This window comes from Pseudophryne corroboree, unplaced genomic scaffold, assembly GCF_028390025.1.
Source record: "Pseudophryne corroboree isolate aPseCor3 unplaced genomic scaffold, aPseCor3.hap2 scaffold_387, whole genome shotgun sequence".
In the NCBI taxonomy this organism is placed as follows: domain Eukaryota; kingdom Metazoa; phylum Chordata; class Amphibia; order Anura; family Myobatrachidae; genus Pseudophryne; species Pseudophryne corroboree.
Genome location: NW_026970032.1, coordinates 97,959 through 166,138, shown reverse-complemented (window position 1 = coordinate 166,138; position 68,180 = coordinate 97,959). Strand labels below are relative to the sequence as shown.

Sequence of the window (68,180 nt, the reverse complement as noted above, 5' to 3'; positions counted from 1 at the left end):
CGGACATGGACTCGTGTGTTTTACAAATAGTGTCCCAAGGGTACAAACTGGGGTTTCAAGATGTTCCCCCTCACCGATTGTTCAAACATTAAGTTACTGTGCTGTTCCTGGGTTATATAGCGCTGGGGTATGTGCTGGCATACTCTCTCTCTGTCTCTCCAAAGGGCCTTGTGGGGGAAATGTCTTCAGTAAAAGTATTCCCTGTGTGTGTGGTGTGTCGGTACGCGTGTGTCGACATGTCTGAGGAAGAAGGCTATATTAGAGAGGAGCGGGAGCAAATGAACGTGGTGTCTCCGCCGACACCTGATTGGATGGATATGTGGAATGTTTTAAATGCTAGTGTAAACTCATTGCACAAAAGATTAGACAAGGCAGAAGCTTTGGGACAGTCAGGGTCTCAACCAATGCCTAATCCTATGTCGCAGGGACTGTCAGGGTCTCATAAGCGCCCACTATCCAGATGTTGACACAGATACCGACACGGATTCTGACTCCAGTGTCGATTACGATGATGCAAAGTTACAGCCAAAATTGGCAAAATACATTTGATATATGATTATGGCAATAAAAGATGTTTTGCACATCACAGAGGAGCCCCCTATCCCTGACAAGAGGGTACATATGTACAAGGGAAAGAAGCCTGAGGTAACCTTTCCCCCCTCACACGAGCTGAACGAGTTATGTGAAAAAGCTTGGGAATCTCCTGCAGATTTCCAAAAGGATTCCCCTTTCCCATCAACGGATAGGTTACGATGGGAATCCTCCCCTAGGGTGGACAAAGCATTAACACGCTTATCCAAGAAGGTAGCCCTCCCGTCCCAGGATACGGCTACCCTCAAAGAGTGTGCTGACCGCAAACAGGAGATTACCCTGAAGTCCATTTATACACATTCAGGTACCTTACTCAGACCGGCAATTGCGTCGGCCTGGGTGTGTAGTGCTGTAGCGGCATGGACAAATACCTTATCTGAGGGGATGGATAGCCTAGACAAGGATACTATTTTATTGACCCTGGGGCATATAAGAGATGCTGTCCTATATATGTGTGTATGCAAACTACAGGTGGTGCTGCAGGGCCCACACCCTTTTACTTGTCTTGTAGAGCAGCTCTGAAGCTGTTACAGTGCCCAGCTGCTGCAAGAAATCAGCTTGAATGCTTCAGGGGCTTGGGCATGGCCAACATGAGCCCCACACCGAAGGAGGTGTCAAAAAGCCACAAAGGAAGTCACAGAAAAAAACTGACAGTTGGAACTTTAGGTTACTCCCAATTCCTCATTTTTTATTATTTTGCCCTGAAATTTGGCATGCAGCACCGGGTGACGATTCTACACGCCCATGCCAAATTTCAGCTCAGTACGTCCAATCAGTTTTGAGGTGTAGCCCCTCAAACACCATGCCCCCATCTCAGAAGTTCCCTATGGGAGAATTCCGTTTGTTCGATTCAGCCTTAATATAAGGGCACGGCCGTGCCCTTATAATATCTATCTATCTATCTATCTATCTATCTATCGTATGTGTGTGTATATATACATCTATACATACATGCGCTAACACCTGGACATACACTGATGTACCCACACCTAATATCCATACATACACGCCCTGACACCTGGACATACACCAACATTCCCACACCTGCATCTATACATACACATGCTGACACCTGGACATACACCAACATACAAGCACCTGCATCTATATATACACGCGCTGACAAATGGACATACACCGACGTACCCACACTTGCATCTATACATACATGCACTGACATCTGGACATACAAGCACCTGCATCTATACATACACGCGCTGACACCTGAACCTACACTGACCTTCCCACACCTGCATCTATACATACACATTCTGACACCTGGACATACACAGACGTACCCACACCTGCATCTATACATACACGCGTTGACACCTGGACGTACACTGACGTACACACACCTACATCTATATATGCATGGATGCAAATGTGGGTACGTCTGTATACGTCCAGGTGTTAGCATGTGTATGTATAGATGTTAGGTGTGGGTACATCAGTGTATGTCCAGGTGTCAGCACATGTATGTATAGATTCACATGTGGGTAAGCCGGTGTACGTCCACGTGTCAGCATGTGTAGGTATAGATGCAGGTGTGGGTACGTTGGTGTACGTTTAGGGGTCAGCGTGTTAATGTATAGATGTTGGTGTGTGTATGTCAGTGTACGTACAGATATAGGTGTGTGTGTGTATGTATGTATGTATGTATGTATGTATGTATATGTATAGAGGAAGGTGTGATACATACATATAACACATACATGATAGATACATACATATATCACACACACGATAGATAGATAGATAGATAGATAGATAGATAGATAGATAGATAAAACACATACATACAAGATAGATACATACATACATACATACATGATAGATACATATATATACACACACATACGATAGATAGATAGATAGATAGATAGATAGATAGATAGATAGATAGATAGATAGAATGATAGATACATATATATACACACACATACGATAGATAGATAGATAGATAGATAGACAGATAGATAGATACATACATATATATATATCACAAACATATATGATTCATACATATATCACACACACATACATGATACATACATGAGAAAGACCTGGGATGGTGATGAGGCCAGGGCCCCCTGCTGATGTTGCGTTGAGGAAGGCAGTGTTCCAGGGCGGATGCAAGTCGGGGAGAGCGCCGCGCAGCCCTGGAAAAATACTGCTGAGGAGCTACATCTGGAAGAGCCCCTGGGAGGGAGAGTGCCACATGCCCCATCCTGCGCGGCAGACTCTGCAGGCCTGCACATGGGAAGGGAGGTCTCTGGCCACACGTACTCACCCTTCTGCTGAAGCCCCGCTGCTGTCCCCATCAGCGCTCTCCAGCGGGGAGCGGGGCCAGGATGAACCTCAACCTGTGAGAACTATCTTCATGATCAAGAGATCTCATATGCAAGATAAGTATGTGTTGGGATAGGGCTGGGGAGGGTGGCTGCTCGGGCACACCCCCGTCAAGTTAAGGAGATTTAACTGAGGAAGCACAAGGGAACTCTCGTCTGGGGACAACAACTGCAGGGAGACCACATCTTTTCAGATGAACATGGGAGGGCGGAAGGCTGCCTAATACTGAAGCACCCTCAGACATTAAACCATATGCAACAACTATTGCAAGCATTCCTGGGGGAAGGTCTGCAGCAGACGGATTTGCATACGGTGATGTCATCCAAGCAGTGGGCCAAAGTTGGCTGGAACCCTCATCTGTATATGAAAAGAGAAAAGGGGCATGCAGGGCATGGCGGCCTTTTGCGGCGCTTGGATAACCCCAAGTTTGCATTAAACACCCCCACCCTCCTTCGGTGTGGGGCTCATGTTGGCCATGCCCAAGCCCCTGAAGCATTCAAGCTGATTTCTTGCAGCAGCTGGGCACTGTAACAGCTTCAGAGCTGCTCTACAAGACAAGTAAAAGGGTGTGGGCCCTGCAGCACCACCTGTAGTTTGCATACACACATATATAGGACAGCATCTCTTATATGCCCCAGGGTCAATAAAATAGTATCCTTGTCTAGGCTATCCATCCCCTCAGATAAGGTATTTGTCCATGCCGCTACAGCACTACACACCCAGGCCGACGCAATTGCCGGTCTGAGTAAGGTACCTGAATGTGTATAAATGGACTTCAGGGTAATCTCCTGTTTGCGGTCAGCACACTCTTTGAGGGTAGCCGTATCCTGGGACGGGAGGGCTACCTTCTTGGATAAGCGTGTTAATGCTTTGTCCACCCTAGGGGAGGATTCCCATCGTAACCTATCCGTTGATGGGAAAGGGGAATCCTTTTGGAAATCTGCAGGAGATTCCCAAGCTTTTTCACATAACTCGTTCAGCTCGTGTGAGGGGGGAAAGGTTACCTCAGGCTTCTTTCCCTTGTACATATGTACCCTCTTGTCAGGGATAGGGGGCTCCTCTGTGATGTGCAAAACATCTTTTATTGCCATAATCATATATCAAATGTATTTTGCCAATTTTGGCTGTAACTTTGCATCATCGTAATCGACACTGGAGTCAGAATCCGTGTCGGTATCTGTGTCAACATCTGGATAGTGGGCGCTTATGAGACCCTGACAGTCCCTGCGACATAGGATTAGGCATTGGTTGAGACCCTGACTGTCCCAAAGCTTCTGCCTTGTCTAATCTTTTGTGCAATGAGTTTACACTAGCATTTAAAACATTCCACATATCCATCCAATCAGGTGTCGGCGGAGACACCACGTTCATTTGCTCCCGCTCCTCTCTAATATAGCCTTCTTCCTCAGACATGTCGACACACGCGTACCGACACACCACACACACAGGGAATACTTTTACTGAAGACATTTCCCCCACAAGGCCCTTTGGAGAGACAGAGAGAGAGTATGCCAGCACATACCCCAGCGCTATATAACCCAGGAACAGCACAGTAACTTAATGTTTGAACAATCGGTGAGGGGGAACATCTTGAAACCCCAGTTTGTACCCTTGGGACACTATTTGTAAAACACACGAGTCCATGTCCGAATGAATCCAGAACTGACTGAAGAGTTTTAGACGTGCCCCCACTGGTGCGGGCTCCTGCAAGAGAGCCCCAGCGTCATGCAGTGGATTTGGCAGAAGCAGAGGATGATCTCTGCTCCTGCGATCTTGAAGACAATAACTTTTACCATTTTAATTTGTTTTAATAGTATATTGACAGTATTGTTTTCTTTCAAAAATCCACTTCATTTTCTTTACCCTATTATTAAAATGGTAATTGACAAAAACAAACTACATTGTCACCAGAAGAGCAATACAAAATGTACAAGTGATATATTAAATTCATCTTTCCAGCTTGAATTTCAATGATGCATTGGGTCAACAATTTTGTGAGAAACATCTTCACCCTTAAATAAAGATTTTCTTAATTCCTTACCTGTGTGCTAATTAGATATCACCTTGTTTTCACATTAAACAGACTTCCACATGAGAAAGCAGCAAGGATGCAGTGGCGTTAATGTTTCCTGGTGTCAACTTGTATTATTTCAGTAGACATTGAAATGAGGATGCATCTTGCTGCCTTTCCAATGAAGCAAGTTTAATTTAGTAATAGGTGAAAAACCATCCTTACAAAGGTGTTAATCAGAGACTTGGCTTTGTGGACACTTTTCAGAGAACAAATTTGTTAGCATAAAAATAAAGCCAGAAAATGAAGAGCTGTTTAATCACTCAATTGGATTTTTCTGCCAGCATATTTTTTTTCTCTGCAACCCACTGCTAAATTGTGCTTCCTAGCTGTTTTTTATAAAATCACTGAATCAAATCTAACTCTGATTACATCAGAGAAGGCCAGGTACCCTACACAATAAGAGGGGGTTTGAAATTTTTACTTGTCTACTTAAATATCACCAAAATCTGATCACAAGGTCAATTACGTCCCTGGGTGGGATTGAACCACCAACCTTTTGGTTAATAGTCAAGCACACTAACCGATTGCGCCACAGAGACACTTTGCAAAATGTACATACTGACAAAGGCTAATAAGCATACATCTAGAACGTTTCCTAGAAAAACATTAAAAAATAAATAATCTGGAGAGTTTTTGTAAGATGTTTCTTCCATCAACCAACGAATAAACACATTGGTACTTTCCCATGATGAGTGAGTGCTTCAGGATCTCTTGCACTTACATGTGCAGCAGAGTACTGCAATGGAAGCATGCTGGACCCATAACCCAGAGGTAGGCAGATTGAAACTATCCTTTGCTATATGCATTTTTTTTTGTTAATTTAAGTAATCAAAACTGGGATTGATATTTTTGCTCTTTTATTTTTACTTAAAGTACAATAACTTTTACCATTTTAATTTGTTTTAATAGTATATTGACAGTATAGTTTTCTTTCAAAAATCCACTTCATTTTCTTTACCCTATTATTAAAATGGTAATTGACAAAAAAACTACATTGTCACCAGAAGAGCAATACAAAATGTACAAGTGATATATTAAAATCATCTTTCCAGCTTGAATTTCAATGATGCATTGGGGCAACGATTTTGTGAGAAACATCTTCACCCTTAAATAAAGATTTTCTTAATTCCTTACCTGTGTGCTAATTAGATATCACCTTGTTTTCACATTAAACAGACTTCCACATGAGAAAGCAGCAAGGATGCAGTGGCGTTAATGTTTCCTGGTGTCAACCTGTATTATTTCAGTAGACATTGAAATGAGGATGCATCTTGCTGCCTTTCCAATGAAGCAAGTTTAATTTAGTAATAGGTGAAAAACCATCCCTACAAAGGTGTTAATCAGAGACTTTGCTTTGTGGACACTTTTCAGAGAACAAATTTGTTAGCATAAAAATAAAGCCAGAAAATGAAGAGCTGTTTAATCACTCAATTGGATTTTTCTGCCAGCATATTTCTTTTTCTCTGCAACCCACTGCTAAATTGTGCTTCCTAGCTGTTTTTATAAAATCACTGAATCAAATCTAACTCTGATTACATCAGAGAAGGCCAGGTACCCTACACCATAACAGGGGGTTTGAAATTTTGACTTGTATACTTAAAGATCACCAAAATCTGATAACAAGGTCAATTACGTACCTGGGTGGGATTGAACCACCAACCTTTTGGTTAATAGCCGTACACACTAACTAATTGCGCCACAGAGACACATTGCAAAAGTATATACTGACAAGGGCTAATAAGCATTCATCTAAAACGTTTCCTAGAAAAACTTTAAAAAGTCAATAATCTGGAGAGTTTTTGTAAGATGTTTCTTCCATCAACCAACGAAGAAACACATTGGTACTTTCCCATGATGAGTGAGTGCTTCAGGATCTCTTGCACTTACATGTGCAGCAGAGTACAGCAATGGAAGCATGCTGGGCCCATAACCCAGAGGTAGGCAGATTGAAACTATCCTTTGCTATATGCTTTTTTTTTTGTTAATTAAAGTAATCCAAAACTGGGATTGATATTTTGGCTCTTTTATTTTTACTTAAAGTACAATAACTTTTACCATTTTAATTTGTTTTAATAGTATATTGACAGTATTGTTTTCTTTCAAAAATCCACTTAATTTTCTTTACCCTATTATTAAAATGGTAATTGACAAAAACAAACTACATTGTCACCAGAAGAGCAATACAAAATGTACAAGTGATATATTAAAATCATCTTTCCAGCTTGAATTTCAATGATGCATTGGGGCAACGATTTTGTGAGAAACATCTTCACCCTTAAATAAAGATTTTCTTAATTCCTTACCTGTGTGATAATTAGATATCACCTTGTTTTCGCATTAAACAGACTTCCACATGAGAAAGCAGCAAGGATGCAGTGGCGTTAATGTTTCCTGGTGTCAACTTGTATTATTTCAGTAGACATTGAAATGAGGATGCATCTTGCTGCCTTTCCAATGAAGCAAGTTTAATTTAGTAATAGGTGAAAAACCATCCTTACAAAGGTGTTAATCAGAGACTTGGCTTTGTGGACACTTTTCAGAGAACAAATTTGTTAGCATAAAAATAAAGCAAGAAAATGAAGAGCTGTTTAATCACTCAATTGGATTTTTCTGCCAGCATATTTTTTTTCTCTGCAAACCACTGCTAAATTGTGCTTCCTAGCTGTTTTTATAAAATCAATGAATCAAATCTAACTCTGATTACATCAGAGAAGGCCAGGTACCCTACACCATAAGAGGGGGTATGAAATTTTGACTTGTCTACTTAAAGATCACCAAAATCTGATAGCAAGATCAATTACATCCCTGGGTGGGATTGAACCACCAACCTTTTAGTTAATAGCCATACACACTAACTGATTGCGCCACAAAGACACTTTGCGAAAGGGCATACTGACAAAGGCTAATAAGCATTCATCTAAAACGTTTCCTAGAAAAACTTTAAAAAGTCAATAATCTGGAGAGTTTTTGTAAGATGTTTCTTCCATCAACCAACGAAGAAACACATTGGTACTTTCCCATGATGAGTGAGTGCTTCAGGATCTCTTGCACTTACATGTGCAGCAGAGTACAGCAATGGAAGCATGCTGGGCCCATAACCCAGAGGTAGGCAGATTGAAACTATCCTTTGCTATATGCTTTTTTTTTGTTAATTAAAGTAATCCAAAACTGGGATTGATATTTTGGCTCTTTTATTTTTACTTAAAGTACAATAACTTTTACCATTTTAATTTTCTTTTAATAGTATATTGACAGTATTGTTTTCTTTCAAAAATCCACTTAATTTTCTTTACCCTATTATTAAAATGGTAATTGACAAAAACAAACTACATTGTCACCAGAAGAGCAATACAAAATGTACAAGTGATATATTAAAATCATCTTTCCAGCTTGAATTTCAATGATGCATTGGGGCAACGATTTTGTGAGAAACATCTTCACCCTTAAATAAAGATTTTCTTAATTCCTTACCTGTGTGATAATTAGATATCACCTTGTTTTCGCATTAAACAGACTTCCACATGAGAAAGCAGCAAGGATGCAGTGGCGTTAATGTTTCCTGGTGTCAACTTGTATTATTTCAGTAGACATTGAAATGAGGATGCATCTTGCTGCCTTTCCAATGAAGCAAGTTTAATTTAGTAATAGGTGAAAAACCATCCCTACAAAGGTGTTAATCAGAGACTTGGCTTTGTGGACACTTTTCAGAGAACAAATTTGTTAGCATAAAAATAAAGCCAGAAAATGAAGAGCTGTTTAATCACTCAATTGGATTTTTTTTGCCAGCATATTTTTTTTCTCTGCAACCCACTGCTAAATTGTGCTTCCTAGCTGTTTTTTATAAAATCACTGAATCAAATCTAACTCTGGTTACATCAGAGAAGGCCAGGTACCCTACACAATAAGAGGGGGTTTGAAATTTTGACTTGTCTACTTAAATATCACCAAAATCTGATCACAAGGTCAATTACGTCCCTGGGTGGGATTGAACCACCAACCTTTTGGTTAATAGTCGAACACACTAACCGATCGCGCCACAGAGACACTTTGCAAAAAGTACATACTGACAAAGGCTAATAAGCATACATCTAGAACGTTTCCTAGAAAAACATTAAAAAATAAATAAACTGGAGAGTTTTTGTAAGATGTTTCTTCCATCAACCAACGAATAAACACATTGGTACTTTCCCATGATGAGTGAGTGCTTCTGGATCTCTTGCACTTACATGTGCAGCAGAGTACTGCAATGGAAGCATGCTGGACCCATAACCCAGAGGTAGGCAGATTGAAACTATCCTTTGCTATATGCATTTTTTTTGTTAATTTAAGTAATCAAAACTGGGATTGATATTTTTGCTCTTTTATTTTTACTTAAAGTACAATAACTTTTACCATTTTAATTTGTTTTAATAGTTTATTGACAGTATAGTTTTCTTTCAAAAATCCACTTAATTTTCTTTACCCTATTATTAAAATGGTAATTGACAAAAAAAACTACATTGTCACCAGAAGAGCAATACAAAATGTACAAGTGATATATTAAAATCATCTTTCCAGCTTGAATTTCAATGATGCATTGGGGCAACAATTTTGTGAGAAACATCTTCACCCTTAAATAAAGATTTTCGTAATTCCTTACCTGTGTGCTAATTAGATATCACCTTGTTTTCACATTAAACAGACTTCCACATGAGAAAGCAGCAAGGATGCAGTGGCGTTAATGTTTCCTGGTTTCAACCTGTATTATTTCAGTAGACATTGAAATGAGGATGCATCTTGCTGCCTTTCCAATGAAGCAAGTTTAATTTAGTAATAGGTGAAAAACCATCCCTACAAAGGTGTTAATCAGAGACTTGGCTTTGTGGACACTTTTCAGAGAACAAATTTGTTAGCATAAAAATAAAGCCAGAAAATGAAGAGCTGTTTAATCACGCAATTTGATTTTTTTGCCAGCATATTTTTTTCTCTGCAACCCACTGCTAAATTGTGCTTCCTAGATGTTTTTATAAAATCATTGAATCAAATCTAACTCTGATTACATCAGAGAAGGCCAGGTACCCTACACAATAACAGGGGGTATGAAATTTGACATGTCTACTTAAAGATCACCAAAATCTGATAACAAGGTCAATTACGTCCCTGGGTGGGATTGAACCACCAACCTTTTGGTTAATAGCCGTACACACTAACTGATTGCGCCACAGAGACACTTTGCAAAAGTCTATACTGACAAATGCTAATAAGCATTCATCTAAAACGTTTCCTAGAAAAACTTAAAAAAAGTCAATAATCTGGAGAGTTTTTGTAAGATGTTTCTTCTATCAACCAACGAAGAAACACATTGGTACTTTCCCATGATGAGTGAGTGCTTCAGGATCTCTTGCACTTACATGTGCAGCAGAGTACAGCAATGGAAGCATGCTGGGCCCATAACCCAGAGGTAGGCAGATTGAAACTATCCTCTGCTATATGCATTTTTTGTTGTTAATTAAAGTAATCCAAAACTGGGATTGATATTTTGGCTCTTTTATTTTTACTTAAAGTACAATAACTTTTACCATTTTAATTTGTTTTAATAGTATATTGACAGTATTGTTTTCTTTCAAAAATCCACTTCATTTTCTTTACCCTATTATTAAAATGGTAATTGACAAAAATAAACTACATTGTCACCAGAAGAGCAATACAAAATGTACAAGTGATATATTAAAATCATCTTTCCAGCTTGAATTTCAATGATGCATTGGGGCAACGATTTTGTGAGAAACATCTTCACCCTTAAATAAAGATTTTCTTAATTCCTTACCTGTGTGCTAATTAGATATCACCTTGTTTTCACATTAAACAGACTTCCACATGAGAAAGTAGCAAGGATGCAGTGGCGTTAATGTTTCCTGGTGTCAACCTGTATTATTTCAGTAGACATTGAAATGAGGATGCATCTTGCTGCCTTTCCAATGAAGCAAGTTTAATTTAGTAATAGGTGAAAAACCATCCCTACAAAGGTGTTAATCAGAGACTTTGCTTTGTGGACACTTTTCAGAGAACAAATTTGTTAGCATAAAAATAAAGCCAGAAAATGAAGAGCTGTTTAATCACTCAATTGGATTTTTCTGCCAGCATATTTCTTTTTCTCTGCAACCCACTGCTAAATTGTGCTTCCTAGCTGTTTTTATAAAATCACTGAATCAAATCTAACTCTGATTACATCAGAGAAGGCCAGGTACCCTACACAATAAGAGGGGGTTTGAAATTTTGACTTGTCTACTTAAATATCACCAAAATCTGATCACAAGGTCAATTACGTCCCTGGGTGGGATTGAACCACCAACCTTTTGGTTAATAGTCGAACACACTAACCGATCGCGCCACAGAGACACTTTGCAAAAAGTACATACTGACAAAGGCTAATAAGCATACATCTAGAACGTTTCCTAGAAAAACATTAAAAAATAAATAATCTGGAGAGTTTTTGTAAGATGTTTCTTCCATCAACCAACGAATAAACACATTGGTACTTTCCCATGATGAGTGAGTGCTTCAGGATCTCTTGCACTTACATGTGCAGCAGAGTACTGCAATGGAAGCATGCTGGACCCATAACCCAGAGGTAGGCAGATTGAAACTATCCTTTGCTATATGCATTTTTTTTTGTTAATTTAAGTAATCAAAACTGGGATTGATATTTTTGCTCTTTTATTTTTACTTAAAGTACAATAACTTTTACCATTTTAATTTGTTTTAATAGTATATTGACAGTATAGTTTTCTTTCAAAAATCCACTTAATTTTCGTTACCCTATTATTAAAATGGTAATTGACAAAAAAAACTACATTGTCACCAGAAGAGCAATACAAAATGTACAAGTGATATATTAAAATCATCTTTCCAGCTTGAATTTCAATGATGCATTGGGGCAACAATTTTGTGAGAAACATCTTCACCCTTAAATAAAGATTTTTTGTAATTCCTTACCTGTGTGCTAATTAGATATCACCTTGTTTTCACATTAAACAGACTTCCACATGAGAAAGCAGCAAGGATGCAGTGGCGTTAATGTTTCCTGGTTTCAACCTGTATTATTTCAGTAGACATTGAAATGAGGATGCATCTTGCTGCCTTTCCAATGAAGCAAGTTTAATTTAGTAATAGGTGAAAAACCATCCCTACAAAGGTGTTAATCAGAGACTTGGCTTTGTGGACACTTTTCAGAGAACAAATTTGTTAGCATAAAAATAAAGCCAGAAAATGAAGAGCTGTTTAATCACGCAATTTGATTTTTTTGCCAGCATATTTCTTTTTCTCTGCAACCCACTGCTAAATTGTGCTTCCTAGATGTTTTTATAAAATCATTGAATCAAATCTAACTCTGATTACATCAGAGAAGGCCAGGTACCCTACACAATAACAGGGGGTTTGAAATTTTGACTTGTCTACTTAAAGATCACCAAAATCTGATAACAAGGTCAATTACGTACCTGGGTGGGATTGAACCACCAACCTTTTGGTTAATAGCCGTACACACTAACTAATTGCGCCACAGAGACACATTGCAAAAGTATATACTGACAAGGGCTAATAAGCATTCATCTAAAACGTTTCCTAGAAAAACTTTAAAAAGTCAATAATCTGGAGAGTTTTTGTAAGATGTTTCTTCCATCAACCAACGAAGAAACACATTGGTACTTTCCCATGATGAGTGAGTGCTTCAGGATCTCTTGCACTTACATGTGCAGCAGAGTACAGCAATGGAAGCATGCTGGGCCCATAACCCAGAGATAGGCAGATTGAAACTATCCTTTGCTATATGCTTTTTTTTTGTTAATTAAAGTAATCCAAAACTGGGATTGATATTTTGTCTCTTTTATTTTTACTTAAAGTACAATAACTTTTACCATTTTAATTTGTTTTAATAGTATATTGACAGTATTGTTTTCTTTCAAAAATCCACTTAATTTTCTTTACCCTATTATTAAAATGGTAATTGACAAAAACAAACTACATTGTCACCAGAAGAGCAATACAAAATGTACAAGTGATATATTAAAATCATCTTTCCAGCTTGAATTTCAATGATGCATTGGGGCAACGATTTTGTGAGAAACATCTTCACCCTTAAATAAAGATTTTCTTAATTCCTTACCTGTGTGCTAATTAGATATCACCTTGTTTTCACATTAAACAGACTTCCACATGAGAAAGCAGCAAGGATGCAGTGGCGTTAATGTTTCCTGGTGTCAACCTGTATTATTTCAGTAGACATTGAAATGAGGATGCATCTTGCTGCCTTTCCAATGAAGCAAGTTTAATTTAGTAATAGGTGAAAAACCATCCTTACAAAGGTGTTAATCAGAGACTTGGCTTTGTGGACACTTTTCAGAGAACAAATTTGTTAGCATAAAAATAAAGCCAGAAAATGAAGAGCTGTTTAATCACTCAATTGGATTTTTCTGCCAGCATATTTTTTTTCTCTGTAACCCACTGCTAAATTGTGCTTCCTAGCTGTTTTTTATAAAATCACTGAATCAAATCTAACTCTGATTACATCAGAGAAGGCCAGGTAGCCTACACAATAAGAGGGGGTTTGAAATTTTGACTTGTCTACTTAAATATCACCAAAATCTGATCACAAGGTCAATTACGTCCCTGGGTGGGATTGAACCACCAACCTTTTGGTTAATAGTCGAACACACTAACCGATCGCGCCACAGAGACACTTTGCAAAAAGTACATACTGACAAAGGCTAATAAGCATACATCTAGAACGTTTCCTAGAAAAACATTAAAAAATAAATAATCTGGAGAGTTTTTGTAAGATGTTTCTTCCATCAACCAACGAATAAACACATTGGTACTTTCCCATGATGAGTGAGTGCTTCAGGATCTCTTGCACTTACATGTGCAGCAGAGTACTGCAATGGAAGCATGCTGGACCCATAACCCAGAGGTAGGCAGATTGAAACTATCCTTTGCTATATGCATTTTTTTTTGTTAATTTAAGTAATCAAAACTGGGATTGATATTTTTGCTCTTTTATTTTTACTTAAAGTACAATAACTTTTACCATTTTAATTTGTTTTAATAGTATATTGACAGTATAGTTTTCTTTCAAAAATCCACTTAATTTTCTTTACCCTATTATTAAAATGGTAATTGACAAAAAAAACTACATTGTCACCAGAAGAGCAATACAAAATGTACAAGTGATATATTAAAATCATCTTTCCAGCTTGAATTTCAATGATGCATTGGGGCAACAATTTTGTGAGAAACATCTTCACCCTTAAATAAAGATTTTCGTAATTCCTTACCTGTGTGCTAATTAGATATCACCTTGTTTTCACATTAAACAGACTTCCACATGAGAAAGCAGCAAGGATGCAGTGGCGTTAATGTTTCCTGGTTTCAACCTGTATTATTTCAGTAGACATTGAAATGAGGATGCATCTTGCTGCCTTTCCAATGAAGCAAGTTTAATTTAGTAATAGGTGAAAAACCATCCCTACAAAGGTGTTAATCAGAGACTTGGCTTTGTGGACACTTTTCAGAGAACAAATTTGTTAGCATAAAAATAAAGCCAGAAAATGAAGAGCTGTTTAATCACGCAATTTGATTTTTTTGCCAGCATATTTCTTTTTCTCTGCAACCCACTGCTAAATTGTGCTTCCTAGATGTTTTTATAAAATCATTGAATCAAATCTAACTCTGATTACATCAGAGAAGGCCAGGTACCCTACACAATAACAGGGGGTATGAAATTTGACTTGTCTACTTAAAGATCACCAAAATCTGATAACAAGGTCAATTACGTCCCTGGGTGGGATTGAACCACCAACCTTTTGGTTAATAGCCGTACACACTAACTGATTGCGCCACAGAGACACTTTGCAAAAGTACATACTGACAAATGCTAATAAGCATTCATCTAAAACGTTTCCTAGAAAAACTTAAAAAAGTCAATAATCTGGAGAGTTTTTGTAAGATGTTTCTTCTATCAACCAACGAAGAAACACATTGGTACTTTCCCATGATGAGTGAGTGCTTCAGGATCTCTTGCACTTACATGTGCCGCAGAGTACAGCAATGGAAGCATGCTGGGCCCATAACCCAGAGGTAGGCAGATTGAAACTATCCTCTGCTATATGCATTTTTTTTTGTTAATTAAAGTAATCCAAAACTGGGATTGATATTTTGGCTCTTTTATTTTTACTTAAAGTACAATAACTTTTACCATTTTAATTTGTTTTAATAGTATATTGACAGTATTGTTTTCTTTCAAAAATCCACTTCATTTTCTTTACCCTATTATTAAAATGGTAATTGACAAAAACAAACTACATTGTCACCAGAAGAGCAATACAAAATGTACAAGTGATATATTAAAATCATCTTTCCAGCTTGAATTTCAATGATGCATTGGGGCAACGATTTTGTGAGAAACATCTTCACCCTTAAATAAAGATTTTCTTAATTCCTTACCTGTGTGCTAATTAGATATCACCTTGTTTTCACATTAAACAGACTTCCACATGAGAAAGCAGCAAGGATGCAGTGGCGTTAATGTTTCCTGGTGTAAACCTATATTATTTCAGTAGACATTGAAATGAGGATGCATCTTGCTGCCTTTCCAATGAAGCAAGTTTAATTTAGTAATAGGTGAAAAACCATCCCTACAAAGGTGTTAATCAGAGACTTTGCTTTGTGGACACTTTTCAGAGAACAAATTTGTTAGCATAAAAATAAAGCCAGAAAATGAAGAGCTGTTTAATCACTCAATTGGATTTTTCTGCCAGCATATTTCTTTTTCTCTGCAACCCACTGCTAAATTGTGCTTCCTAGCTGTTTTTATAAAATCACTGAATCAAATCTAACTCTGATTACATCAGAGAAGGCCAGGTACCCTACACCATAACAGGGGGTTTGAAATTTTGACTTGTCTACTTAAAGATCACCAAAATCTGATAACAAGGTCAATTACGTACCTGGGTGGGATTGAACCACTAACCTTTTGGTTAATAGCCGTACACTCTAACTAATTGCGCCACAGAGACACATTGCAAAAGTATATACTGACAAGGGCTAATAAGCATTCATCTAAAACGTTTCCTAGAAAAACTTTAAAAAGTCAATAATCTGGAGAGTTTTTGTAAGATGTTTCTTCCATCAACCAACGAAGAAACACATTGGTACTTTCCCATGATGAGTGAGTGCTTCAGGATCTCTTGCACTTACATGTGCAGCAGAGTACAGCAATGGAAGCATGCTGGGCCCATAACCCAGAGGTAGGCAGATTGAAACTATCCTTTGCTATATGCTTTTTTTTTGTTAATTAAAGTAATCCAAAACTGGGATTGATATTTTGGCTCTTTTATTTTTACTTAAAGTACAATAACTTTTACCATTTTAATTTGTTTTAATAGTATATTGACAGTATTGTTTTCTTTCAAAAATCCACTTCATTTTCTTTACCCTATTATTAAAATGGTAATTGACAAAAAAACTACATTGTCACCAGAAGAGCAATACAAAATGTACAAGTGATATATTAAAATCATCTTTCCAGCTTGAATTTCAATGATGCATTGGGGCAACGATTTTGTGAGAAACATCTTCACCCTTAAATAAAGATTTTCTTAATTCCTTACCTGTGTGCTAATTAGATATCACCTTGTTTTCACATTAAACAGACTTCCACATGAGAAAGCAGCAAGGATGCAGTGGCGTTAATGTTTCCTGGTGTCAACCTGTATTATTTCAGTAGACATTGAAATGAGGATGCATCTTGCTGCCTTTCCAATGAAGCAAGTTTAATTTAGTAATAGGTGAAAAACCATCCCTACAAAGGTGTTAATCAGAGACTTTGCTTTGTGGACACTTTTCAGAGAACAAATTTGTTAGCATAAAAATAAAGCCAGAAAATGAAGAGCTGTTTAATCACTCAATTGGATTTTTCTGCCAGCATATTTCTTTTTCTCTGCAACCCACTGCTAAATTGTGCTTCCTAGCTGTTTTTATAAAATCACTGAATCAAATCTAACTCTGATTACATCAGAGAAGGCCAGGTACCCTACACCATAACAGGGGGTTTGAAATTTTGACTTGTCTACTTAAAGATCACCAAAATCTGATAACAAGGTCAATTACGTACCTGGGTGGGATTGAACCACCAACCTTTTGGTTAATAGCCGTACACACTAACTAATTGCGCCACAGAGACACATTGCAAAAGTATATACTGACAAGGGCTAATAAGCATTCATCTAAAACGTTTCCTAGAAAAACTTTAAAAAGTCAATAATCTGGAGAGTTTTTGTAAGATGTTTCTTCCATCAACCAACGAAGAAACACATTGGTACTTTCCCATGATGAGTGAGTGCTTCAGGATCTCTTGCACTTACATGTGCAGCAGAGTACAGCAATGGAAGCATGCTGGGCCCATAACCCAGAGGTAGGCAGATTGAAACTATCCTTTGCTATATGCTTTTTTTTTTGTTAATTAAAGTAATCCAAAACTGGGATTGATATTTTGGCTCTTTTATTTTTACTTAAAGTACAATAACTTTTACCATTTTAATTTGTTTTAATAGTATATTGACAGTATTGTTTTCTTTCAAAAATCCACTTAATTTTCTTTACCCTATTATTAAAATGGTAATTGACAAAAACAAACTACATTGTCACCAGAAGAGCAATACAAAATGTACAAGTGATATATTAAAATCATCTTTCCAGCTTGAATTTCAATGATGCATTGGGGCAACGATTTTGTGAGAAACATCTTCACCCTTAAATAAAGATTTTCTTAATTCCTTACCTGTGTGATAATTAGATATCACCTTGTTTTCGCATTAAACAGACTTCCACATGAGAAAGCAGCAAGGATGCAGTGGCGTTAATGTTTCCTGGTGTCAACTTGTATTATTTCAGTAGACATTGAAATGAGGATGCATCTTGCTGCCTTTCCAATGAAGCAAGTTTAATTTAGTAATAGGTGAAAAACCATCCTTACAAAGGTGTTAATCAGAGACTTGGCTTTGTGGACACTTTTCAGAGAACAAATTTGTTAGCATAAAAATAAAGCAAGAAAATGAAGAGCTGTTTAATCACTCAATTGGATTTTTCTGCCAGCATATTTTTTTTCTCTGCAAACCACTGCTAAATTGTGCTTCCTAGCTGTTTTTATAAAATCAATGAATCAAATCTAACTCTGATTACATCAGAGAAGGCCAGGTACCCTACACCATAAGAGGGGGTATGAAATTTTGACTTGTCTACTTAAAGATCACCAAAATCTGATAGCAAGATCAATTACATCCCTGGGTGGGATTGAACCACCAACCTTTTAGTTAATAGCCATACACACTAACTGATTGCGCCACAAAGACACTTTGCGAAAGGGCATACTGACAAAGGCTAATAAGCATTCATCTAAAACGTTTCCTAGAAAAACTTTAAAAAGTCAATAATCTGGAGAGTTTTTGTAAGATGTTTCTTCCATCAACCAACGAAGAAACACATTGGTACTTTCCCATGATGAGTGAGTGCTTCAGGATCTCTTGCACTTACATGTGCAGCAGAGTACAGCAATGGAAGCATGCTGGGCCCATAACCCAGAGGTAGGCAGATTGAAACTATCCTTTGCTATATGCATTTTTTTTGTTAATTAAAGTAATCCAAAACTGGGATTGATATTTTGGCTCTTTTATTTTTACTTAAAGTACAATAACTTTTACCATTTTAATTTGTTTTAATAGTATATTGACAGTATTGTTTTCTTTCAAAAATCCACTTCATTTTCTTTACCCTATTATTAAAATGGTAATTGACAAAAACAAACTACATTGTCACCGGAAGAGCAATACAAAATGTACAAGTGATATATTAAAATCATCTTTCCAGCTTGAATTTCAATGATGCATTGGGGCAACGATTTTGTGAGAAACATCTTCACCCTTAAATAAAGATTTTCTTAATTCCTTACCTGTGTGCTAATTAGATATCACCTTGTTTTCACATTAAACAGACTTCCACATGAGAAAGCAGCAAGGATGCAGTGGCGTTAATGTTTCCTGGTGTAAACCTATATTATTTCAGTAGACATTGAAATGAGGATGCATCTTGCTGCCTTTCCAATGAAGCAAGTTTAATTTAGTAATAGGTGAAAAACCATCCCTACAAAGGTGTTAATCAGAGACTTTGCTTTGTGGACACTTTTCAGAGAACAAATTTGTTAGCATAAAAATAAAGCCAGAAAATGAAGAGCTGTTTAATCACTCAATTGGATTTTTCTGCCAGCATATTTCTTTTTCTCTGCAACCCACTGCTAAATTGTGCTTCCTAGCTGTTTTTATAAAATCACTGAATCAAATCTAACTCTGATTACATCAGAGAAGGCCAGGTACCCTACACCATAACAGGGGGTTTGAAATTTTGACTTGTCTACTTAAAGATCACCAAAATCTGATAACAAGGTCAATTACGTACCTGGGTGGGATTGAACCACTAACCTTTTGGTTAATAGTCAAGCACACTAACCGATTGCGCCACAGAGACACATTGCAAAAGTATATACTGACAAGGGCTAATAAGCATTCATCTAAAACGTTTCCTAGAAAAACTTTAAAAAGTCAATAATCTGGAGAGTTTTTGTAAGATGTTTCTTCCATCAACCAACGAAGAAACACATTGGTACTTTCCCATGATGAGTGAGTGCTTCAGGATCTCTTGCACTTACATGTGCAGCAGAGTACAGCAATGGAAGCATGCTGGGCCCATAACCCAGAGGTAGGCAGATTGAAACTATCCTTTGCTATATGCATTTTTTTTTGTTAATTTAAGTAATCAAAACTGGGATTGATATTTTTGCTCTTTTATTTTTACTTAAAGTACAATAACTTTTACCATTTTAATTTGTTTTAATAGTATATTGACAGTATAGTTTTCTTTCAAAAATCCACTTAATTTTCTTTACCCTATTATTAAAATGGTAATTGACAAAAAAAACTACATTGTCACCAGAAGAGCAATACAAAATGTACAAGTGATATATTAAAATCATCTTTCCAGCTTGAATTTCAATGATGCATTGGGGCAACAATTTTGTGAGAAACATCTTCACCCTTAAATAAAGATTTTTTGTAATTCCTTACCTGTGTGCTAATTAGATATCACCTTGTTTTCACATTAAACAGACTTCCACATGAGAAAGCAGCAAGGATGCAGTGGCGTTAATGTTTCCTGGTTTCAACCTGTATTATTTCAGTAGACATTGAAATGAGGATGCATCTTGCTGCCTTTCCAATGAAGCAAGTTTAATTTAGTAATAGGTGAAAAACCATCCCTACAAAGGTGTTAATCAGAGACTTGGCTTTGTGGACACTTTTCAGAGAACAAATTTGTTAGCATAAAAATAAAGCCAGAAAATGAAGAGCTGTTTAATCACGCAATTTGATTTTTTTGCCAGCATATTTCTTTTTCTCTGCAACCCACTGCTAAATTGTGCTTCCTAGATGTTTTTATAAAATCATTGAATCAAATCTAACTCTGATTACATCAGAGAAGGCCAGGTACCCTACACAATAACAGGGGGTTTGAAATTTTGACTTGTCTACTTAAAGATCACCAAAATCTGATAACAAGGTCAATTACGTACCTGGGTGGGATTGAACCACCAACCTTTTGGTTAATAGCCGTACACACTAACTAATTGCGCCACAGAGACACATTGCAAAAGTATATACTGACAAGGGCTAATAAGCATTCATCTAAAACGTTTCCTAGAAAAACTTTAAAAAGTCAATAATCTGGAGAGTTTTTGTAAGATGTTTCTTCCATCAACCAACGAAGAAACACATTGGTACTTTCCCATGATGAGTGAGTGCTTCAGGATCTCTTGCACTTACATGTGCAGCAGAGTACAGCAATGGAAGCATGCTGGGCCCATAACCCAGAGATAGGCAGATTGAAACTATCCTTTGCTATATGCTTTTTTTTTGTTAATTAAAGTAATCCAAAAACTGGGATTGATATTTTGTCTCTTTTATTTTTACTTAAAGTACAATAACTTTTACCATTTTAATTTGTTTTAATAGTATATTGACAGTATTGTTTTCTTTCAAAAATCCACTTAATTTTCTTTACCCTATTATTAAAATGGTAATTGACAAAAACAAACTACATTGTCACCAGAAGAGCAATACAAAATGTACAAGTGATATATTAAAATCATCTTTCCAGCTTGAATTTCAATGATGCATTGGGGCAACGATTTTGTGAGAAACATCTTCACCCTTAAATAAAGATTTTCTTAATTCCTTACCTGTGTGCTAATTAGATATCACCTTGTTTTCACATTAAACAGACTTCCACATGAGAAAGCAGCAAGGATGCAGTGGCGTTAATGTTTCCTGGTGTCAACCTGTATTATTTCAGTAGACATTGAAATGAGGATGCATCTTGCTGCCTTTCCAATGAAGCAAGTTTAATTTAGTAATAGGTGAAAAACCATCCTTACAAAGGTGTTAATCAGAGACTTGGCTTTGTGGACACTTTTCAGAGAACAAATTTGTTAGCATAAAAATAAAGCCAGAAAATGAAGAGCTGTTTAATCACTCAATTGGATTTTTCTGCCAGCATATTTTTTTTCTCTGTAACCCACTGCTAAATTGTGCTTCCTAGCTGTTTTTTATAAAATCACTGAATCAAATCTAACTCTGATTACATCAGAGAAGGCCAGGTAGCCTACACAATAAGAGGGGGTTTGAAATTTTGACTTGTCTACTTAAATATCACCAAAATCTGATCACAAGGTCAATTACGTCCCTGGGTGGGATTGAACCACCAACCTTTTGGTTAATAGTCGAACACACTAACCGATCGCGCCACAGAGACACTTTGCAAAAAGTACATACTGACAAAGGCTAATAAGCATACATCTAGAACGTTTCCTAGAAAAACATTAAAAAATAAATAATCTGGAGAGTTTTTGTAAGATGTTTCTTCCATCAACCAACGAATAAACACATTGGTACTTTCCCATGATGAGTGAGTGCTTCAGGATCTCTTGCACTTACATGTGCAGCAGAGTACTGCAATGGAAGCATGCTGGACCCATAACCCAGAGGTAGGCAGATTGAAACTATCCTTTGCTATATGCATTTTTTTTTGTTAATTTAAGTAATCAAAACTGGGATTGATATTTTTGCTCTTTTATTTTTACTTAAAGTACAATAACTTTTACCATTTTAATTTGTTTTAATAGTATATTGACAGTATAGTTTTCTTTCAAAAATCCACTTAATTTTCTTTACCCTATTATTAAAATGGTAATTGACAAAAAAAACTACATTGTCACCAGAAGAGCAATACAAAATGTACAAGTGATATATTAAAATCATCTTTCCAGCTTGAATTTCAATGATGCATTGGGGCAACAATTTTGTGAGAAACATCTTCACCCTTAAATAAAGATTTTCGTAATTCCGTACCTGTGTGCTAATTAGATATCACCTTGTTTTCACATTAAACAGACTTCCACATGAGAAAGCAGCAAGGATGCAGTGGCGTTAATGTTTCCTGGTTTCAACCTGTATTATTTCAGTAGACATTGAAATGAGGATGCATCTTGCTGCCTTTCCAATGAAGCAAGTTTAATTTAGTAATAGGTGAAAAACCATCCCTACAAAGGTGTTAATCAGAGACTTGGCTTTGTGGACACTTTTCAGAGAACAAATTTGTTAGCATAAAAATAAAGCCAGAAAATGAAGAGCTGTTTAATCACGCAATTTGATTTTTTTGCCAGCATATTTCTTTTTCTCTGCAACCCACTGCTAAATTGTGCTTCCTAGATGTTTTTATAAAATCATTGAATCAAATCTAACTCTGATTACATCAGAGAAGGCCAGGTACCCTACACAATAACAGGGGGTATGAAATTTGACTTGTCTACTTAAAGATCACCAAAATCTGATAACAAGGTCAATTACGTCCCTGGGTGGGATTGAACCACCAACCTTTTGGTTAATAGCCGTACACACTAACTGATTGCGCCACAGAGACACTTTGCAAAAGTACATACTGACAAATGCTAATAAGCATTCATCTAAAACGTTTCCTAGAAAAACTTAAAAAAGTCAATAATCTGGAGAGTTTTTGTAAGATGTTTCTTCTATCAACCAACGAAGAAACACATTGGTACTTTCCCATGATGAGTGAGTGCTTCAGGATCTCTTGCACTTACATGTGCCGCAGAGTACAGCAATGGAAGCATGCTGGGCCCATAACCCAGAGGTAGGCAGATTGAAACTATCCTCTGCTATATGCATTTTTTTTTGTTAATTAAAGTAATCCAAAACTGGGATTGATATTTTGGCTCTTTTATTTTTACTTAAAGTACAATAACTTTTACCATTTTAATTTGTTTTAATAGTATATTGACAGTATTGTTTTCTTTCAAAAATCCACTTCATTTTCTTTACCCTATTATTAAAATGGTAATTGACAAAAACAAACTACATTGTCACCAGAAGAGCAATACAAAATGTACAAGTGATATATTAAAATCATCTTTCCAGCTTGAATTTCAATGATGCATTGGGGCAACGATTTTGTGAGAAACATCTTCACCCTTAAATAAAGATTTTCTTAATTCCTTACCTGTGTGCTAATTAGATATCACCTTGTTTTCACATTAAACAGACTTCCACATGAGAAAGCAGCAAGGATGCAGTGGCGTTAATGTTTCCTGGTGTAAACCTATATTATTTCAGTAGACATTGAAATGAGGATGCATCTTGCTGCCTTTCCAATGAAGCAAGTTTAATTTAGTAATAGGTGAAAAACCATCCCTACAAAGGTGTTAATCAGAGACTTTGCTTTGTGGACACTTTTCAGAGAACAAATTTGTTAGCATAAAAATAAAGCCAGAAAATGAAGAGCTGTTTAATCACTCAATTGGATTTTTCTGCCAGCATATTTCTTTTTCTCTGCAACCCACTGCTAAATTGTGCTTCCTAGCTGTTTTTATAAAATCACTGAATCAAATCTAACTCTGATTACATCAGAGAAGGCCAGGTACCCTACACCATAACAGGGGGTTTGAAATTTTGACTTGTCTACTTAAAGATCACCAAAATCTGATAACAAGGTCAATTACGTACCTGGGTGGGATTGAACCACTAACCTTTTGGTTAATAGCCGTACACACTAACTAATTGCGCCACAGAGACACATTGCAAAAGTATATACTGACAAGGGCTAATAAGCATTCATCTAAAACGTTTCCTAGAAAAACTTTAAAAAGTCAATAATCTGGAGAGTTTTTGTAAGATGTTTCTTCCATCAACCAACGAAGAAACACATTGGTACTTTCCCATGATGAGTGAGTGCTTCAGGATCTCTTGCACTTACATGTGCAGCAGAGTACAGCAATGGAAGCATGCTGGGCCCATAACCCAGAGGTAGGCAGATTGAAACTATCCTTTGCTATATGCTTTTTTTTTGTTAATTAAAGTAATCCAAAACTGGGATTGATATTTTGGCTCTTTTATTTTTACTTAAAGTACAATAACTTTTACCATTTTAATTTGTTTTAATAGTATATTGACAGTATTGTTTTCTTTCAAAAATCCACTTAATTTTCTTTACCCTATTATTAAAATGGTAATTGACAAAAACAAACTACATTGTCACCAGAAGAGCAATACAAAATGTACAAGTGATATATTAAAATCATCTTTCCAGCTTGAATTTCAATGATGCATTGGGGCAACGATTTTGTGAGAAACATCTTCACCCTTAAATAAAGACTTTCTTAATTCCTTACCTGTGTGATAATTAGATATCACCTTGTTTTCGCATTAAACAGACTTCCACATGAGAAAGCAGCAAGGATGCAGTGGCATTAATGTTTCCTGGTGTCAACTTGTATTATTTCAGTAGACATTGAAATGAGGATGCATCTTGCTGCCTTTCCAATGAAGCAAGTTTAATTTAGTAATAGGTGAAAAACCATCCTTACAAAGGTGTTAATCAGAGACTTGGCTTTGTGGACACTTTTCAGAGAACAAATTTGTTAGCATAAAAATAAAGCCAGAAAATGAAGAGCTGTTTAATCACTCAATTGGATTTTTCTGCCAGCATATTTTTTTTCTCTGCAAACCACTGCTAAATTGTGCTTCCTAGCTGTTTTTATAAAATCAATGAATCAAATCTAACTCTGATAACATCAGAGAAGGCCAGGTACCCTACACCATAAGAAGGGGTTTGAAATTTTGACTTGTCTACTTAAAGATCACCAAAATCTGATAACAAGATCAATTACATCCCTGGGTGGGATTGAACCACCAACCTTTTAGTTAATAGCCGTACACACTAACTGATTGCGCCACAGAGACACTTTGCGAAAGGGCATACTGACAAAGGCTAATAAGCATTCATCTAAAACGTTTCCTAGAAAAACTTTAAAAAGTCAATAATCTGGAGAGTTTTTGTAAGATGTTTCTTCCATCAACCAACGAAGAAACACATTGGTACTTTCCCATGATGAGTGAGTGCTTCAGGATCTCTTGCACTTACATGTGCAGCAGAGTACAGCAATGGAAGCATGCTGGGCTCATAACCCAGAGGTAGGCAGATTGAAACTATCCTCTGCTGTATGCTTTTTTTTTTAATTAAAGTAATCCAAAACTGGGATTGATATTTTGGCTCTTTTATTTTTACTTAAAGTACAATAACTTTTACCATTTTAATTTGTTTTAATAGTATATTGACAGTATTGTTTTCTTTCAAAAATCCACTTAATTTTCTTTACCCTATTATTAAAATGGTAATTGACAAAAACAAACTACATTGTCACCAGAAGAGCAATACAAAATGTACAAGTGATATATTAAAATCATCTTTCCAGCTTGAATTTCAATGATGCATTGGGGCAACGATTTTGTGAGAAACATCTTCACCCTTAAATAAAGATTTTCTTAATTCCTTACCTGTGTGCTAATTGGATATCACCTTGTTTTCGCATTAAACAGACTTCCACATGAGAAAGCAGCAAGGATGCAGTGGCGTTAATGTTTCCTGGTGTCAACTTGTATTATTTCAGTAGACATTGAAATGAGGATGCATCTTGCTGCCTTTCCAATGAAGCAAGTTTAATTTAGTAATAGGTGAAAAACCATCCCTACAAAGGTGTTAATCAGAGACTTGGCTTTGTGGACACTTTTCAGAGAACAAATTTGTTAGCTTAAAAATAAAGCCAGAAAATGAAGAGCTGTTTAATCACTCAATTGGATTTTTTTTTGCCAGCATATTTTTTTTCTCTGCAACCCACTGCTAAATTGTGCTTCCTAGCTGTTTTTTTTATAAAATCACTGAATCAAATCTAACTCTGATTATATCAGAGAAGGCCAGGTACCCTACACAATAAGAGGGGGTTTGAAATTTTGACTTGTCTACTTAAATATCACCAAAATCTGATCACAAGGTCAATTACGTTCCTGGGTGGGATTGAACCACCAACCTTTTGGTTAATAGCCTTACACACTAACCAATTGCACCACAGAGACACTTTGCAAAAAGTACATACTGACAAAGGCTAATAAGCATTCATCAAGAACGTTTCCTAGAAAAACTTTAAAAAGTCAATAATCTGGAGAGTTTTTGTAAGATGTTTCTTCCATCAACCAATGAAGAAACACATTGGTACTTTCCCATGATGAGTGAGTGCTTCAGGATCTCTTGCACTTACATGTGCAGCAGAGTACTGCAATGGAAGCATGCTGGGCCCATAACCCAGAGATAGGCAGATTGAAACTATCCTTTGCTATATGCATTTTTTTTTTGTTAATTAAAGTAATCCAAAACTGGGATTGATATTTTGGCTCTTTTATTTTTACTTAAAGTACAATAACTTTTACCATTTTAATTTGTTTTGATAGTATATTGACAGTATTGTTTTCTTTTAAAAATCCACTTAATTTTCTTTACCCTATTATTAAAATGGTAATTGACAAAAACAAACTACATTGTCACCAGAAGAGCAATACAAAATGTACAAGTGATATATTAAAATCATCTTTCCAGCTTGAATTTCAATGATGCATTGGGGCAACGATTTTGTGAGAAACATCTTCACCCTTAAATAAAGATTTTCTTAATTCCTTACCTGTGTGATAATTAGATATCACCTTGTTTTCACATTAAACAGACTTCCACATGAGAAAGCAGCAAGGATGCAGTGGCGTTAATGTTTCCTGGTGTCAACCTGTATTATTTCAGTAGACATTGAAATGAGGATGCATCTTGTTGCCTTTCCAATGAAGCAAGTTTAATTTAGTAATAGGTGAAAAACCATCCCTACAAAGGTGTTAATCAGAGACTTGGCTTTGTGGACACATTTCAGAGAACAAATTTGTTAGCATAAAAATAAAGCCAGAAAATGAAGAGCTGTTTAATCACTCAATTGTATTTTTTTGCCAGCATATTTTTTTATCTGCAACCCACTGCTAAATTGTGCTTCCTAGCTGTTTTTTTTATAAAATCACTGAATCAAATCTAACTCTGATTACATCAGAGAAGGCCAGGTACCCTACACAATAAGAGGGGGTATGAAATTTTGACTTGTCTACTTAAATATCACCAAAATCTGATCACAAGGTCAATTACATTCCTGGGTGGGATTGAACCACCAACCTTTTGGTTAATAGTCTTACACACTAACCAATTGCACCACAGAGACACTTTGCAAAAGTACATACTGACAAAGGCTAATAAGCATTCATCTAGAACGTTTCCTAGAAAAACTTTAAAAAGTCAATAATCTGGAGAGTTTTTGTAAGATGTTTCTTCCATCAACCAACGAAGAAACACATTGGTACTTTCCCATTATGAGTGAGTGCTTCAGGATCTCTTGCACTTACATGTGCAGCAGAGTACTGCAATGGAAGCATGCTGGGCCCATAACCCAGAGGTAGGCAGATTGAAACTATCCTTTGCTATATGCATTTTTTTTTGTTAATTAAAGTAATCCAAAACTGGGATTGATATTTTTGCTCTTTTATTTTTACTTAAAGTACAATAACTTTTACCATTTTAATTTGTTTTAATAGTATATTGACAGTATTGTTTTCTTTCAAAAATCCACTTAATTTTCTTTACCCTATTATTAAAATGGTAATTGACAAAAACAAATTACATTGTCACCAGAAGAGCAATACAAAATGTACAAGTGATATATTAAAATCATCTTTCCAGCTTGAATTTCAATGATGCATTGGGGCAACGATTTTGTGAGAAACATCTTCACCCTTAAAGATTTTCTTAATTCCTTACCTGTGTGCTAATTAGATATCACCTTGTTTTCACATTAAACAGACTTCCACATGAGAAAGCAGCAAGGATGCAGTGGTGTTAATGTTTCCTGGTGTCAACCTGTATTATTTCAGTAGACATTGAAATGAGGATGCATCTTGCTGCCTTTCCAATGAAGCAAGTTTAATTTAGTAATAGGTGAAAAACCATCCCTACAAAGGTGTTAATCAGAGACTTGGCTTTGTGGACACTTTTCAGAGAACAAATTTGTTAGCATAAAAATAAAGCCAGAAAATGAAGAGCTGTTTAATCACTCAATTGGATTTTTTTGCAAGCATATTTCTTTTTCTCTGCAACCCACTGCTAAATTGTGCTTCCTAGCTGTTTTAATAAAATCACTGAATCAAATCTAACTCTGATTACATCAGAGAAGGCCAGGTAGCCTACACCATAACAGGGGGTTTGAAATTTTGACTTGTCTACTTAAAGATCACCAAAATCTGATCACAAGGTCAATTACGTCCCTGGGTGTGATTGAACCACCAACCTTTTGGTTAGTAGCCGTACACACTAACTAATTGCGCCACAGAGACACTTTGCAGAAGTAAATACTGACAAAGGCTAATAAGCATTCATCTAGAACGTTAATTAGAAAAACTTTAAAAAGTCAATAATCTGGAGAGTTTTTGTAAGATGTTTCTTCCATCAACCAACGAAGAAACACATTGGTACTTTCCCATGATGAGCGAGTGCTTCAGGATCTCTTGCACTTACATGTGCAGCAGAGTACAGCAATGGAAGCATGCTGGGCCCATAACCCAGAGGTAGGCAGATTGAAACTATCCTTTGCTATATGCTTTTTTTTTGTTAATTAAAGTAATCCAAAACTGGGATTGATATTTTGGCTCTTTTATTTTTACTTAAAGTACAATAACTTTTACCATTTTAATTTGTTTTAATAGTATATTGACAGTATTGTTTTCTTTCAAAAATCCACTTAATTTTCTTTACCCTATTATTAAAATGGTAATTGACAAAAACAAACTACATTGTCACCAGAAGAGCAATACAAAATGTACAAGTGATATATTAAAATCATCTTTCCAGCTTGAATTTCAATGATGCATTGGGGCAACGATTTTGTGAGAAACATCTTCACCCTTAAATAAAGATTTTCTTAATTCCTTACCTGTGTGATAATTAGATATCACCTTGTTTTCGCATTAAACAGACTTCCACATGAGAAAGCAGCAAGGATGCAGTGGCGTTAATGTTTCCTGGTGTCAACTTGTATTATTTCAGTAGACATTGAAATGAGGATGCATCTTGCTGCCTTTCCAATGAAGCAAGTTTAATTTAGTAATAGGTGAAAAACCATCCTTACAAAGGTGTTAATCAGAGACTTTGCTTTGTGGACACTTTTCAGAGAACAAATTTGTTAGCATAAAAATAAGCCAGAAAATGAAGAGCTGTTAAATCACTCAATTGGATTTTTCTGCCAGCATATTTTTTTTCTCTGCAAACCACTGCTAAATTGTGCTTCCTAGCTGTTTTTATAAAATCAATGAATCAAATCTAACTCTGATTACATCAGAGAAGGCCAGGTACCCTACACCATAAGAGGGGGTTTGAAATTTTGACTTGTCTACTTAAAGATCACCAAAACCTGATAACAAGATCAATTACATCCCTGGGTGGGATTGAACCACCAACCTTTTAGTTAATAGCCGTACACACTAACTGATTGCGCCACAGAGACACTTTGCGAAAGTCTGTTTAATGTCTGTTTAATGTGAAAATGCAGTCGAGTTTCCCACATTTGGGGAAATCATAGGGGTCAGCATACCCAGAATGCAATGAATGAACCTCACCCTGGGAGAACAATCTTCATGACCATGGTATCTCCTATGCAAAATAAGTATGATTTGGGATAGGGCAGGGGAGGGCCGCTGCTCAGGCACATCTCTGTCAAGTAAAGGAGATTCAACTGAGGCAGCACAAGGGAACTCTCATCTGGGGACAACAACTGCAGGGAGAACACATATTTTCAGATGAACATGGGAGGGCAGAAGGCTGCCTAATACTGAAGCACCCCCAAACAACAAACCAAATGCAACAACTAGTGCAAGCATTCCTGGGGGAAGGCCTGCAGCAGATGGATTTGCATATGGTAATGCCATCCAAGCAGTGGGTCAAAGTTGGCTTCAACCCTCGTCTGCATATGAAAAGAAAAAAGGGATGTGCAGGGCATGGCGGCCTTTTGCGGCGCTTGCATGACCCTTAGTTCGCATTAAACACCCCCACCCTCCTTCGGTGTGGGGCTCATGTTGGCTATGCCCCAGCACCTGAAGCATTCAAGCTGATTTCTTGCAGCAGCTGGGCACTGTAACAGCTCCAGAGCTGCTCTGTGAGGCAAGTAAAAGGGTGTGGGCCCTGCAGCACTACCTGTAGTTTGCATTGTGTGTTGGAAGGCACAAAGTAAGCAGACGGGAGAAGTCAGGATAGTGCGCAAGGGCATAGAAGGGAGCGGCTCAAGAAAAGAGAAGTGGAAACAGACAGCAAACTAGGCTGGAGAGAGACCTGAGACAAAGAGATCTGAATTATACGAGAGACGACCAGGGGAAACACAAATTATGCAGAAAGTTTCCCACATTTGGGGAAATCACAGGGGCAGCACACCCAGAGTGCAATGGGTGAGCCTTGCCCTGGGAGAAGCACCTACATGATCATAGTATCTCACCTGGCAGGTAAGTAGGAGTTGGGCTAGAGCTGGGGAGGGTCGCTGCTCGGGTACCCCCCTGTCAAGTGAAGGAGATCCAACTGAGGCAGCACAAGGGAACTCTCGAAAGAGGAACAAGGCTAGAGGAAGATCTGAGACAAAGAAATCTGATTTTTACCAGAGTTGACCAGAAGAAAGCACAAACACAGTCCCCCACTACCACAAATAATGCAGTCGAGTTTCCCACATTTGGGGAAATCATAGGGGTCAGCATACCCAGAATGCAATGAATGAACCTCACCCTGGGAGAACAATCTTCATGACCATGGTATCTCCTATGCAAAATAAGTATGATTTGGGATAGGGCTGGGGAGGGCCGCTGCTCAGGCACATCTCTGTCAAGTAAAGGAGATTCAACTGAGGCAGCACAAGGGAACTCTCATCTGGGGACAACAACTGCAGGGAGAACACATATTTTCAGATGAACATGGGAGGGCAGAAGGCTGCCTAATACTGAAGCACCCCCAAACAACAAACCAAATGCAACAACTAGTGCAAGCATTCCTGGGGGAAGGCCTGCAGCAGATGGATTTGCATATGGTGATGTCATCCAAGCAGTGGGTCAAAGTTGGCTTCAACCATCGTCTGCATATGAAAAGAAAAAAGGGATGTGCAGGGCATGGTGTCCTTTTGTGGCGCTTGGATGACCCCTCCTTCGGTGTGGGGCTCATGTTGGCTATGCCCCAGCCCCTGAAGCATTCAAGATGATTTCTTGCAGCAGCTGGGCACTGTAACAGCTCCAGAGCTGTTCTGTAAAGCATGTAAAAGGGTGTGGGCCCTGCAGCACTACCTGTAGTATGCATTGTGCGTTGGAAGGCACAAAGTAAGCAGACGGGAGAGGTCAGGATAGTGCGCAAGGGCATAGAAGGGAGCGGCTCAAGAAAAGAGAAGTGGAAACAGACAGCAAACTAGGCTGGAGAAAGACCTGAGACAAAGAGATCTGAATTATACGAGAGCCGACCAGAGGAAACACAAATTATGCAGTCAAGTTTCCCACATTTGGGGAAATCGCAGGAGCAGCACACCCAGAGTGCAATGGGTGAGCCTTGCCCTGGGAGAAGCACCTTCCTGATCATAGTATCTCACCTGGCAGGTAAGTAGGAGTTGGGCTAGAGCTGGGGAGGGTCGCTGCTCGGGCACCCCCCTGTCAAGTGAAGGAGATCCAACTGAGGCAGCACAAGGGAACTCTCGAAAGAAGAACAAGGCTAGAGGAATATCTGAGACAAAGAAATCTGACTTTTACCAGAGCTGAGCAGAGGAAAGCACAAACACAGTCCCCCACTACCACAAATAATGCAGTCGAGTTTCCCACATTTGGGGAAATCACAGGGGTCAGCATACCCAGAATGCAATGAATGAACCTCACCCTGGGAGAACAATCTTCATGACCATGGTATCTCTTATGCAAAATAAGTATGATTTGGGATAGGGCTGGGGAGGGCCGCTGCTCAGGCACATCTCTGTCAAGTAAAGGAGATTCAACTGAGGCAGCACAAGGGAACTCTCATCTGGGGACAACAACTGCAGGGAGAACACATATTTTCAGATGAACATGGGAGGGCAGAAGGCTGCCTAATACTGAAGCACCCCCAAACAACAAACCAAATGCAACAACTAGTGCAAGCATTCCTGGGGGAAGGCCTGCAGCAGATTGATTTGCATATGGTAATGCCATCCAAGCAGTGGGTCAAAGTTGGCTTCAACCCTCGTCTGCATATGAAAAGAGAAAAGGGGCGTGCAGGGCATGGCGGCCTTTTGCGGCGCTTGGGTGACCCTTAGTTCGCATTAAACACCCCCACCCTCCTTCGGTGTGGGGCTCATGTTGGCAATGCCCAAGCCCCTGAAGCATTCAAGCTGATTTCTTGCAGCAGCTGGGTACTGTAACAGCTCCAGAGCTGCTCTGTGAGGCAAGTAAAAGGGTGTGGGCCCTGCAGCACTACCTGTAGTTTGCATTGTGTGTTGGAAGGCACAAAGTAAGCAGACGGGAGAAGTCAGGATAGTGCGCAAGAGCATAGAAGGGAGCGGCTCAAGAAAAGAGAAGTGGAAACAGACAGCAAACTAGGCTGGAGAGAGACCTGAGACAAAGAGATCTGAATTATACGAGAGACGACCAGGGGAAACACAAATTATGCAGTCAAGTTTCCCACATTTGGGGAAATCACAGGGGCAGCACACCCAGAGTGCAATGGGTGACCCTTGCCCTGGGAGAAGCACCTACATGATCATAGTATCTCACCTGGCAGGTAAGTAGGAGTTGGGCTAGAGCTGGGGAGGGTCGCTACTCGGGTACCCCCCTGTCAACTTAAGGAGATCCAACTGAGGCAGCACAAGGGAACTCTCGAAAGAGGAACAAGGCTAGAGGAAGATCTGAGACAAAGAAATCTGACTTTTACCAGAGCTGACCAGAGGAAAGCACAAACACAGTCCCCCACTACCACAAATAATGCAGTCGAGTTTCCCACATTTGGGGAAATCATAGGGGTCAGCATACCCAGAATGCAATGAATGAACCTCACCCTGGGAGAACAATCTTCATGACCATGGTATCTCCTATGCAAAATAAGTATGATTTGGGATAGAGCTGGGGAGGGCCGCTGCTCAGGCACATCTCTGTCAAGTAAAGGAGATTCAACTGAGGCAGCACAAGGGAACTCTCATCTGGGGACAACAACTGCAGGGAGAACACATATTTTCAGATGAACATGGGAGGGCAGAAGGCTGCCTAATACTGAAGCACCCCCAAACAACAAACCAAATGCAACAACTAGTGCAAGCATTCCTGGGTGAAGGCCTGCAGCAGATAGATTTGCATATGGTGATGTCATCCAAGCAGTGGGTCAAAGTTGGCTTCAACCCTCGTCTGCATATGAAAAGAGAAAAGGGGCGTGCAGGGCATGGCAGGCCTTTTGCGGCGCTTGGATGACCCCTAGTTCGCATTAAACACCTCCACCCTCCTTCGGTGTGGGGCTCATGTTGGCTATGCCCCAGCCCCTTAAGCATTCAAGCTGATTTCTTGCAGCAGCTGGGCACTGTAACAGCTCCAGAGCTGCTCTGTAAGGCAAGTAAAAGGGTCTCTGTGGCGCAATCAGTTAGTATGTACGGCTATTAACCGAAAGGTTGGTGGTTCAATCCCACCCAGGGACGTAATTGACCTTGTGATCAGATTTTGGTGATATTTAAGTAGACAAGTCAAAATTTCAAACCCCCTCTTATTGTGTAGGGTACCTGGCCTTCTCTGATGTAATCAGAGTTAGATTTGATTCAGTGATTTTATAAAAAACAGCTAGGAAGCACAATTTAGCAGTGGGTTGCAGAGAAAAAAAATATGCTGGCAGAAAAATCCAATTGAGTGATTAAACAGCTCTTCATTTTCTGGCTTTATTTTTATGCTAACAAATTTGTTCTCTGAAAAGTGTCCACAAAGCCAAGTCTCTGATTAACACCTTTGTAAGGATGGTTTTTCACCTATTACTAAATTAAACTTGCTTCATTGGAAAGGCAGCAAGATGCATCCTCATTTCAATGTCTACTGAAATAATACAGGTTGACACCAGGAAACATTAACGCCACTGCATCCTTGCTGCTTTCTCATGTGGAAGTCTGTTTAATGTGAAAACAAGGTGATATCTAATTAGCACACAGGTAAGGAATTAAGAAAATCTTTATTTAAGGGTGAAGATGTTTCTCACAAAATTGTTGACCCAATGCATCATTGAAATTCAAGCTGGAAAGATGAATTTAATATATCACTTGTACATTTTGTATTGCTCTTCTGGTGACAATGTAGTTTGTTTTTGTCAATTACCATTTTAATAATAGGGTAAAGAAAATGAAGTGGATTTTTGAAAGAAAACAATACTGTCAATATACTATTAAAACAAATTAAAATGGTAAAAGTTATTGTACTTTAAGTAAAAATAAAAGAGACAAAATATCAATCCCAGTTTTGGATTACTTTAATTAACAAAAAAAAATGCATATAGCAGAGGATAGTTTCAATCTGCCTACCTCTGGGTTATGGGCCCAGCATGCTTCCATTGCAGTACTCTGCTGCACATGTAAGTGCATGAGATCCTGAAGCACTCACTCATCATGGGAAAGTACCAATGTGTTTCTTCGTTGGTTGATGGAAGAAACATCTTACAAAAACTCTCCAGATTATTGACTTTTTAAAGTTTTGCTAGGAAACGTTTTAGATGAATGCTTATTAGCCTTTGTCAGTATGGACTTTTGCAAAGTGTCTCTGTGGCGCAATCAGTTAGTATGTACGGCTATTAACCAAAAGCACTGTTTGCAAAGTGTCTCGGTGGCGCAATCGGTTAGTGTGTTCGGCTATTAACCAAAAGGTTGGTGGTTCAATCCCACCCAGGGACGTAATTGACCTTGTGATCAGATTTTGGTGATATTAAAGTAGACAAGTCAAAATTTCAAACCCCCTCTTATTGTGTAGGGTACCTGGCCTTCTCTGATGTAATCAGAGTTAGATTTGATTCAGTGATTTTATAAAAAACAGCTAGGAAGCACAATTTAGCAGTGGGTTGCAGAGAAAAAAAATATGCTGGCAGAAAAATCCAATTGAGTGATTAAACAGCTCTTCATTTTCTGGCTTTATTTTTATGCTAACAAATTTGTTCTCTGAAAAGTGTCCACAAAGCCAAGTCTCTGATTAACACCTTTGTAAGGATGGTTTTTCACCTATTACTAAATTAAACTTGCTTCATTGGAAAGGCAGCAAGATGCATCCTCATTTCAATGTCTACTGAAATAATACAAGTTGACACCAGGAAACATTAACGCCACTGCATCCTTGCTGCTTTCTCATGTGGAAGTCTGTTTAATGTGAAAACAAGGTGATATCTAATTAGCACACAGGTAAGGAATTAAGAAAATCTTTATTTAAGGGTGAAGATGTTTCTCACAAAATCGTTGCCCCAATGCATCATTGAAATTCAAGCTGGAAAGATGATTTTAATATATCACTTGTACATTTTGTATTGCTCTTCTGGTGACAATGTAGTTTGTTTTTGTCAATTACCATTTTAATAATAGGGTAAAGAAAATTAAGTGGATTTTTGAAAGAAAACAATACTGTCAATATACTATTAAAACAAATTAAAATGGTAAAAGTTATTGTACTTTAAGTAAAAATAAAAGAGCCAAAATATCAATCCCAGTTTTGGATTACTTTAATTAACAAAAAAAAAAAGCATACAGCAGAGGATAGTTTCAATCTGCCTACCTCTGGGTTATGGGTCCAGCATGCTTCCATTGCTGTACTCTGCTGCACATGTAAGTGCAAGAGATCCTGAAGCACTCACTCATCATGGGAAAGTACCAATGTGTTTCTTTGTTGGTTGATGGAAGAAACATCTTACAAAAACTCTCCAGATTATTGACTTTTTAAAGTTTTTCTAGGAAACGTTTTAGATGAATGCTTATTAGCCTTTGTCAGTATGAACTTTTGCAAAGTGTCTCTGTGGCGCAATCAGTTAGTATGTACGGCTATTAACCAAAAGGTTGGTGGTTCAATCCCACCCAGGGACCTAATTGACCTTGTTATAAGATTTTGGTGATCTTTAAGTAGACAAGTCAAATTTCATACCCCCTGTTATGGTGTAGGGTACCTGGCCTTCTCTGATGTGATCAGAGTTAGATTTGATTCAGTGATTTTATAAAAACATCTAGGAAGCACAATTTAGCAGTGGGTTGCAGAGAAAAAGAAATATGCTGGCAAAAAAATCAAATTGTGTGATTAAACAGCTCTTCATTTTCTGGCTTTATTTTTATGCTAACAAATTTGTTCTCTGAAAAGTGTCCACAAAGCCAAGTCTCTGATTAACACCTTTGTAGGGATGGTTTTTCACCTATTACTAAATTAAACTTGCTTCATTGGAAAGGCAGAGAGATGCATCCTCATTTCAATGTCTACTGAAATAATACAGGTTGACACCAGGAAACATTAACGCCACTGCATCCTTGCTGCTTTCTCATGTGGAAGTCTGTTTAATGTGAAAACAAGGTGATATCTAATTAGCACACAGGTAAGGAATTAAGAAAATCTTTATTTAAGGGTGAAGATGTTTCTCACAAAATTGTTGCCCCAATGCATCATTGAAATTCAAGCTGGAAAGATGATTTTAATATATCACTTGTACATTTTGTATTGCTCTTCTGGTGACAATGTAGTTTTTTTTGTCAATTACCATTTTAATAATAGGGTAAAGAAAATTAAGTGGATTTTTGAAAGAAAACTATACTGTCAATATACTATTAAAACAAATTAAAATGGTAAAAGTTATTGTACTTTAAGTAAAAATAAAAGAGCCAAAATATCAATCCCAGTTTTGGATTACTTTAATTAACAAACAAAAAAATGCATATAGCAGAGGATAGTTTCAATCTGCCTACCTCTGGGTTATGGGCCCAGCATTCTTCCATTGCTGTACTCTGCTGCACATGTAAGTGCAAGAGATCCTGAAGCACTCACTCATCATGGGAAAGTACCAATGTGTTTCTTCGTTGGTTGATGGAAGAAACATCTTACAAAAACTCTCCAGATTATTGACTTTTTTAAGTTTTTCTAGGAAACATTTTAGATGAATGCTTATTAGCATTTGTCAGTATGTACTTTCGCAAAGTGTCTCTGTGGCGCAATCAGTTAGTGTGTACGGCTATTAACCAAAAGGTTGGTGGTTCAATCCCACCCAGGGATGTAATTGACCTTGTTATCAGATTTTGGTGATCTTTAAGTAGACAAGTCAAATTTCAAACCCCCTGTTATGGTGTAGGGTACCTGGCCTTCTCTGATGTAATCAGAGTTAGATTTGATTCAGTGATTTTATAAAAACATCTAGGAAGCACAATTTAGCCGTGGGTTGCAGAGAAAAAGAAATATGCTGGCAAAAAAATCAAATTGCGTGATTAAACAGCTCTTCATTTTCTGGCTTTATTTTTATGCTAACAAATTTGTTCTCTGAAAAGTGTCCACAAAGCCAAGTCTCTGATTAACACCTTTGTAGGGATGGTTTTTCACCTATTACTAAATTAAACTTGCTTCATTGGAAAGGCAGCAAGATGCATCCTCATTTCAATGTCTACTGAAATAATACAAGTTGACACCAGGAAACATTAACGCCACTGCATACTTGCTGCTTTCTCATGTGGAAGTCTGTTTAATGTGAAAACAAGGTGATATCTAATTAGCACACAGATAAGGAATTAAGAAAATCTTTATTTAAGGGTGAAGATGTTTCTCACAAAATTATTGACCCAATGCATCATTGAAATTCAAGCTGGAAAGATGATTTTAATATATCACTTGTACATTTTGTATTGCTCTTCTGGTGACAATGTAGTTTGTTTTTGTCAATTACCATTTTAATAATAGGGTAAAGAAAATGAAGTGGATTTTTGAAAGAAAACAATACTGTCAATATACTATTAAAACAAATTAAAATGGTAAAAGTTATTGTACTTTAAGTAAAAATAAAAGAGCCAAAATATCAATCCCAGTTTTGGATTACTTTAATTAACAAAAAAAAAAAGCATACAGCAGAGAATAGTTTCAATCTGCCTACCTCTGGGTTATGGGTCGAGCATGCTTCCATTGCTGTACTCTGCTGCACATGTTAGTGCAAGAGATCCTGAAGCACTCACTCATCATGGGAAAGTACCAATGTGTTTCTTCGTTGGTTGATGGAAGAAACATCTTACAAAAACTCTCCAGATTATTGACTTTTTAAAGTTTTGCTAGGAAACGTTTTAGATGAATGCTTATTAGCCTTTGTCAGTATGGACTTTTGCAAAGTGTCTCTGTGGCGCAATCAGTTAGTATGTACGGCTATTAACCAAAAGGTTGGTGGTTCAATCCCACCCAGGGACCTAATTGACCTTGTTATCAGATTTTGCTGATCTTTAAGTAGACAAGTCAAAATTTCAAACCCCCTGTTATGGTGTAGGGTACTTGGCCTTCTCTGATGTAATCAGAGTTAGATTTGATTCAGTGATTTTATAAAAACAGCTAGGAAGCACAATTTAGCAGTGGGTTGCAGAGAAAAAAAATATGCTGGCAGAAAAATCCAATTGAGTGATTAAACAGCTCTTTATTTTCTGGCTTTATTTTTATGCTAACAAATTTGTTCTCTGAAAAGTGTCCACAAAGCCAAGTCTCTGATTAACACCTTTGTAAGGATGGTTTTTCACCTATTACTAAATTAAACTTGCTTCATTGGAAAGGCAGCAAGATGCATCCTCATTTCAATGTCTACTGAAATAATACAGGTTGACACCAGGAAACATTAACGCCACTGCATCCTTGCTGCTTTCTCATGTGGAAGTCTGTTTAATATGAAAACAAGGTGATATCTAATTAGCACACAGGTAAGGAATTAAGAAAATCTTTATTTAAGGGTGAAGATGTTTCTCACAAAATCGTTGCCCCAATGCATCATTGAAATTCAAGCTGAAAGGTGATTTTAATATATCACTTGTACATTTTGTATTGCTCTTCTGGTGACAATGTAGTTTGTTTTTGTCAATTACCATTTTAATAATAGGGTAAAGAAAATGAAGTGGATTTTTGAAAGAAAACAATACTGTCAATATACTATTAAAACAAATTAAAATGGTAAAAGTTATTGTACTTTAAGTAAAAATAAAAGAGACAAAATATCAATCCCAGTTTTGGATTACTTTAATTAACAAAAAAAAATGCATATAGCAGAGGATAGTTTCAATCTGCCTACCTCTGGGTTATAGGCCCAGCATGCTTCCATTGCAGTACTCTGCTGCACATGTAAGTGCAAGAGATCCTGAAGCACTCACTCATCATGGGAAAGTACCAATGTGTTTCTTCGTTGGTTGATGGAAGAAACATCTTACAAAAACTCTCCAGATTATTGACTTTTTAAAGTTTTTCTAGGAAACGTTTTAGATGAATGCTTATTAGCCTTTGCAGTATGAACTTTTGCAAAGTGTCTCTGTGGCGCAATCAGTTAGTATGTACGGCTATTAACCAAAAGGTTGGTGGTTCAATCCCACCCAGGGACCTAATTGACCTTGTTATCAGATTTTGCTGATCTTTAAGTAGACAAGTCAAAATTTCAAACCCCCTGTTATGGTGTAGGGTACTTGGCCTTCTCTGATGTAATCAGAGTTAGATTTGATTCAGTGATTTTATAAAAACAGCTAGGAAGCACAATTTAGCAGTGGGTTGCAGAGAAAAAAAATATGCTGGCAGAAAAATCCAATTGAGTGATTAAACAGCTCTTTATTTTCTGGCTTTATTTTTATGCTAACAAATTTGTTCTCTGAAAAGTGTCCACAAAGCCAAGTCTCTGATTAACACCTTTGTAAGGATGGTTTTTCACCTATTACTAAATTAAACTTGCTTCATTGGAAAGGCAGCAAGATGCATCCTCATTTCAATGTCTACTGAAATAATACAGGTTGACACCAGGAAACATTAACGCCACTGCATCCTTGCTGCTTTCTCATGTGGAAGTCTGTTTAATATGAAAACAAGGTGATATCTAATTAGCACACAGGTAAGGAATTAAGAAAATCTTTATTTAAGGGTGAAGATGTTTCTCACAAAATCGTTGCCCCAATGCATCATTGAAATTCAAGCTGAAAGGTGATTTTAATATATCACTTGTACATTTTGTATTGCTCTTCTGGTGACAATGTAGTTTGTTTTTGTCAATTACCATTTTAATAATAGGGTAAAGAAAATGAAGTGGATTTTTGAAAGAAAACAATACTGTCAATATACTATTAAAACAAATTAAAATGGTAAAAGTTATTGTACTTTAAGTAAAAATAAAAGAGACAAAATATCAATCCCAGTTTTGGATTACTTTAATTAACAAAAAAAAATGCATATAGCAGAGGATAGTTTCAATCTGCCTACCTCTGGGTTATAGGCCCAGCATGCTTCCATTGCAGTACTCTGCTGCACATGTAAGTGCAAGAGATCCTGAAGCACTCACTCATCATGGGAAAGTACCAATGTGTTTCTTCGTTGGTTGATGGAAGAAACATCTTACAAAAACTCTCCAGATTATTGACTTTTTAAAGTTTTTCTAGGAAACGTTTTAGATGAATGCTTATTAGCCTTTGCAGTATGAACTTTTGCAAAGTGTCTCTGTGGCGCAATCAGTTAGTATGTACGGCTATTAACCAAAAGGTTGGTGGTTCAATCCCACCCAGGGACCTAATTGACCTTGTTATCAGATTTTGGTGATCTTTAAGTAGACAAGTCAAATTTCATACCCCCTGTTATGGTGTAGGGTACCTGGCCTTCTCTGATGTAATCAGAGTTAGATTTGATTCAGTGATTTTATAAAAACATCTAGGAAGCACAATTTAGCAGTGGGTTGCAGAGAAAAAGAAATATGCTGGCAAAAAAATCAAATTGCGTGATTAAACAGCTCTTTATTTTCTGGCTTTATTTTTATGCTAACAAATTTGTTCTCTGAAAAGTGTCCACAAAGCCAAGTCTCTGATTAACACCTTTGTAGGGATGGTTTTTCACCTATTACTAAATTAAACTTGCTTCATTGGAAAGGCAGCAAGATGCATCCTCATTTCAATGTCTACTGAAATAATACAGGTTGACACCAGGAAACATTAACGCCACTGCATCCTTGCTGCTTTCTCATGTGGAAGTCTGTTTAATGTGAAAACAAGGTGATATCTAATTAGCACACAGGTAAGGAATTAAGAAAATCTTTATTTAAGGGTGAAGATGTTTCTCACAAAATTGTTGACCCAATGCATCATTGAAATTCAAGCTGGAAAGATGATTTTAATATATCACTTGTACATTTTGTATTGCTCTTCTGGTGACAATGTAGTTTTTTTTGTCAATTACCATTTTAATAATAGGGTAAAGAAAATTAAGTGGATTTTTGAAAGAAAACTATACTGTCAATATACTATTAAAACAAATTAAAATGGTAAAAGTTATTGTACTTTAAGTAAAAATAAAAGAGCAAAAATATCAATCCCAGTTTTGATTACTTAAATTAACAAAAAAAAATGCATATAGCAAAGGATAGTTTCAATCTGCCTACCTCTGGGTTATGGGTCCAGCATGCTTCCATTGCAGTACTCTGCTGCACATGTAAGTGCAAGAGATCCTGAAGCACTCACTCATCATGGGAAAGTACCAATGTGTTTATTCATTGGTTGATGGAAGAAACATCTTACAAAAACTCTCCAGATTATTGATTATTTAATGTTTTTCTAGGAAACGTTCTAGATGTATGCTTATTAGCCTTTGTCAGTATGTACTGTTTGCAAAGTGTCTCGGTGGCGCAATCGGTTAGTGTGTTCGGCTATTAACCAAAAGGTTGGTGGTTCAATACCACCCAGGGACATAATTGACCTTGTGATCACATTTTGGTGATATTTAAGTAGACAAGTCAAAATTTCAAACCCCCTCTTATTGTGTAGGGTACCTGGCCTTCTCTGATGTAATCAGAGTTAGATTTGATTCAGTGATTTTATAAAAAACAGCTAGGAAGCACAATTTAGCAGTGGGTTGCAGAGAAAAAAAATATGCTGGCAGAAAAATCCAATTGAGTGATTAAACAGCTCTTCATTTTCTGGCTTTATTTTTATGCTAACAAATTTGTTCTCTGAAATGTGTCCACAAAGCCAAGTCTCTGATTAACACCTTTGTAAGGATGGTTTTTCACCTATTACTAAATTAAACTTGCTTCATTGGAAAGGCAGCAAGATGCATCCTCATTTCAATGTCTACTGAAATAATACAGGTTGACACCAGGAAACATTAACGCCACTGCATGCTTGCTGCTTTCTCATGTGGAAGTCTGTTTAATGTGAAAACAAGGTGATATCTAATTAGCACACAGGTAAGGAATTACGAAAATCTTTATTTAAGGGTGAAGATGTTTCTCACAAAATTGTTGCCCCAATGCATCATTGAAATTCAAGCTGGAAAGATGATTTTAATATATCACTTGTACATTTTGTATTGCTCTTCTGGTGACAATGTAGTTTTTTTGTCAATTACCATTTTAATAACAGGGTAAAGAAAATTAAGTGGATTTTTGAAAGAAAACTATACTGTCAATATACTATTAAAACAAATTAAAATGGTAAAAGTTATTGTACTTTAAGTAAAAATAAAAGAGCAAAATATCAATCCCAGTTTTGATTACTTAAATTAACAAAAAAAATGCATATAGCAAAGGATAGTTTCAATCTGCCTACCTCTGGGTTATGGGTCCAGCATGCTTCCATTGCAGTACTCTGCTGCCCATGTAAGTGCAAGAGATCCTGAAGCACTCACTCATCATGGGAAAGTACCAATGTGTTTATTCGTTGGTTGATGGAAGAAACATCTTACAAAAACTCTCCAGATTATTGATTTTTTAATGTTTTTCTAGGAAACGTTCTAGATGTATGCTTATTAGCCTTTGTCAGTATATACTTTTTGCAACGTGTCTCTGTGTCGCAATCGGTTAGTGTGTTTGGCTATTAACCAAAAGGTTGGTGGTTCAATCCCACCCAGGGACGTAATTAACCTTGTGATCAGATTTTGGTGATATTTAAGTAGACAAGTCAAAATTTCAAACCTCCTCTTATGGTTTAGGGTACATGGCCTTCTCTGATGTAATCAGAGTTAGATTTGATTCAGTGATTTTATAAAAAACAGCTAGGAAGCACAATTTAGCAGTGGGTTGCAGAGAAAAAAAATATGCTGGCAAAAAAAATCCAATTGAGTGATTAAACAGCTCTTCATTTTCTGGCTTTATTTTTATGCTAACAAATTTGTTCTCTGAAAAGTGTCCACAAAGCCAAGTCTCTGATTAACACCTTTGTAAGGATGGTTTTTCACCTATTACTAAATTAAACTTGCTTCATTGGAAAGGCAGCAAGATGCATCCTCATTTCAATGTCTACTGAAATAATACAGGTTGACACCAGGAAACATTAACGCCACTGCATCCTTGCTGCTTTCTCATGTGGAAGTCTGTTTAATGTGAAAACAAGGTGATATCTAATTAGCACACAGGTAAGAAATTACGAAAATCTTTATTTAAGGGTGAAGATGTTTCTCACAAAATCGTTGCCCCAATGCATCATTGAAATTCAAGCTGGAAAGATGATTTTAATATATCACTTGTACATTTTGTATTGCTCTTCTGGTGACAATGTAGTTTGTTTTTGTCAATTACCATTTTAATAATAGGGTAAAGAAAATGAAGTGGATTTTTGAAAGAAAACAATACTGTCAATATACTATTAAAACAAATTAAAATGGTAAAAGTTATTGTACTTTAAGTTAAAATAAAAGAGACAAAATATCAATCCCAGTTTTGGATTACTTTAATTAACAAAAAAAAATGCATATAGCAGAGGATAGTTTCAATCTGCCTACCTCTGGGTTATGGGCCCAGCATGCTTCCATTGCAGTACTCTGCTGCACATGTAAGTGCAAGAGATCCTGAAGCACTCACTCATCATGGGAAAGTACCAATGTGTTTCTTCGTTGGTTGATGGAAGAAACATCTTACAAAAACTCTCCAGATTATTGACTTTTTAAAGTTTTGCTAGGAAACGTTTTAGATGAATGCTTATTAGCCTTTGCAGTATGAACTTTTGCATAGTGTCTCTGTGGCGCAATCAGTTAGTATGTACAGCTATTAACCAAAAGGTTGGTGGTTCAATCCCACCCAGGGACCTAATTGACCTTGTTATCAGATTTTGGTGATCTTTAAGTAGACAAGTCAAATTTCATACCCCCTGTTATGGTGTAGGGTACCTGGCCTTCTCTGATGTAATCAGAGTTAGATTTGATTCAGTGATTTTATAAAAACATCTAGGAAGCACAATTTAGCAGTGGGTTGCAGAGAAAAAGAAATATGCTGGCAAAAAAATCAAATTGCGTGATTAAACAGCTCTTAATTTTCTGGCTTTATTTTTATGCTAACAAATTTGTTCTCTGAAAAGTGTCCACAAAGCCAAGTCTCTGATTAACACCTTTGTAGGGATGGTTTTTCACCTATTACTAAATTAAACTTGCTTCATTGGAAAGGCAGCAAGATGCATCCTCATTTCAATGTCTTCTGAAATAATACAGGTTGACACCAGGAAACATTAACGCCACTGCATCCTTGCTGCTTTCTCATGTGGAAGTCTGTTTAATGTGAAAACAAGGTGATATCTAATTAGCACACAGGTAAGGAATTAAGAAAATCTTTATTTAAGGGTGAAGATGTTTCTCACAAAATTGTTGACCCAATGCATCATTGAAATTCAAGCTGGAAAGATGATTTTAATATATCACTTGTACATTTTGTATTGCTCTTCTGGTGACAATGTAGTTTTTTTTGTCAATTACCATTTTAATAATAGGGTAAAGAAAATTAAGTGGATTTTTGAAAGAAAACTATACTGTCAATATACTATTAAAACAAATTAAAATGGTAAAAGTTATTGTACTTTAAGTAAAAATAAAAGAGCAAAAATATCAATCCCAGTTTTGATTACTTAAATTAACAAAAAAAAATGCATATAGCAAAGGATAGTTTCAATCTGCCTACCTCTGGGTTATGGGCCCAGCATGCTTCCATTGCAGTACTCTGCTGCACATGTAAGTTCAAGAGATCCTGAAGCACTCACTCATCATGGGAAAGTACCAATGTGTTTCTTCGTTGGTTGATGGAAGAAACATCTTACAAAAACTCTCCAGATTATTGACTTTTTAAAGTTTTTCTAGGAAACGTTTTAGATGAATGCTTATTAGCCTTTGTCAGTATGGACTTTTGCAAAGTGTCTCTGTGGCGCAATCAGTTAGTATGTACGGCTATTAACCAAAAGGTTGGTGGTTCAATCCCACCCAGGGACCTAATTGACCTTGTTATCAGATTTTGGTGATCTTTAAGTAGACAAGTCAAAATTTCAAACCCCCTGTTATGGTGTAGGGTACCTGGCCTTCTCTGATGTAATCAGAGTTAGATTTGATTCAGTGATTTTATAAAAACAGCTAGGAAGCACAATTTAGCAGTGGGTTGCAGAGAAAAAAAATATGCTGGCAGAAAAATCCAATTGAGTGATTAAACAGCTCTTTATTTTCTGGCTTTATTTTTATGCTAACAAATTTGTTCTCTGAAAAGTGTCCACAAAGCCAAGTCTCTGATTAACACCTTTGTAAGGATGGTTTATCACCTATTACTAAATTAAACTTGCTTCATTGGAAAGGCAGCAAGATGCATCCTCATTTCAATGTCTACTGAAATAATACAGGTTGACACAAGGAAACATTAACGCCACTGCATCCTTGCTGCTTTCTCATGTGGAAGTCTGTTTAATGTGAAAACAAGGTGATATCTAATTAGCACACAGGTAAGGAATTAAGAAAATCTTTATTTAAGGGTGAAGATGTTTCTCACAAAATCGTTGCCCCAATGCATCATTGAAATTCAAGCTGGAAAGATGATTTTAATATATCACTTGTACATTTTGTATTGCTCTTCTGGTGACAATGTAGTTTGTTTTTGTCAATTACCATTTTAATAATAGGGTAAAGAAAATGAAGTGGATTTTTGAAAGAAAACAATACTGTCAATATACTATTAAAACAAATTAAAATGGTAAAAGTTATTGTACTTTAAGTAAAAATAAAAGAGACAAAATATCAATCCCAGTTTTGGATTACTTTAATTAACAAAAAAAATGCATATAGCAGAGGATAGTTTCAATCTGCCTACCTCTGGGTTATGGGCCCAGCATGCTTCCATTGCAGTACTCTGCTGCACATGTAAGTGCAAGAGATCCTGAAGCACTCACTCATCATGGGAAAGTACCAATGTGTTTCTTCGTTGGTTGATGGAAGAAACATCTTACAAAAACTCTCCAGATTATTGATTTTTTTATGTTTTTCTAGGAAACGTTCTAGATGTATGCTTATTAGCCTTTGTCAGTATGGACTTTTCGCAAAGTGTCTCTGTGGCGCAATCGGTTAGTGTGTTTGGCTATTAACCAAAAGTTTGGTGGTTCAATCCCACCCAGGGACCTAATTGACCTTGTTATCAGATTTTGGTGATCTTTAAGTAGACAAGTCAAAATTTCAAACCCCCTGTTATGGTGTAGGGTACCTGGCCTTCTCTGATGTAATCAGAGTTAGATTTGATTCAGTGATTTTATAAAAATAGCTAGGAAGCACAATTTAGCAGTGGGTTGCAGAGAAAAAAAATATGCTGGCAGAAAAATCCAATTGAGTGATTAAACAGCTCTTTATTTTCTGGCTTTATTTTTATGCTAACAAATTTGTTCTCTGAAAAGTGTCCACAAAGCCAAGTCTCTGATTAACACCTTTGTAAGGATGGTTTTTCACCTATTACTAAATTAAACTTGCTTCATTGGAAAGGCAGCAAGATGCATCCTCATTTCAATGTCTACTGAAATAATACAAGTTGACACCAGGAAACATTAACGCCACTGCATCCTTGCTGCTTTCTCATGTGGAAGTCTGTTTAATGTGAAAACAAGGTGATATCTAATTAGCACACATGTAAGGAATTAAGAAAATCTTTATTTAAGGGTGAAGATGTTTCTCACAAAATCGTTGCCCCAATGCATCATTGAAATTCAAGCTGGAAAGATGATTTTAATATATCACTTGTACATTTTGTATTGCTCTTCTGGTGACAATGTAGTTTGTTTTTGTCAATTACCATTTAATAATAGGGTAAAGAAAATTAAGTGGATTTTTGAAAGAAAACAATACTGTCAATATACTATTAAAACAAATTAAAATGGTAAAAGTTATTGTACTTTAAGTAAAAATAAAAGAGACAAAATATCAATCCCAGTTTTGGATTACTTTAATTAACAAAAAAAAAAGCATACAGCAGAGGATAGTTTCAATCTGCCTACCTCTGGGTTATGGGTCCAGCATGCTTCCATTGCTGTACTCTGCTGCACATGTAAGTGCAAGAGATCCTGAAGCACTCACTCATCATGGGAAAGTACCAATGTGTTTCTTCGTTGGTTGATGGAAGAAACATCTTACAAAAACTCTCCAGATTATTGACTTTTTAAAGTTTTGCTAGGAAACGTTTTAGATGAATGCTTATTAGCCTTTGTCAGTATGGACTTTTGCAAAGTGTCTCTGTGGCGCAATCAGTTAGTATGTACGGCTATTAACCAAAAGGTTGGTGGTTCAATCACACCCAGGGACCTAATTGACCTTGTTATCAGATTTTGCTGATCTTTAAGTAGACAAGTCAAAATTTCAAACCCCCTGTTATGGTGTAGGGTACTTGGCCTTCTCTGATGTAATCAGAGTTAGATTTGATTCAGTGATTTTATAAAAACAGCTAGGAAGCACAATTTAGCAGTGGGTTGCAGAGAAAAAAAATATGCTGGCAGAAAAATCCAATTGAGTGATTAAACAGCTCTTTATTTTCTGGCTTTATTTTTATGCTAACAAATTTGTTCTCTGAAAAGTGTCCACAAAGCCAAGTCTCTGATTAACACCTTTGTAAGGATGGTTTTTCACCTATTACTAAATTAAACTTGCTTCATTGGAAAGGCAGCAAGATGCATCCTCATTTCAATGTCTACTGAAATAATACAGGTTGACACCAGGAAACATTAACGCCACTGCATCCTTGCTGCTTTCTCATGTGGAAGTCTGTTTAATATGAAAACAAGGTGATATCTAATTAGCACACAGGTAAGGAATTAAGAAAATCTTTATTTAAGGGTGAAGATGTTTCTCACAAAATTGTTGCCCCAATGCATCATTGAAATTCAAGCTGAAAGGTGATTTTAATATATCACTTGTACATTTTGTATTGCTCTTCTGGTGACAATGTAGTTTGTTTTTGTCAATTACCATTTTAATAATAGGGTAAAGAAAATGAAGTGGATTTTTGAAAGAAAACAATACTGTCAATATACTATTAAAACAAATTAAAATGGTAAAAGTTATTGTACTTTAAGTAAAAATAAAAGAGACAAAATATCAATCCCAGTTTTGGATTACTTTAATTAACAAAAAAAAATGCATATAGCAGAGGATAGTTTCAATCTGCCTACCTCTGGGTTATGGGCCCAGCATGCTTCCATTGCAGTACTCTGCTGCACATGTAAGTGCAAGAGATCCTGAAGCACTCACTCATCATGGGAAAGTACCAATGTGTTTCTTCGTTGGTTGATGGAAGAAACATCTTACAAAAACTCTCCAGATTATTGACTTTTTAAAGTTTTTCTAGGAAACGTTTTAGATGAATGCTAATTAGCCTTTGCAGTATGAACTTTTGCAAAGTGTCTCTGTGGCGCAATCAGTTAGTATGTACGGCTATTAACTAAAAGGTTGGTGGTTCAATCCCACCCAGGGACCTAATTGACCTTTTTATCAGATTTTGGTGATCTTTAAGTAGACAAGTCAAATTTCATACCCCCTGTTATGGTGTAGGGTACCTGGCCTTCTCTGATGTAATCAGAGTTAGATTTGATTCAGTGATTTTATAAAAACATCTAGGAAGCACAATTTAGCAGTGGGTTGCAGAGAAAAAGAAATATGCTGGCAAAAAAATCAAATTGCGTGATTAAACAGCTCTTTATTTTCTGGCTTTATTTTTATGCTAACAAATTTGTTCTCTGAAAAGTGTCCACAAAGCCAAGTCTCTGATTAACACCTTTGTAGGGATGGTTTTTCACCTATTACTAAATTAAACTTGCTTCATTGGAAAGGCAGCAAGATGCATCCTCATTTCAATGTCTACTGAAATAATACAGGTTGACACCAGGAAACATTAACGCCACTGCATCCTTGCTGCTTTCTCATGTGGAAGTCTGTTTAATGTGAAAACAAGGTGATATCTAATTAGCACACAGGTAAGGAATTAAGAAAATCTTTATTTAAGGGTGAAGATGTTTCTCACAAAATTGTTGACCCAATGCATCATTGAAATTCAAGCTGGAAAGATGATTTTAATATATCACTTGTACATTTTGTATTGCTCTTCTGGTGACAATGTAGTTTTTTTTGTCAATTACCATTTTAATAATAGGGTAAAGAAAATTAAGTGGATTTTTGAAAGAAAACTATACTGTCAATATACTATTAAAACAAATTAAAAATGGTAAAAGTTATTGTACTTTAAGTAAAAATAAAAGAGAAAAAATATCAATCCCAGTTTTGATTACTTAAATTAACAAAAAAAAAATGCATATAGCAAAGGATAGTTTCAATCTGCCTACCTCTGGGTTATGGGTCCAGCATGCTTCCATTGCAGTACTCTGCTGCACATGTAAGTGCAAGAGATCCTGAAGCACTCACTCATCATGGGAAAGTACCAATGTGTTTATTCATTGGTTGATGGAAGAAACATCTTACAAAAACTCTCCAGATTATTGATTTTTTAATGTTTTTCTAGGAAACGTTCTAGATGTATGCTTATTAGCCTTTGTCAGTATGTACTGTTTGCAAAGTGTCTCGGTGGCGCAATCGGTTAGTGTGTTCGGCTATTAACCAAAAGTTTGGTGGTTCAATCCCACCCAGGGACATAATTGACATTGTGATCACATTTTGGTGATATTTAAGTAGACAAGTCAAAATTTCAAACCCCCTCTTATTGTGTAGGGTACCTGGCCTTCTCTGATGTAATCAGAGTTAGATTTGATTCAGTGATTTTATAAAAAACAGCTAGGAAGCACAATTTTACAGTGGGTTGCAGAGAAAAAAAAATATGCTGGCAGAAAAATCCAATTGAGTGATTAAACAGCTCTTCATTTTCTGGCTTTATTTTTATGCTAACAAATTTGTTCTCTGAAAAGTGTCCACAAAGCCAAGTCTCTGATTAACACCTTTGTAAGGATGGTTTTTCACCTATTACTAAATTAAACTTGCTTCATTGGAAAGGCAGCAAGATGCATCCTCATTTCAATGTCTACTGAAATAATACAGGTTGACACCAGGAAACATTAACGCCACTGCATCCTTGCTGCTTTCTCATGTGGAAGTCTGTTTAATATGAAAACAAGGTGATATCTAATTAGCACACAGGTAAGGAATTAAGAAAATCTTTATTTAAGGGTGAAGATGTTTCTCACAAAATTGTTGCCCCAATGCATCATTGAAATTCAAGCTGAAAGGTGATTTTAATATATCACTTGTACATTTTGTATTGCTCTTCTGGTGACAATGTAGTTTGTTTTTGTCAATTACCATTTTAATAATAGGGTAAAGAAAATGAAGTGGATTTTTGAAAGAAAACAATACTGTCAATATACTATTAAAACAAATTAAAATGGTAAAAGTTATTGTACTTTAAGTAAAAATAAAAGAGACAAAATATCAATCCCAGTTTTGGATTACTTTAATTAACAAAAAAAAATGCATATAGCAGAGGATAGTTTCAATCTGCCTACCTCTGGGTTATGGGCCCAGCATGCTTCCATTGCAGTACTCTGCTGCACATGTAAGTGCAAGAGATCCTGAAGCACTCACTCATCATGGGAAAGTACCAATGTGTTTCTTCGTTGGTTGATGGAAGAAACATCTTACAAAAACTCTCCAGATTATTGACTTTTTAAAGTTTTTCTAGGAAACGTTTTAGATGAATGCTAATTAGCCTTTGCAGTATGAACTTTTGCAAAGTGTCTCTGTGGCGCAATCAGTTAGTATGTACGGCTATTAACTAAAAGGTTGGTGGTTCAATCCCACCCAGGGACCTAATTGACCTTTTTATCAGATTTTGGTGATCTTTAAGTAGACAAGTCAAATTTCATACCCCCTGTTATGGTGTAGGGTACCTGGCCTTCTCTGATGTAATCAGAGTTAGATTTGATTCAGTGATTTTATAAAAACATCTAGGAAGCACAATTTAGCAGTGGGTTGCAGAGAAAAAGAAATATGCTGGCAAAAAAATCAAATTGCGTGATTAAACAGCTCTTTATTTTCTGGCTTTATTTTTATGCTAACAAATTTGTTCTCTGAAAAGTGTCCACAAAGCCAAGTCTCTGATTAACACCTTTGTAGGGATGGTTTTTCACCTATTACTAAATTAAACTTGCTTCATTGGAAAGGCAGCAAGATGCATCCTCATTTCAATGTCTACTGAAATAATACAGGTTGACACCAGGAAACATTAACGCCACTGCATCCTTGCTGCTTTCTCATGTGGAAGTCTGTTTAATGTGAAAACAAGGTGATATCTAATTAGCACACAGGTAAGGAATTACGAAAATCTTTATTTAAGGGTGAAGATGTTTCTCACAAAATTGTTGCCCCAATGCATCATTGAAATTCAAGCTGGAAAGATGATTTTAATATATCACTTGTACATTTTGTATTGCTCTTCTGGTGACAATGTAGTTTTTTTTGTCAATTACCATTTTAATAATAGGGTAAAGAAAATTAAGTGGATTTTTGAAAGAAAACTATACTGTCAATATACTATTAAAACAAATTAAAATGGTAAAAGTTATTGTACTTTAAGTAAAAATAAAAGAGCAAAAATATCAATCCCAGTTTTGATTACTTAAATTAACAAAAAAAAATGCATATAGCAAAGGATAGTTTCAATCTGCCTACCTCTGGGTTATGGGTCCAGCATGCTTCCATTGCAGTACTCTGCTGCACATGTAAGTGCAAGAGATCCTGAAGCACTCACTCATCATGGGAAAGTACCAATGTGTTTATTCGTTGGTTGATGGAAGAAACATCTTACAAAAACTCTCCAGATTATTTATTTTTTAATGTTTTTCTAGGAAACGTTCTAGATGTATGCTTATTAGCCTTTGTCAGTATGTACTTTTTGCAAAGTGTCTCTGTGGCGCGATCGGTTAGTGTGTTCGACTATTAACCAAAAGGTTGGTGGTTCAATCCCACCCAGGGACGCAATTGACCTTGTGATCAGATTTTGGTGATATTTAAGTAGACAAGTCAAAATTTCAAACCCCCTCTTATTGTGTAGGGTACCTGGCCTTCTCTGATGTAATCAGAGTTAGATTTGATTCAGTGATTTTATAAAAACAGCTAGGAAGCACAATTTAGCAGTGGGTTGCAGAGAAAAAGAAATATGCTGGCAGAAAAATCCAATTGAGTGATTAAACAGCTCTTCATTTTCTGGCTTTATTTTTATGCTAACAAATTTGTTCTCTGAAAAGTGTCCACAAAGCAAAGTCTCTGATTAACACCTTTGTAGGGATGGTTTTTCACCTATTACTAAATTAAACTTGCTTCATTGGAAAGGCAGCAAGATGCATCCTCATTTCAATGTCTACTGAAATAATACAGGTTGACACCAGGAAACATTAACGCCACTGCATCCTTGCTGCTTTCTCATGTGGAAGTCTGTTTAATGTGAAAACAAGGTGATATCTAATTAGCACACAGGTAAGGAATTAAGAAAATCTTTATTTAAGGGTGAAGATGTTTCTCACAAAATCGTTGCCCCAATGCATCATTGAAATTCAAGCTGGAAAGATGATTTTAATATATCACTTGTACATTTTGTATTGCTCTTCTGGTGACAATGTAGTTTATTTTTGTAAATTACCATTTTAATAATAGGGTAAAGAAAATGAAGTGGATTTTTGAAAGAAAACAATACTGTCAATATACTATTAAAACAAATTAAAATGGTAAAAGTTATTGTACTTTAAGTAAAAATAAAAGAGCCAAAATATCAATCCCAGTTTTGGATTACTTTAATTAACAAAAAAAAATGCATATAGCAGAGGATAGTTTCAATCTGCCTACCTCTGGGTTATGGGCCCAGCATGCTTCCATTGCTGTACTCTGCTGCACATGTAAGTGCAAGAGATCCTGAAGCACTCACTCATCATGGGAAAGTACCAATGTGTTTATTCGTTGGTTGATGGAAGAAACATCTTACAAAAACTCTCCAGATTATTTATTTTTTAATGTTTTTCTAGGAAACGTTCTAGATGTATGCTTATTAGCCTTTGTCAGTATGTACTTTTTGCAAAGTGTCTCTGTGGCGCGATCGGTTAGTGTGTTCGACTATTAACCAAAAGGTTGGTGGTTCAATCCCACCCAGGGACGTAATTGACCTTGTGATCAGATTTTGGTGATATTTAAGTAGACAAGTCAAAATTTCAAACCCCCTCTTATTGTGTAGGGTACCTGGCCTTCTCTGATGTAATCAGAGTTAGATTTGATTCAGTGATTTTATAAAAAACAGCTAGGAAGCACAATTTAGCAGTGGGTTGCAGAGAAAAAAAATATGCTGGCAAAAAAAATCCAATTGAGTGATTAAACAGCTCTTCATTTTCTGGCTTTATTTTTATGCTAACAAATTTGTTCTCTGAAAAGTGTCCACAAAGCCAAGTCTCTGATTAACACCTTTGTAGGGATGGTTTTTCACCTATTACTAAATTAAACTTGCTTCATTGGAAAGGCAGCAAGATGCATCCTCATTTCAATGTCTACTGAAATAATACAAGTTGACACCAGGAAACATTAACGCCACTGCATCCTTGCTGCTTTCTCATGTGGAAGTCTGTTTAATGCGAAAACAAGGTGATATCTAATTATCACACAGGTAAGGAATTAAGAAAATCTTTATTTAAGGGTGAAGATGTTTCTCACAAAATCGTTGCCCCAATGCATCATTGAAATTCAAGCTGGAAAGATGATTTTAATATATCACTTGTACATTTTGTATTGCTCTTCTGGTGACAATGTAGTTTGTTTTTGTCAATTACCATTTTAATAATAGGGTAAAGAAAATTAAGTGGATTTTTGAAAGAAAACAATACTGTCAATATACTATTAAAACAAATAAAATGGTAAAAGTTATTGTACTTTAAGTAAAAATAAAAGAGCCAAAATATCAATCCCAGTTTTGGATTACTTTAATTAACAAAAAAAAAGCATATAGCAAAGGATAGTTTCAATCTGCCTACCTCTGGGTTATGGGCCCAGCATGCTTCCATTGCTGTACTCTGCTGCACATGTAAGTGCAAGAGATCCTGAAGCACTCACTCATCATGGGAAAGTACCAATGTGTTTCTTCGTTGGTTGATGGAAGAAACATCTTACAAAAACTCTCCAGATTATTGACTTTTTAAAGTTTTTCTAGGAAACGTTTTAGATGAATGCTTATTAGCCTTTGTCAGTATGCCCTTTCGCAAAGTGTCTTTGTGGCGCAATCAGTTAGTGTGTATGGCTTTTAACTAAAAGGTTGGTGGTTCAATCCCACCCAGGGATGTAATTGATGTTGTTATCAGATTTTGGTGATCTTTAAGTAGACAAGTCAAAATTTCAAACCCCCTCTTATGGTGTAGGGTACCTGGCCTTCTCTGATGTAATCAGAGTTAGATTTGATTCATTGATTTTATAAAAACAGCTAGGAAGCACAATTTAGCAGTGGTTTGCAGAGAAAAAAAATATGCTGGCAGAAAAATCCAATTGAGTGATTAAACAGCTCTTCATTTTCTTGCTTTATTTTTATGCTAACAAATTTGTTCTCTGAAAAGTGTCCACAAAGCCAAGTCTCTGATTAACACCTTTGTAAGGATGGTTTTTCACCTATTACTAAATTAAACTTGCTTCATTGGAAAGGCAGCAAGATGCATCCTCATTTCAATGTCTACTGAAATAATACAAGTTGACACCAGGAAACATTAATGCCACTGCATCCTTGCTGCTTTCTCATGTGGAAGTCTGTTTAATGCGAAAACAAGGTGATATCTAATTATCACACAGGTAAGGAATTAAGAAAATCTTTATTTAAGGGTGAAGATGTTTCTCACAAAATTGTTGCCCCAATGCATCATTGAAATTCAAGCTGGAAAGATGACTTTAAGATATAACTTGTACATTTTGTATTGCTCTTCTGGTGACAATGTAGTTTGTTTTTGTCAATTACCATTTTAATAATAGGGTAAAGAAAATGAAGTGGATTTTTGAAAGAAAACAATACTGTCAATATACTATTAAAACAAATTAAAATGGTAAAAGTTATTGTACTTTAAGTAAAAATAAAAGAGCAAAAATATCAATCCCAGTTTTGATTACTTAAATTAACAAAAAAAAATGCATATAGCAAAGGATAGTTTCAATCTGCCTACCTCTGGGTTATGGGTCCAGCATGCTTCCATTGCAGTACTCTGCTGCACATGTAAGTGCAAGAGATCCTGAAGCACTCACTCATCATGGGAAAGTACCAATGTGTTTATTCGTTGGTTGATGGAAGAAACATCTTACAAAAACTCTCCAGATTATTTATTTTTTAATGTTTTTCTAGGAAACGTTCTAGATGTATGCTTATTAGCCTTTGTCAGTATGTACTTTTTGCAAAGTGTCTCTGTGGCGCGATCGGTTAATGTGTTCGACTATTAACCAAAAGGTTGGTGGTTCAATCCCACCCAGGGACGCAATTGACCTTGTGATCAGATTTTGGTGATATTTAAGTAGACAAGTCAAAATTTCAAACCCCCTCTTATTGTGTAGGGTACCTGGCCTTCTCTGATGTAATCAGAGTTAGATTTGATTCAGTGATTTTATAAAAACAGCTAGGAAGCACAATTTAGCAGTGGGTTGCAGAGAAAAAGAAATATGCTGGCAGAAAAATCCAATTGAGTGATTAAACAGCTCTTCATTTTCTGGCTTTATTTTTATGCTAACAAATTTGTTCTCTGAAAAGTGTCCACAAAGCAAAGTCTCTGATTAACACCTTTGTAGGGATGGTTTTTCACCTATTACTAAATTAAACTTGCTTCATTGGAAAGGCAGCAAGATGCATCCTCATTTCAATGTCTACTGAAATAATACAGGTTGACACCAGGAAACATTAACGCCACTGCATCCTTGCTGCTTTCTCATGTGGAAGTCTGTTTAATGTGAAAACAAGGTGATATCTAATTAGCACACAGGTAAGGAATTAAGAAAATCTTTATTTAAGGGTGAAGATGTTTCTCACAAAATCGTTGCCCCAATGCATCATTGAAATTCAAGCTGGAAAGATGATTTTAATATATCACTTGTACATTTTGTATTGCTCTTCTGGTGACAATGTAGTTTATTTTTGTCAATTACCATTTTAATAATAGGGTAAAGAAAATGAAGTGGATTTTTGAAAGAAAACAATACTGTCAATATACTATTAAAACAAATTAAAATGGTAAAAGTTATTGTACTTTAAGTAAAAATAAAAGAGCCAAAATATCAATCCCAGTTTTGGATTACTTTAATTAACAAAAAAAAAATGCATATAGCAGAGGATAGTTTCAATCTGCCTACCTCTGGGTTATGGGCCCAGCATGCTTCCATTGCTGTACTCTGCTGCACATGTAAGTGCAAGAGATCCTGAAGCACTCACTCATCATGGGAAAGTACCAATGTGTTTATTCGTTGGTTGATGGAAGAAACATCTTACAAAAACTCTCCAGATTATTTATTTTTTAATGTTTTTCTAGGAAACGTTCTAGATGTATGCTTATTAGCCTTTGTCAGTATGTACTTTTTGCAAAGTGTCTCTGTGGCGCGATCGGTTAGTGTGTTCGACTATTAACCAAAAGGTTGGTGGTTCAATCCCACCCAGGGACGTAATTGACCTTGTGATCAGATTTTGGTGATATTTAAGTAGACAAGTCAAAATTTCAAACCCCCTCTTATTGTGTAGGGTACCTGGCCTTCTCTGATGTAATCAGAGTTAGATTTGATTCAGTGATTTTATAAAAAACAGCTAGGAAGCACAATTTAGCAGTGGGTTGCAGAGAAAAAAAATATGCTGGCAAAAAAAATCCAATTGAGTGATTAAACAGCTCTTCATTTTCTGGCTTTATTTTTATGCTAACAAATTTGTTCTCTGAAAAGTGTCCACAAAGCCAAGTCTCTGATTAACACCTTTGTAGGGATGGTTTTTCACCTATTACTAAATTAAACTTGCTTCATTGGAAAGGCAGCAAGATGCATCCTCATTTCAATGTCTACTGAAATAATACAAGTTGACACCAGGAAACATTAACGCCACTGCATCCTTGCTGCTTTCTCATGTGGAAGTCTGTTTAATGCGAAAACAAGGTGATATCTAATTATCACACAGGTAAGGAATTAAGAAAATCTTTATTTAAGGGTGAAGATGTTTCTCACAAAATCGTTGCCCCAATGCATCATTGAAATTCAAGCTGGAAAGATGATTTTAATATATCACTTGTACATTTTGTATTGCTCTTCTGGTGACAATGTAGTTTGTTTTTGTCAATTACCATTTTAATAATAGGGTAAAGAAAATTAAGTGGATTTTTGAAAGAAAACAATACTGTCAATATACTATTAAAACAAATTAAAATGGTAAAAGTTATTGTACTTTAAGTAAAAATAAAAGAGCCAAAATATCAATCCCAGTTTTGGATTACTTTAATTAACAAAAAAAAAGCATATAGCAAAGGATAGTTTCAATCTGCCTACCTCTGGGTTATGGGCCCAGCATGCTTCCATTGCTGTACTCTGCTGCACATGTAAGTGCAAGAGATCCTGAAGCACTCACTCATCATGGGAAAGTACCAATGTGTTTCTTCGTTGGTTGATGGAAGAAACATCTTACAAAAACTCTCCAGATTATTGACTTTTTAAAGTTTTTCTAGGAAACGTTTTAGATGAATGCTTATTAGCCTTTGTCAGTATGCCCTTTCGCAAAGTGTCTTTGTGGCGCAATCAGTTAGTGTGTATGGCTTTTAACTAAAAGGTTGGTGGTTCAATCCCACCCAGGGATGTAATTGATGTTGTTATCAGATTTTGGTGATCTTTAAGTAGACAAGTCAAAATTTCAAACCCCCTCTTATGGTGTAGGGTACCTGGCCTTCTCTGATGTAATCAGAGTTAGATTTGATTCATTGATTTTATAAAAACAGCTAGGAAGCACAATTTAGCAGTGGTTTGCAGAGAAAAAAAATATGCTGGCAGAAAAATCCAATTGAGTGATTAAACAGCTCTTCATTTTCTTGCTTTATTTTTATGCTAACAAATTTGTTCTCTGAAAAGTGTCCACAAAGCCAAGTCTCTGATTAACACCTTTGTAAGGATGGTTTTTCACCTATTACTAAATTAAACTTGCTTCATTGGAAAGGCAGCAAGATGCATCCTCATTTCAATGTCTACTGAAATAATACAAGTTGACACCAGGAAACATTAATGCCACTGCATCCTTGCTGCTTTCTCATGTGGAAGTCTGTTTAATGCGAAAACAAGGTGATATCTAATTATCACACAGGTAAGGAATTAAGAAAATCTTTATTTAAGGGTGAAGATGTTTCTCACAAAATCGTTGCCCCAATGCATCATTGAAATTCAAGCTGGAAAGATGATTTTAAGATATAACTTGTACATTTTGTATTGCTCTTCTGGTGACAATGTAGTTTGTTTTTGTCAATTACCATTTTAATAATAGGGTAAAGAAAATGAAGTGGATTTTTGAAAGAAAACAATACTGTCAATATACTATTAAAAAAAAAAAAATGGTAAAAGTTATTGTACTTTAAGTAAAAATAAAAGAGCCAAAATATCAATCCCAGTTTTGGATTACTTTAATTAACAAAAAAAAAAATGCATATAGCAGAGGATAGTTTCAATCTGCCTACCTCTGGGTTATGGGCCCAGCATGCTTCCATTGCTGTACTCTGCTGCACATGTTAGTGCAAGAGATCCTGAAGCACTCACTCATCATGGGAAAGTACCAATGTGTTTCTTCGTTGGTTGATAGAAGAAACATCTTACAAAAACTCTCCAGATTATTGACTTTTTTAAGTTTTTCTAGGAAACGTTTTAGATGAATGCTTATTAGCCTTTGTCAGTATGGAATTTTGCAAAGTGTCTCTGTGGCGCAATCAGTTAGTATGTACGGCTATTAACCAAAAGGTTGGTGGTTCAATCCCACCCAGGGACCTAATTGACCTTGTTATCAGATTTTGGTGATCTTTAAGTAGACAAGTCAAAATTTCAAACCCCCTGTTATGGTGTAGGGTACCTGGCCTTCTCTGATGTAATCAGAGTTAGATTTGATTCAGTGATTTTATAAAAACAGCTAGGAAGCACAATTTAGCAGTGGGTTGCAGAGAAAAAGAAATATGCTGGCAGAAAAATCCAATTGAGTGATTAAACAGCTCTTCATTTTCTGGCTTTATTTTTATGCTAACAAATTTGTTCTCTGAAAAGTGTCCACAAAGCAAAGTCTCTGATTAACACCTTTGTAGGGATGGTTTTTCACCTATTACTAAATTAAACTTGCTTCATTGGAAAGGCAGCAAGATGCATCCTCATTTCAATGTCTACTGAAATAATACAGGTTGACACCAGGAAACATTAACGCCACTGCATCCTTGCTGCTTTCTCATGTGGAAGTCTGTTTAATGTGAAAACAAGGTGATATCTAATTAGCACACAGGTAAGGAATTAAGAAAATCTTTATTTAAGGGTGAAGATGTTTCTCACAAAATCGTTGCCCCAATGCATCATTGAAATTCAAGCTGGAAAGATGATTTTAATATATCACTTGTACATTTTGTATTGCTCTTCTGGTGACAATGTAGTTTGTTTTTGTCAATTACCATTTTAATAATAGGGTAAAGAAAATGAAGTGGATTTTTGAAAGAAAACAATACTGTCAATATACTATTAAAACAAATTAAAATGGTAAAAGTTATTGTACTTTAAGTAAAAATAAAAGAGCCAAAATATCAATCCCAGTTTTGGATTACTTTAATTAACAAACAAAAAAATGCATATAGCAGAGGATAGTTTCAATCTGCCTACCTCTGGGTTATGGGTCCAGCATGCTTCCATTGCAGTACTCTGCTGCACATGTAAGTGCAAGAGATCCAGAAGCACTCACTCATCATGGGAAAGTACCAATGTGTTTATTCGTTGGTTGATGGAAGAAACATCTTACAAAAACTCTCCAGATTATTTATTTTTTAATGTTTTTCTAGGAAACGTTCTAGATGTATGCTTATTAGCCTTTGTCAGTATGTACTTTTTGCAAAGTGTCTCTGTGGCGCGATCGGTTAGTGTGTTCGACTATTAACCAAAAGGTTGGTGGTTCAATCCCACCCAGGGACGTAATTGACCTTGTGATCAGATTTTGGTGATATTTAAGTAGACAAGTCAAAATTTCAAACCCCCTCTTATTGTGTAGGGTACCTGGCCTTCTCTGATGTAACCAGAGTTAGATTTGATTCAGTGATTTTATAAAAAACAGCTAGGAAGCACAATTTAGCAGTGGGTTGCAGAGAAAAAAAATATGCTGGCAAAAAAAATCCAATTGAGTGATTAAACAGCTCTTCATTTTCTGGCTTTATTTTTATGCTAACAAATTTGTTCTCTGAAAAGTGTCCACAAAGCCAAGTCTCTGATTAACACCTTTGTAGGGATGGTTTTTCACCTATTACTAAATTAAACTTGCTTCATTGGAAAGGCAGCAAGATGCATCCTCATTTCAATGTCTACTGAAATAATACAAGTTGACACCAGGAAACATTAACGCCACTGCATCCTTGCTGCTTTCTCATGTGGAAGTCTGTTTAATGCGAAAACAAGGTGATATCTAATTATCACACAGGTAAGGAATTAAGAAAATCTTTATTTAAGGGTGAAGATGTTTCTCACAAAATCGTTGCCCCAATGCATCATTGAAATTCAAGCTGGAAAGATGATTTTAATATATCACTTGTACATTTTGTATTGCTCTTCTGGTGACAATGTAGTTTGTTTTTGTCAATTACCATTTTAATAATAGGGTAAAGAAAATGAAGTGGATTTTTGAAAGAAAACAATACTGTCAATATACTATTAAAACAAATTAAAATGGTAAAAGTTATTGTACTTTAAGTAAAAATAAAAGAGCCAAAATATCAATCCCAGTTTTGGATTACTTTAATTAACAAAAAAAAAATGCATATAGCAGAGGATAGTTTCAATCTGCCTACCTCTGGGTTATGGGCCCAGCATGCTTCCATTGCTGTACTCTGCTGCACATGTAAGTGCAAGAGATCCTGAAGCACTCACTCATCATGGGAAAGTACCAATGTGTTTATTCGTTGGTTGATGGAAGAAACATCTTACAAAAACTCTCCAGATTATTTATTTTTTAATGTTTTTCTAGGAAACGTTCTAGATGTATGCTTATTAGCCTTTGTCAGTATGTACTTTTTGCAAAGTGTCTCTGTGGCGCGATCGGTTAGTGTGTTCGACTATTAACCAAAAGGTTGGTGGTTCAATCCCACCCAGGGACGTAATTGACCTTGTGATCAGATTTTGGTGATATTTAAGTAGACAAGTCAAAATTTCAAACCCCCTCTTATTGTGTAGGGTACCTGGCCTTCTCTGATGTAATCAGAGTTAGATTTGATTCATTGATTTTATAAAAACAGCTAGGAAGCACAATTTAGCAGTGGTTTGCAGAGAAAAAAAATATGCTGGCAGAAAAATCCAATTGAGTGATTAAACAGCTCTTCATTTTCTTGCTTTATTTTTATGCTAACAAATTTGTTCTCTGAAAAGTGTCCACAAAGCCAAGTCTCTGATTAACACCTTTGTAAGGATGGTTTTTCACCTATTACTAAATTAAACTTGCTTCATTGGAAAGGCAGCAAGATGCATCCTCATTTCAATGTCTACTGAAATAATACAAGTTGACACCAGGAAACATTAACGCCACTGCATCCTTGCTGCTTTCTCATGTGGAAGTCTGTTTAATGCGAAAACAAGGTGATATCTAATTATCACACAGGTAAGGAATTAAGAAAATCTTTATTTAAGGGTGAAGATGTTTCTCACAAAATCGTTGCCCCAATGCATCATTGAAATTCAAGCTGGAAAGATGATTTTAATATATCACTTGTACATTTTGTATTGCTCTTCTGGTGACAATGTAGTTTGTTTTTGTCAATTACCATTTTAATAATAGGGTAAAGAAAATTAAGTGGATTTTTGAAAGAAAACAATACTGTCAATATACTATTAAAACAAATTAAAATGGTAAAAGTTATTGTACTTTAAGTAAAAATAAAAGAGCCAAAATATCAATCCCAGTTTTGGATTACTTTAATTAACAAAAAAAAAAGCATATAGCAAAGGATAGTTTCAATCTGCCTACCTCTGGGTTATGGGCCCAGCATGCTTCCATTGCTGTACTCTGCTGCACATGTAAGTGCAAGAGATCCTGAAGCACTCACTCATCATGGGAAAGTACCAATGTGTTTCTTCGTTGGTTGATGGAAGAAACATCTTACAAAAACTCTCCAGATTATTGACTTTTTAAAGTTTTTCTAGGAAACGTTTTAGATGAATGCTTATTAGCCCTTGTCAGTATATACTTTTGCAATGTGTCTCTGTGGCGCAATTAGTTAGTGTGTACGGCTATTAACCAAAAGGTTGGTGGTTCAATCCCACCCAGGTACGTAATTGACCTTGTTATCAGATTTTGGTGATCTTTAAGTAGACAAGTCAAAATTTCAAACCCCCTGTTATGGTGTAGGGTACCTGGCCTTATCTGATGTAATCAGAGTTAGATTTGATTCAGTGATTTTATAAAAACAGCTAGGAAGCACAATTTAGCAGTGGGTTGCAGAGAAAAAGAAATATGCTGGCAGAAAAATCCAATTGAGTGATTAAACAGCTCTTTATTTTCTGGCTTTATTTTTATGCTAACAAATTTGTTCTCTGAAAAGTGTCCACAAAGCAAAGTCTCTGATTAACACCTTTGTAGGGATGGTTTTTCACCTATTACTAAATTAAACTTGCTTCATTGGAAAGGCAGCAAGATGCATCCTCATTTCAATGTCTACTGAAATAATACAGGTTGACACCAGGAAACATTAACGCCACTGCATCCTTGCTGCTTTCTCATGTGGAAGTCTGTTTAATGTGAAAACAAGGTGATATCTAATTAGCACACAGGTAAGGAATTAAGAAAATCTTTATTTAAGGGTGAAGATGTTTCTCACAAAATCGTTGCCCCAATGCATCATTGAAATTCAAGCTGGAAAGATGATTTTAATATATCACTTGTACATTTTGTATTGCTCTTCTGGTGACAATGTAGTTTTTTTGTCAATTACCATTTTAATAATAGGGTAAAGAAAATGAAGTGGATTTTTGAAAGAAAACTATACTGTCAATATACTATTAAAACAAATTAAAATGGTAAAAGTTATTGTACTTTAAGTAAAAATAAAAGAGCAAAAATATCAATCCCAGTTTTGATTACTTAAATTAACAAAAAAAAATGCATATAGCAAAGGATAGTTTCAATCTGCCTACCTCTGGGTTATGGGTCCAGCATGCTTCCATTGCAGTACTCTGCTGCACATGTAAGTGCAAGAGATCCTGAAGCACTCACTCATCATGGGAAAGTACCAATGTGTTTATTCGTTGGTTGATGGAAGAAACATCTTACAAAAACTCTCCAGATTATTTATTTTTTAATGTTTTTCTAGGAAACGTTCTAGATGTATGCTTATTAGCCTTTGTCAGTATGTACATTTTGCAAAGTGTCTCTGTGGCGCAATCGGTTAGTGTGCTTGACTATTAACCAAAAGGTTGGTGGTTCAATCCCACCCAGGGACGTAATTGACCTTGTGATCAGATTTTGGTGATATTTAAGTAGACAAGTCAAAATTTCAAACCCCCTCTTATTGTGTAGGGTACCTGGCCTTCTCTGATGTAATCAGAGTTAGATTTGATTCAGTGATTTTATAAAAAACAGCTAGGAAGCACAATTTAGCAGTGGGTTGCAGAGAAAAAAAATATGCTGGCAGAAAAATCCAATTGAGTGATTAAACAGCTCTTCATTTTCTGGCTTTATTTTTATGCTAACAAATTTGTTCTCTGAAAAGTGTCCACAAAGCCAAGTCTCTGATTAACACCTTTGTAAGGATGGTTTTTCACCTATTACTAAATTAAACTTGCTTCATTGGAAAGGCAGCAAGATGCATCCTCATTTCAATGTCTACTGAAATAATACAAGTTGACACCAGGAAACATTAACGCCACTGCATCCTTGCTGCTTTCTCATGTGGAAGTCTGTTTAATGTGAAAACAAGGTGATATCTAATTAGCACACAGGTAAGGAATTAAGAAAATCTTTATTTAAGGGTGAAGATGTTTCTCACAAAATTGTTGACCCAATGCATCATTGAAATTCAAGCTGGAAAGATGAATTTAATATATCACTTGTACATTTTGTATTGCTCTTCTGGTGACAATGTAGTTTGTTTTTGTCAATTACCATTTTAATAATAGGGTAAAGAAAATGAAGTGGATTTTTGAAAGAAAACAATACTGTCAATATACTATTAAAACAAATTAAAATGGTAAAAGTTATTGTCTTCAAGATCGCAGGAGCAGAGATCATCCTCTGCTTCTGCCAAATCCACTGCATGACGCTGGGGCTCTCTTGCAGGAGCCCGCACCAGTGGGGGCACGTCTAAAACTCTTCAGTCAGTTCTGGATTCATTCGGACATGGACTCGTGTGTTTTACAAATAGTGTCCCAAGGGTACAAACTGGGGTTTCAAGATGTTCCCCCTCACCGATTGTTCAAACATTAAGTTACTGTGCTGTTCCTGGGTTATATAGCGCTGGGGTATGTGCTGGCATACTCTCTCTCTGTCTCTCCAAAGGGCCTTGTGGGGGAAATGTCTTCAGTAAAAGTATTCCCTGTGTGTGTGGTGTGTCGGTACGCGTGTGTCGACATGTCTGAGGAAGAAGGCTATATTAGAGAGGAGCGGGAGCAAATGAACGTGGTGTCTCCGCCGACACCTGATTGGATGGATATGTGGAATGTTTTAAATGCTAGTGTAAACTCATTGCACAAAAGATTAGACAAGGCAGAAGCTTTGGGACAGTCAGGGTCTCAACCAATGCCTAATCCTATGTCGCAGGGACTGTCAGGGTCTCATAAGCGCCCACTATCCAGATGTTGACACAGATACCGACACGGATTCTGACTCCAGTGTCGATTACGATGATGCAAAGTTACAGCCAAAATTGGCAAAATACATTTGATATATGATTATGGCAATAAAAGATGTTTTGCACATCACAGAGGAGCCCCCTATCCCTGACAAGAGGGTACATATGTACAAGGGAAAGAAGCCTGAGGTAACCTTTCCCCCCTCACACGAGCTGAACGAGTTATGTGAAAAAGCTTGGGAATCTCCTGCAGATTTCCAAAAGGATTCCCCTTTCCCATCAACGGATAGGTTACGATGGGAATCCTCCCCTAGGGTGGACAAAGCATTAACACGCTTATCCAAGAAGGTAGCCCTCCCGTCCCAGGATACGGCTACCCTCAAAGAGTGTGCTGACCGCAAACAGGAGATTACCCTGAAGTCCATTTATACACATTCAGGTACCTTACTCAGACCGGCAATTGCGTCGGCCTGGGTGTGTAGTGCTGTAGCGGCATGGACAAATACCTTATCTGAGGGGATGGATAGCCTAGACAAGGATACTATTTTATTGACCCTGGGGCATATAAGAGATGCTGTCCTATATATGTGTGTATGCAAACTACAGGTGGTGCTGCAGGGCCCACACCCTTTTACTTGTCTTGTAGAGCAGCTCTGAAGCTGTTACAGTGCCCAGCTGCTGCAAGAAATCAGCTTGAATGCTTCAGGGGCTTGGGCATGGCCAACATGAGCCCCACACCGAAGGAGGGTGGGGGTGTTTAATGCAAACTTGGGGTTATCCAAGCGCCGCAAAAGGCCGCCATGCCCTGCATGCCCCTTTTCTCTTTTCATATACAGATGAGGGTTCCAGCCAACTTTGGCCCACTGCTTGGATGACATCACCGTATGCAAATCCGTCTGCTGCAGACCTTCCCCCAGGAATGCTTGCAATAGTTGTTGCATATGGTTTAATGTCTGAGGGTGCTTCAGTATTAGGCAGCCTTCCGCCCTCCCATGTTCATCTGAAAAGATGTGGTCTCCCTGCAGTTGTTGTCCCCAGACGAGAGTTCCCTTGTGCTTCCTCAGTTAAATCTCCTTAACTTGACGGGGGTGTGCCCGAGCAGCCACCCTCCCCAGCCCTATCCCAACACATACTTATCTTGCATATGAGATCTCTTGATCATGAAGATAGTTCTCACAGGTTGAGGTTCATCCTGGCCCCGCTCCCCGCTGGAGAGCGCTGATGGGGACAGCAGCGGGGCTTCAGCAGAAGGGTGAGTACGTGTGGCCAGAGACCTCCCTTCCCATGTGCAGGCCTGCAGAGTCTGCCGCGCAGGATGGGGCATGTGGCACTCTCCCTCCCAGGGGCTCTTCCAGATGTAGCTCCTCAGCAGTATTTTTCCAGGGCTGCGCGGTGCTCTCCCCGACTTGCATCCGCCCTGGAACACTGCCTTCCTCAACGCAACATCAGCAGGGGGCCCTGGCCTCATCACCATCCCAGGTCTTTCTCATGTATGTATCATGTATGTGTGTGTGATATATGTATGAATCATATATGTTTGTGATATATATATATGTATGTATCTATCTATCTGTCTATCTATCTATCTATCTATCTATCTATCTATCTATCTATCGTATGTGTGTGTATATATATGTATCTATCATTCTATCTATCTATCTATCTATCTATCTATCTATCTATCTATCTATCGTATGTGTGTGTATATATATGTATCTATCATGTATGTATGTATGTATGTATCTATCTTGTATGTATGTGTTTTATCTATCTATCTATCTATCTATCTATCTATCTATCTATCGTGTGTGTGATATATGTATGTATCTATCATGTATGTGTTATATGTATGTATCACACCTTCCTCTATACATATACATACATACATACATACATACATACATACACACACACACCTATATCTGTACGTACACTGACATACACACACCAACATCTATACATTAACACGCTGACCCCTAAACGTACACCAACGTACCCACACCTGCATCTATACCTACACATGCTGACACGTGGACGTACACCGGCTTACCCACATGTGAATCTATACATACATGTGCTGACACCTGGACATACACTGATGTACCCACACCTAACATCTATACATACACATGCTAACACCTGGACGTATAC

The 68,180-nt window shown here is 36.8% G+C and overlaps 6 non-coding genes and 1 pseudogene across 6 annotated transcripts; all 7 read right to left on the bottom strand.

Moving 5' to 3' along the window:
* Window positions 1-30,118: 30,118 nt before the first annotated feature.
* LOC135022369 (U1 spliceosomal RNA) lies at window positions 30,119-30,246 on the bottom strand (annotated as a pseudogene).
* A 671-nt stretch (window positions 30,247-30,917) lies between these two features.
* On the bottom strand, window positions 30,918-31,079 carry LOC135022366 (U1 spliceosomal RNA). The gene has a single exon (XR_010219505.1). It is a non-coding gene; the product is annotated as a U1 spliceosomal RNA (small nuclear RNA).
* A 152-nt stretch (window positions 31,080-31,231) lies between these two features.
* LOC135022352 (U1 spliceosomal RNA) lies at window positions 31,232-31,395 on the bottom strand. Its single transcript, XR_010219493.1, has one exon. It is a non-coding gene; the product is annotated as a U1 spliceosomal RNA (small nuclear RNA).
* Window positions 31,396-32,041: 646 nt separating this feature from the next.
* Window positions 32,042-32,204, bottom strand: LOC135022359 (U1 spliceosomal RNA). Its single transcript, XR_010219499.1, has one exon. It is a non-coding gene; the product is annotated as a U1 spliceosomal RNA (small nuclear RNA).
* Window positions 32,205-32,356: 152 nt separating this feature from the next.
* On the bottom strand, window positions 32,357-32,520 carry LOC135022355 (U1 spliceosomal RNA). Its single transcript, XR_010219496.1, has one exon. It is a non-coding gene; the product is annotated as a U1 spliceosomal RNA (small nuclear RNA).
* Window positions 32,521-33,191: 671 nt separating this feature from the next.
* Window positions 33,192-33,354, bottom strand: LOC135022363 (U1 spliceosomal RNA). The gene has a single exon (XR_010219502.1). It is a non-coding gene; the product is annotated as a U1 spliceosomal RNA (small nuclear RNA).
* A 152-nt stretch (window positions 33,355-33,506) lies between these two features.
* LOC135022372 (U1 spliceosomal RNA) lies at window positions 33,507-33,670 on the bottom strand. The gene has a single exon (XR_010219508.1). It is a non-coding gene; the product is annotated as a U1 spliceosomal RNA (small nuclear RNA).
* Window positions 33,671-68,180: the final 34,510 nt, after the last annotated feature.